At 40.6% G+C, this 72,089-nt stretch overlaps 1 protein-coding gene and 2 long non-coding RNA genes across 3 annotated transcripts; 2 read left to right on the top strand and 1 right to left on the bottom strand.

Moving 5' to 3' along the window:
- Window positions 1–14,537: 14,537 nt before the first annotated feature.
- On the top strand, window positions 14,538–46,272 carry LOC123764351 (B-cell CLL/lymphoma 6 member B protein). The gene is made up of 6 exons (XM_069316037.1): window positions 14,538–14,829; window positions 20,184–20,345; window positions 27,206–27,700; window positions 31,477–31,644; window positions 34,918–35,118; window positions 37,596–46,272. The coding sequence occupies exons 1-6, from the start codon at window positions 14,593–14,595 to the stop codon at window positions 38,070–38,072; spliced, it is 1,740 nt and encodes a 579-aa protein (XP_069172138.1). The 5' UTR covers window positions 14,538–14,592; the 3' UTR covers window positions 38,073–46,272.
- Window positions 46,273–49,341: 3,069 nt separating this feature from the next.
- Window positions 49,342–64,081, top strand: LOC138358255 (uncharacterized). The gene is made up of 4 exons (XR_011225289.1): window positions 49,342–49,901; window positions 54,832–54,995; window positions 56,243–56,341; window positions 63,977–64,081. It is a non-coding gene; the product is annotated as an uncharacterized lncRNA (long non-coding RNA).
- On the bottom strand, window positions 63,909–67,144 carry LOC123764454 (uncharacterized). The gene is made up of 5 exons (XR_006773566.2): window positions 66,836–67,144; window positions 65,577–65,797; window positions 64,993–65,053; window positions 64,604–64,679; window positions 63,909–64,050 (listed from the first exon to the last, which is right to left on the bottom strand). It is a non-coding gene; the product is annotated as an uncharacterized lncRNA (long non-coding RNA).
- Window positions 67,145–72,089: the final 4,945 nt, after the last annotated feature.

Raw genomic sequence — 72,089 nt, 5'->3', positions numbered from 1 at the left:
TTCATTAAGTAATTAAGTGTGTGTGTGTGTGTGTGTGTGTGTGTGTGTGTGTGTGTGTGTGTGTGTGTGTGTGTGTGTGTGTGTGTGTGTGTGTGTGTCTCCTGTATCTAGTTTTGAAATTATTTGTTGTCCTAGATTACATGGTCTGTGTCTAGTCAGAACTCATTACGGTAAGGTTGTTAAGATGCACGGCACTCCTCTGGGCATCAAGGTGGCAGCCGTGTCTGCGTGTGGGCACGGAATACGGGCTACTACCAACCTCCTCCGTGTCTTACGTGCCTTCTTTATTCACGACGCCAATTGCCCCGGAGAGTATTATATGTAACTCATAGTGTAATATTCTCAGGTCTGGTACGAGTTTCGTGGCATACATAACACGTGATGGTACTCGTCTAGAGGTACTCGCCTAGAGTACTTCTAGGTGAGTGACACATCTAGGTACTTTCACCTAGATGTGTTTACAGGGTCGAGCTTGGTTCCTGGCCCCGCCTCCGAATGTACTTAGATTAATGTCAAGACTTTTTCACGTTTTCATCATATTTATATTTAAAGTTTTTAATGGAATTAACTTCAACAACTTCTACGTCTACTACGTCTAACTTGTTCCATTTATTGACGGTCCTGACACTGGAATGTTTTTTCAAACTTTTCTGTGACTGCATCTCCTAGTTGCCATCTATGACCCCGTCGTTCTGCTGTTTTTTGCTTTAAACAATGCTGTTTTGTCTACTTTGTCAGTTCTCCTTAGAATCTTACATGTTGTTATCATGTCCCCCATATGTTTTCTTTCCTCCAGTGTGACAAGGTCCAGTTCTCTTTGTCTTTCCTCATAGCGCAATCCCTTCAGCTCAGGAACGAGTCTCATTGCATATCTTTGGACGTTTTCTAGTTTCTCGTTGTCTTTTTTCAGGTAAGGGTTCCATGCTGGGGATGCATATTCAAGAGTGGGTCTCACCTTCGTGGTATATAGGATGCATATAGGGCCCGGAAAGTCCCTTTACCTTGAGGTTACCTTGAAGTGCTTCCGGGGCTTAGCGTCCCCGCGGCCCGGTCGTCGACCAGGCCTCCTGGTTGCTGGACTGATGGGGGGTAGAAATAGCCTAAGCTACTCTATCCCTTTGAGATGTATTTATTGCTTATCTCAATAAACATACTTGAACTTGTTGCTGGACTGATCAACCCTTGGTTCAAGTTTTTGAAGGATATGCGTATGTTGTCCAGTATGCTACATGCTGCTGTTGTTATGCTGTTAATGTGGGCTTCTGGCATCAGGTTTGGGGGTTGTGTCCACTCTCAGGTTTTCCTCCTTTTCTGATCGAAGAATTTGTCTTCCCCTCAACCTATACTGCTGTACTGGTCTTCACACTCCCTGTTCCAATCCTCATAAGTTTGCATTTGGCTGGGTTGAATTCTAGCAGCCATGTTACAGACCACTTCTGGAGTATGTCCAAATCTTCTTGCAGCATCACAATGTAACCCTGACCTGACTCTTGTGGTTAGTGTGTGTGTGTGTGTGTGTGTGTGTGTGTGTGTGTGTGTGTGTGTGTGTGTGTGTGTGTGTGTGTGTGTGTGTGTGTGTGTGTGTGTGTACTCACCTAGTTGTACTCACCTAGTTGTGTTTGCGGGGGTTGAGCTCTGGCTCTTTGGTCCCGCCTCTCAACCGTCAATCAACAGGTGTACAGATTCCTGAGACCTTTCCTGTGTGTGTGTGTGTGTGTGTGTGTTTGTACTCACCTACTTGTGCAGGTTGATATAGACCGGCTATTCTCTCCGGTTTAAAAACTTCCCACATTTAGAGTTGAAACTGTATCCAGTTCGCTTCAGTCCCACGTCTTCATAAACTTAATTAATCCATTCCATGTAATTAGTACACTGAAGTCCTTCATGTTTAAGATCATTGAGAAATGGCAATAAGATACTTGCCAAGAGTATAGAGAAGCTTAGGTTATTTCTACGCTTTGGGTGCTCTGAATTGTTGTTGTTGTTGTTATAGATTCAGCTACTCGAAACAAGTTCCAAGTAGCACGGGCTATGGTGAGCCCGTAAAAGGTGCTCTGAAGTTCTTTCTATGACACATTTGCATCTCTAGTTTTTTTTTTTTTACACAGGTGGGTATTTATGACCCATCATATTGATGTTGTTGTTTTTTTTTTGTACTCTGAATTACATTGCTTGGTTGTCTGTTTTGTCTATTTCCTTTGATCTCTTATGTCGTAATCATGTCCTTTCATTTTCCAGGATGAGTTTTGTTGCATATTTCTGGACCTTTTATTTGTGTAAGTTACGGGGGTGGGGGTGGGGGGTAAGTTGGCCAGTTTGGCATCTGGGGCCAGATTCACGAAAGCACTTACGCAAGCACTTACGAACGTGTACATCTTTCCTCAATCTTTGATGGCTTTGGTTACATTTATTAAACAGTTTACAAGCATGAAAACTTCCCATTCAACTGTTGTTATTGTTATAAACAGCCTCCTGGTGCTTCGGAGCTCATTAACTGTTTAATAATTGGAAACAAAGCCGCCAAAGATTGAGAAAAGATGTTCAGGTTCGTAAGTACTTGCGTGAATCTGGCCCCAGGTGACGACGTTACTCTGATGCTGGGGTCTCCTCACCTGGTACTGGGGTCTCCTCACCTGGTACTGGGGTCTTCTCACCTAGTACAGGGGTCTCCTCACCTCGTACTGGGGTCTTCTCACTTTTTTTATACGAGTTAGTACTGAGGGTGTGAGAGTGTTACCCTGGAAACACAAACCGAAACTGTCTCTATTTTCCGCTTATTAAAACTTGTAATAAAGTTGTTACATCTTGGCTTAACGTGTTTATGACGTATTAGAACGTTGTTACAACTTGCTATATTGGTTGTTATAACTGGTTAGGTGGTGTTAAAACTTGTTCGAACGTTGTACCAACGTCGTAGTTTCGGTGTGTGTTTGGCGGGTATCCACCTCATAGATTATGGTAAGCGTTATCTACGTGTTTTCCCCCAGTAACACGATCCGTCAGTCGGTTAACAACCAGGTCCCCCAATTACTGCTGGGTGAACAGGGGCGAACAGTTAAGGCTTGGCTCCCCTGTCCTTTGCCAGGACTCAAACGCTGACCAATTTGGTGGCGAGGCACGAGCGAGTGTGTTAGCACCACGCCACCAAGGACTGTTATTCTCCAGCTAATAGTATCCGTTGACGTGTATTGGGAACACGATGAGCCCAAGTAGCGAGCCTTGTGGTATAACTCCCTCCCTCTCTCTCCACTCTGATACGTCCTCTCCCACCGTCACCATCTGTTTCCTTCCGCGTAGGTACTCCCTCACTCCACTTTACCTCCTAGATAAATCAGCTTGAGCCTGAGTCTCTCGAGGGAGGAGGTGTCGAAGGCTTTCTAAGAATCAATGAAGCAGCAGTGTGCCCAACCGTCGTGGTCCTGGTTGTATGTTGTCAACTTGCCCCGGAACTGTAACAGGTCTATCAAATAAAGCTTATCCTCGCGGAATCTGTATTGATATGATATTCAGGGTGTTGTAGGTGTCTCCTTGGACTCAGGTTAGAGCACATTCAGAGGAGACTTGTTAGTGACATTGGTCTGTAGTTTAGCGGCACGTGTGTGTGTGTGTGTGTGTGTGTGTGTGTGTGTGTGTGTGTGTGTGTGTGTGTGTGTGTGTGTGTGTGTGTGTGTGTGTGTGTCTAGAACGTGTGGGGGGGGATGTAATGGGGGTGAGTGGGGAGGGGGTAGTGGTGGTGGGCGAGGGGCTCTGTGTCCCCACCTGCATTACAAAGTACAGTACCGGTAACACTACCCACCTACCTCACTGTTTAATTAAGTGTACTGGCCCACAAGAGTATGCACGGACGCACCTCTTGAGTACTCCCCCCCCCCCCCCTCCCTGTGTCTTGGGGGGGGGGGATGCTGTGATGTGAGATGTATCTCCTGGTCCATGAGGGGCGGTCACTATTTTGATTGTCTCTTTAGGGGGGGAGTTTCCACACTGGAGATGCATATTCCGGCACTGGTGTCACGTACGTAGTGTGCAAGATTCTGAAGGTTTCCTTGTTTAGGTTCCTGAATTCTACACTGACGCTTGCTAGGACTGCATATTCGTCTGTTTTTTGTGCTTTTGATATTAGCTTCGGCGTTACGTACACACCTAAACATTTTGCATTTTAATTCCATCAGCCATTTATCTGCCCACAAGTCCCAGCTGTGTCTGGGTACAAGATGAACAACCCAGCGGGTTTTCTTCCTATTGGGGAGTGTTGTACATGCTGCTATGGCGGTGTGTCCACTCACAGGATGAGTGGCGCTGCCCAATACTGTCACTATGGCGGTGTGTCCACTCACAGGATGAGTGGCGCTGCCCAATACTGTCACTATGGCGGTGTGTCCACTCACAGGATGAGTGGCGCTGCCCAATAAACTCGCCCCTCGGGGCAAAATTTACAAAAAAAATCCTTTAGTTCTTCAAAATCTAGTAGCACCTTATAGTCATGGTCAGTTGGTAACCTCTTCATTAACTCGGTATCATTTGTAAACATCCAAGTTCCTTACACTGTTGAACTATGGGTTTGGTGTTCTTTGTTCATCCCCTTCCCTGGTGAGAGGTGTGAACTGTTCTGCTGCCGCTTTGTATTTCTGTGTTATGAGTTCCATCATCTCATTTCTATGCAGCACACGCTAGAAGGTGAAGGGACGACGACGTTTCGGTCCGTCCTGGATACACAAGTCGGTCGACTTGAGAATGGTCCAGGACGGACCGAAACGTCGTCGTCCCTTCATCTTCTAGTGTGTGGTCTGGTCATCTCATTTCTAGACTTCCCTTCCACTTCAGTCTTCCACTGAACCTCCTGCATGTAAACCCTAATCTTCCTGAAGTCTCCTCTTCTGTATTCTCTTCTGCTATCTGTCCTATTTCCTACTCTCTTTCAGTTGTGTCAAATAATGAGTGAGGTTAATATAATCAATCTTAATAACACAATGGTCACTGGCTCCTAATGGCACCTCTTATTTTGAGTTCTCTACAGCTTCTTCCTTTTGGGTAAACGCCAAGTCTATATAGGGCAGCTGGTCGATCACCTCTTCCTCTTGTTGGCGCCTTGATATGTTGCTGCTGCTGGCTGTAGTGTCCACAGACATTGGTCTCCGTGTTTGGTCGCCCCAGTGAGGCTCCTTGGTCGACCAGTCTTATTTCCCTGTGGTTCAAGTTCCCAAGTATTAAGAGCTTTGCTCTGGCTCTCCTCGCCACTGTGGCTGTCTTTTCTAGTGTCTCCAGGCGTGTTTTGCTGCATTTGTCATCTTCCTCCCCAGACCTTCCTGTAGTTATTGGAGGGTTGTAACACCTACTACTACTACTACCTCCACGGTCCTCACTGTTATCGTATCTAGAACGAAATCTTGTTGGTTGGTTACCTCCGGAGTCTCTTCAAAGCTGCCATGTTGCATCAGTAAGACTGCTCCTCCTCCTCCTCCTCTCCTCTTGTATAATGTTTATCCTTTCCTTTCTTACTACCTGGGATCCTCTTGGGAATATAACATCCTTCATTACGTTCGTCAGTTTTGTCCCCATAATTGTGATGATTTGAAGATTTAGTTCTGCTACCAAGTTCTTGCAGGTCTCCTCCTTTATTTGTAATGCAGTCTGCATTTGTGTACAAAATTTGTTTATTACTCATTTCTGCTGGGCTGCTTAGTTTCTTCCCAGTGGACTGATTTTACCCTTTGGACTAGTCACCTTCTGAAGGGTGGCATTTGTGAGTGTTGATTTGGTGACCACTCACTCTCCTAGTCTCTTTCCTCACCAGTCTGGTTTTGCCCACTTTCTTGTTGTGCCAGATTATCCTCCTCCATCCCTGGGGCCAGATTATCCTCCTCCATCCCTGGGGCCAGATTATCCTCCTCCATCCCTGGGGCCAGATTATCCTCCTCCATCCCTGGGGCCAGATTATCCTCCTCCATCCCTGGGGCCAGATTATCCTCCTCCATCCCTGGGGCCAGATTATCCTCCTCCATCCCTGGGGCCAGATTATCCTCCTCCATCCCTGGGGCCAGATTATCCTCCTCCATCCCTGGAGCCAGATTCACGATGAAGTTACGCAAGCACTTACGAACCTGTACATCTTTTCTCAATCTTTGGCGGCTTTGTTTACAATTATTAAACAGTTAATAAGCTCCGAGGCACCAGGAGGCTGTTTATAACAATAACAACAGTTGATTGGCAAGTTTTCATGCTTGTAAACTGTTTAATAAATGTAACCAAAGCCGTCAAAGATTGAGGAAAGATGTACACGTTCGTAAGTGATTGTGTAACTGCTTCGTGAATCTAGCCCCCTGGACTCGCATCTTGTTCCTCCCAGCTCCATTTCCCGTCTCTCTTATAATTCTCCTGCTCTTTTCCTCTCTGTTTCCCCTTAGCATCCCCTCGTTCTAGCATGAACTAGCCTGAGAACCTCAGTCGTGTGTGTGTGTGGACCATTAACAGCAGAACTACCCGGACTGTCTCCAGTTCTTTACAAGTACACCCTACAAGAAAGTTGTAGAGAGAGGGAGCAATATCTCTCATTCTTAGTGTATTATCCTAGTTTAAGTCGTCCATATATAATCAAGTCTGGGATGGGTACCCAGTACTCTGTGGTACCTCACTTGTCACTGGACTCCTAGACGGATATTCGCTCATCAAATACACACTTACACACTTACAAATAGGGATAATAAACCTTATGGGATCATCTGCGCCGACCGAAGCCGTAAATGCCAAGCTGAAAAAATCCCTGGGAACAATGGTGTGACCTCTGATATGAGTCGAAACACTTTATGAGTTAGTGTTAGTGTTAGTTCCCTGCCTTCCTCATCAATCATCACTGCCTACTTTTAGTGAGGCAAATTACTCTGTATGAGTCGACGCATTTATGAGTCAGGTATCACTGTCACTGACCTAAGATACAAAAGCTTGTGTTAATCATTTGGTTGGATACATGGGAGGGAATTATCAAGGGGAAAGCGCCAAGTCATTACGACTAATATAGCACTGGGAGGATACGTGGGAACTGGTAGATGTTTAACGACCAGGCTGTTGACTGGCTTGGTAGACCAGACCACCAACCAGGAGGCCTGGTCAGAGACCGGGCCGCAGGTTCATTGATCCTCAGAACCAATTCAAGGTAAGGTGTACAGCTATATGCTAGAAATTACCTGTATTTACATGTTGTTGTTTTAGATTCATCTACTCAGAACAAAATGTTCCAAGTAGCACTGGCTATGGTGAGCCCGTAAATGTATTTGCAACACGTGGGTAATTATATAGCACTCACAATTCCATTGGATGATGCATGGGGGCGCTTCGAACGGTCAACAATCCTAGGAAATACTTTGAAAAAATGTATAATATATATATATATATAAAAATTATTTGTATTTTAGAAAAAAAATATTTTTCAACTATTACAACGTATGGAATACACCATCCTCTTGTGTTCTCAATGTGTTAGTAAATTATTGATATATTAGTCTGGGTGATGTGTTCGCATCACATCAGTTGATAAAGACTTGGGTAAATACTGGTTCGGTAACAGGGTTGTTGATTTGTGGAACCAATTACCGCGTAACGTGGTGGAGGTGGGGTCCCTCGATTGTTTCAAGCGCGGGTTGGACACGTATATGAGTGGGATTGGGTGGTTATAGATAGGAGCTGCCTCGTATGGGCCAATAGGCCTTCTGCAGTTAACTTTGTTCTTATGTGCTTATGTTCTTATCACAGCGACGAGGCATAGAGGCACTGTGTAACAGTGAAGTGAGAACAGTTACTTGCAGTTCCGACACTGTGACGCAATACGCCAAGCTAACCAAGAATACAAACTGAAAAACACAAGGACCTCATCAGAACTCAACACACACACACACACACACACACACACACACACACACACACACACACACACACACACACACACACACACACACACACACACATGCCTCGGGTGATCCCTTATTCTGCCTATCTTCTCGTACTAAAATGCGCGGTCGGTACACTGTGTATTTATGTTGGAAATTGTTTCAGGCCTACAGTCTTCCGACTCTTGAAGGTTATATATGGCTATATATATGACGTCTCCGCAACTTTCCGACTCTTGAAGGTTATATATGACTATATATATGACGTCTCCGCAACTTTCCGACTCTTGAAGGCTATATATGACTATATATATGACGTCTCCGCAACTTTCCGACTCTTGAAGGTTATATATGACTATATATGACGTCTCCGCAACTTTTACAGCTAAATTTATAGCTTTCTAGTAGTTTTCTATTTCACACGACGAACCACTAAGCGTTTTATACTCGGGTCCGCAATTACTGCTGGGAGCACAGGGTCCGCCACCACCACTATGGGGGGGAAATCATACATTCTCATTTTTCCCTGCCCAGGATTCGAACCCGAGTCTGTTGGGTTGCAAAGCGACTGTGCAAACAACTACAACACAGATTTTTATAAAGAAACAAGAGTTTCTGGGCAGAGTTTCATTCACCCTGATGCGCTTATTACCTTGCAGTAAATAGGTACCTGGGAGTTAGACAGCTGCTATGGGCTGCTTCCTGTGTGTGTGTGGAAAAAAATTAGTAGTTAGTAACAAGATGATTGACAGTTGAGAGGCGGGACCAAAGAGCTCAACCCTAGCAAGCACAACTAGGTTAGCACACACACACACACACACACACACACACACACACACACACACACACACACACACACACACACACACACACACACACACACACACACACACACGCGCGCGCGAATCTCTCAATAACTCTTGCAGGGAGGGTGGTGTGGGGGAGAAACAGGTGTGAGGACAAACGGTATGGTAGAGAGACAGTAGAGGCAGGTGACTGTGCGTTTGAGGTAGTGAGGAAGGATGTGGTTGGCGCCCCCGGGAGCCCTCACGGCTCCTTCCTAACCCCCCCCCCCCTACCACCAACCACCTACCACCAACCACCTACCACCACCAACCACCACCACCTTGACGCTGATTGGACTGAAACCCTCCACCACTTGTGTTTCTCTCTCTCGCTAAATATACACAGTAATTGTTCTAGACTCCTTCGCGGGTTATTATTCTCAGCTAACCATTGCCGCGCGTTGCGACACCTCACGTGCAAGGTAAAAATATGTGCTCTACGAATTTGTATTAAGTCATTTTCGAGATAATCATCTCTGCTCTCGAGAGAAGGTCAGAGCATTGTTTTGGTTTCTATTTAGTGTGTGTGTGTGTGTGTGTGTGTGTGTGTGTGTGTGTGTGTGTGTGTGTGTGTGTGTGTGTGTGTATTCACCTTGTATTCACCTAGTTGTGTTTGCGGGGGTTGAGCTTTGCTCTTTTGGCCCGCCTCTCAACTGTCAATCAACTGTTTACTAACTACTTCCCCCTCTCCCCCCCCCCCACACACACACAAGCACAAAAGAACATGGAAGAAATATAAAAAATACGTAACAGAAGGCAATCCCAATATATACAAAGAGGCCAGAAATGAGAACACAGAAACTAGGAGAGTGGCAGAGAAACAGTATGAGAATGGCATTGCACACAAGGCTAAGTCCCAGCCACAACTGTTCCATAGTCATATGAGGAGCAAGATGACTGTAAATGATCAGGTTATCAAACTTGACACAAGTGAGGGAGCACACACGGAAAATCATAAGGAGGTATGAGAGGAACAGAAGACAGGCTTTCAGGAAGTGTTCAAACTGGAGCCTCTAGAGCTTAGAGCCTAAACAGATCGGACAATTCCACAGGAACGCCTCACTGAAATAACAGTGACATTAGAAGAAGTAGTGAAGCAACTACAGGAATTGGATTTGACAAAAGCCGTTGGACCAGACAACATATAGCCTTGGATACTGAAAAAGGCAGCTGAAGCATTGTGCAGCCCACTTTCCATAATATATAATTTCTTCCCTAGAAATGGGAGAACTTCCTAACTGCTGGAAAATGGCTTAATGTGGTATTAATCTACAAGAACGAGGGGAAGACAGACACCTATAAACTACAGAACCTGTATCACTAACAAATATTTCCTGCAAGATGCTTGAGAGACTGATCCGATGCAGGCTAATATAACATTTAGAATAGATCAATTTTGGCTCAAGAAACCAGTACGGTTTTAGCCAAGGAAAATCCTGCTTAACACACTTGCTGCAGTTTTATAACAAAACGACAGAAATCATACACGAGAAGGATGGGCAGACTGCACATTCCTCGACTGTCAGAAGGCATTTGATACGGTCCCGCACGAAAGATTCCTACTCAAACTAAAAGAAACAGGCCGGTGTATCTGGAAGACTCACTCGGTGGGTCAGAGAGTATCTCCCGGAAGTAAACAAAGGGTCACAGTGATGGCAGAACATCAGAGTGGAGAGAGAGGCTACGAGTGGAGTACCCAAGGGTCGGTTCTAGGGTAGGCTCCTTCATATCAACATTTGCAGATGATGCAAAACTGATGAGAACAGTTTTGCATCAGGACAAGAATAGATTGTAAGACATTGCAAATGGATTTGGACATACTCCAGAAGTGGTCTGAAAAATGGCTGGTAAAGTTTACCCAGCCAAATGCAAGCTTATGAGGATTGCAACAGGAGTGCGAAGTATAGAATGAAGGGAAGGGAAGTACAGCAGTATAGGATGAAGGGATGACAGATTCTTCAATAAGAAAAAGGAGAAAGAAGCCAGAAGCCCACATTACCAGAATAACAACAGCTGCATATGGCATACTGGCCCACACCCGGGTATCCTTCAGAAAATTGGACAAAGGGGGCTTTCCAGGCACTATATACAGCGAAGGTGAGACCCAGTCTTGAATATGAGTCCCCAGCGTGGAACACTTGCCTGAAAAAGTCTAGAGATATGTAACGAGACTCGTTCCTGACCTGAAGGGATTAAGCTGTGAGGAAAGACTGAGAGAACTGAACCTTACCACACTGGAGGAAAGGAGAGAGAGGGGGGGGGGGATCACACCATATAAAATTTCAACGGAAATTGAGAAAGTAGACAAAACATCAGTATTCAAAGCTAGAAACAGCAGAAAGAGGGGTCATAGATAAAAACTCGAGACGCAAATCAGTCGGACAGACATCAAAAAGAACTTTTTTCCGTGTTAGAGCTGTCAGTACATGGAATAGATTAGACGTAGAAGCCGATGAATTTTATTCGATTCATAGTTTTAAATATAAGTACAGTATGGTAAAAGCGTAAGAAATGTGTCATTTTATTAATCTAATAACGTTCGGAAGGCGGGGACCAGGAGCCAAGCTCGACCCTGCAAGGATATCGAAATGAGTATATCTAGGTGAATTACACACAAATATACCGACATTCAGGGAGAGAAACATGAGGCTTGGAGACCAGACCACACAGTAGAAGGTGAAGGGACGACGACGTTTCGGTCCGTCCTGGACCGAAATCGATTGTGAGAATGGTAAGAATCACAATCGACTTGAGAATGGTCCAGGACGGACCGAAACGTCGTCGTCCCTTGGTCTGGTCAACATCAGCCACGTTATTGTGACTCCTCGTCTGCATGAAACTTGGAGCCTACTGACTCTGGTTCGACACGGACGTCACGCAGGAAGCATTGTATCAAAGCAAAGCATCGTATTACATTTGAAAATTTGATTACATTTTTCCTACAGCTCTCAGCTCATTTTCACTCGATCTCTTAACTTTTTCTACGAATTTGTTTTTATATAACCTTAACTGCCTATTATACTGACGTCGTTCAATTTCCAGTTATTGGGCTTTTTAGGGTTGAGCCTATTAAAAAATCATATTTATCTCGATTTTGTTATCTTGTTACAAAATAGGTTTTGTGCTTGTGATTGTGATTGTAATTCTGACGAATGTTGTTATGTCGGGAAAACGATGGTGGTTTAAGAAGCGAAATATATGACTAATTCTTCACAGCTGACTTGAGAACTGATTGCTACAGTCAAATGTGAAAAGCATTTAGGAAATTGTGTCACCTTGGAACATTCCGCACGCAATCTCAACTTGTTGTCTTTGTTTAACGTTATGGATGAATAAAGTCTTCCTTAAAACCGATTAGTGAACCTTTGATGCGTATAAACAAATTTGTTTTGTTTGGAATATTAAGTCTGTGTATATATATATATATATATATATATATATATATATATATATATATATATATATATATATATATATATATATATATATATATATATACATATATATATATATATATATCCTCAGGATGCAACTCCACAACAGTTAACTAACTCCTGGGTACTTGTTTACTGCTAGGGGGAACAGGTACATTAGGTGTAAGGAAACGTGTTAAAGCATTTATCTCTTGCCCGGGATTCCCGATTGTGAGGCGAGAACGAACACAACTCTGTGTGTGTGTGTGTGTGTGTGTGTGTGTGTGTGTGTGTGTGTGTGTGTGTGTGTGTGCTTTCGATCAACTTTGATATCTTTATTAGATGCATTCACGATGTCACTAGAAACTTGAATTCTCCACCAGTCACCCGCTTCGTCTAACACTCCCAAATGTAAACACAAGCTTCTGATTATAGGCAACAGGGTTTTTTTTTAATTAGCAACAAACTAGTCTTAAAAACAACTTCTAACTAGTCGATAACTGGTCATAATTGATTTGGTCATGAGCCACTTCATGAAAACTAGCCATAAGCAACTAGAAATATGTTTTGTTTATAAACAGTTTATAAAGATGGTCATAATCAGTGAGTCAAAAGCAGTCATGGCAACTTTTTAAAAATTGGTTAGACCTAGGCTGCTAAAATGGCCACGAAGTATTGGTTAGAAGACATTGGTTAAAATTTGCTCCTCACCTCTCTCTAGCCTATTTATTGCCTGCATCTACTTCCTCTTCACAGACGGGAGACATCTCCCGTCACGCAGGGTGCAGTCGCACCTCCACAGATCTCCAGTATCATCTATTGATACTGGTAATGGCTCAAAAGGACCACCACTTTCAGGCTATTCATGCCCGTGCCACCTTTTGGGTGGCTTAATCTTCATCAATCAATCTTCCTCTTCACAATCGACTAGAGAATGGTCCAGGACGGACCGAAACGTCGTCGTCCCTTCACCCTCTAGTGTGTGGTCTGGTCAACTTACTTTAGCCACGTTATTGTGACTCATCGCCTGCACATTGGTTAAAAATTTGATTTGGCAGCTGATTAAAATCAGTCATGTATCTGGAAAAGTATTGTGGGGGGGGGGGACGTATTAATAAAAAAAAAAAAAATAAAATGTTTATTCAGGTAAGGTACATACATACAAGAGATTTTACATAATTTGATGGATTTATAGATGGAGCTAGTACATACAATGCCTAAAGCCACTATTACGCAAAGCGTTTCGGGCAGGAATTAGCAACTGAAAGTCACTGGTCACTCATCTTCGATCTCATTTTGTGGTTAAAGCCTCAAATTTGTAGCAATTTTTTTAAGGTTAAAGCCTGAAATAAGGTAAATGTTTACAAATGTTTGCTATCTCCCTCTCCTTCCCCCCACCCGCATCTTCAAATTACCACATTAAAAGTATACAATCTTAAGATTGTAAGTCTTACAATCTTAAGATTGTAAGACATTGCAGAACATCAGAACATTTACAATATATAAATGGGTCAATAATGGTATTTACATGTTTGCCTAGCTACTGGTAGTTAACTTTAAACAATTGATTTTTTTTCTTTGCTAAACGCTCAATTTACAAAAGAAAAAGAAAAATTTATCCTCGTTTCGTAGGGAAAGTTAATTACTTTTAAACACTACAGCGGCTCGACGTTTCAACACAAGCAGGATTGAGTTTATGGTGTGCAAGGCTGGCTGAATAGGCCTGAAGACGAAGGGTAGGCCTATTTACCTTACCTTTCTTCCGAATTTCTTACTCCACCCGCCTAAATATGACTGATTTGAGGCTTAACAATACCTTTACTAATTGACATTGCCAATTTTTTTTATTAGAGTTCCCAAGTAACTTTTCATAATTGTGTTGTCGACCATTAATTAATGTCAACTGATCATCCATTAGTTGATTTCGGGAATATTTAACAACTGACTGAAAGTTGGGTGTAAATAATTATAACAATTGACCAAAACTTTGACAAACAACGAGTCAAAATGTCGGTCATAAATAACTGGTTTATAGGTCACAAGGAGCTTCAAGTTACCAATGTTTACTGATTATTTAGATGACGACTTTAACAGCTGTTAAATTTCACGATAGTCAAAGTAGTGGAGCCGGTCGGACTGGACTGGACTGGAGCACACTGGACTTGTGATCCTGTGGTCCCGGGTTCGAGAAACAATGGGCAGAGTTTCTTTCACCCTATGCTCCTGTTACCTAGCAGTAAAATAGGTACCTGGGTGTTAGTCAGCTGTCACGGGCTGCTACCTGGGGGTGGAGGAGGCCTGGTGGAGGACCGGGCCGCGGGGACACTAAAGCCCCGAAATCATCTCAAGATAACCTCGAGTACTCATAGACAACGGCCATCAATGACCTCGTGGGTATAGAATGGAAGAAAATGGTGTATTGTGATTAAAGTAGTTATTTTTTCCCCCCAGTGAATAATGTATTGTGGAATAGTGTTGCCTCATACCGGTTTTCTTTTGTCGGCAGATGAGAGAAATAAGATGGATGTGAGGCGGTATGAGCTCCGGTGGACGCACCATCAGTCCACTGTGGTGGCGGAGGTGGGCTCGCTCTACAGGGACGCCGCGCTGGTGGATGTCACCCTCGCCTGTGAGGACCAGCGGACCTACCAGGCCCACAAGCTCGTACTCTCAGCATGCTCACAATACTTCCAGGTAACTTCATCAAAAGTCACTTCTTTATGTTATTACTAACCGGCGGTGCCCGGGTCCACCCGAAAAAAGGTTGCATTTTTGCATGTCAGAATCTGATTTTTTTTTTTTTGTTATTGACATATTTAGGTACATCTGCATTTGTGCGGCTGGCCTAGGCTATATGAAGGGGAGTATAGTGTCCCAAGAATTAGCTGCGTGATTAAAATCCCCTTCACACAGTATGGTTAGTAATACAGGGACATGTGATCAGTAGGCTGTACTGCCACATTTTGGGTGCCTTATGAGGCTATCCTCAAGAACACGAGGACTAATAATGTGATTGCAAAGCTCCAGGTTTTGTAGGTCTGAAAGGGTCCGAAGGGCCTAATAACTGGACATTCAGTGATGTAGTGTGCAAGATCATGACACAGTTCCTACTCACAGAGTTTGCAACTGGAGTGTTCAGGATTGGGAGATCTGTCACCTGTAGCCACCTGCCACAGGTAACGGTAACCTAACCTGATCCTGGCAACCACTGTGTCGCACAGTCTGGTGGACGTTTTGTGCTGTCCATAGATATAGGTTTCAGATCTGAACAAATCATAGCTTTTTATGCTAGTGCTTTCAGACCCTTTGGAGTAAATAATTTATCTTCTATCATACCTGAGTGTTTGGAACGATACAGTATTAAAAATAGAGATGGAGGATTCCTAGGTCTAATTCATCTTCTTCTTTGTTCTACACTAATTTGGCTAGCTTGTTCCACACTAATTCTGATAGCTAGTTGTAGTGCAGCTAGTTCCGCTTGTGTAGAGATCAGCCTCTTGTTTAACCTGACACTATGGTCTATGAGCAAGTATTATTTCTATAAAATCTACATACTGCTGCAGTCCGATTGACTGAGCCGTCGTTATTGACAAAGAGCTTGTGGGATCTTAAATATTTGATGGAATATGCAATTGTTTCAAGTGTGACAGCTTTGAGAAGAGCAAGATTCTCATTACCCTTCATGGTGATAAGTGTGTATGATGCTTGCACGGTAGGGTACAGATAAAGTGGAATATCAGTGATAGTTAGATTGCACTTAAAATGAATGTTCAGTTTGATGAGATTATAGGCATTTTTAATCAGCCTTTTATCATACAAGGAAAGAGTTGGTGTGTTGGCACCATTTAACAATTAGATATTAACGGCACTGAATAATTTGTCTCTGAGCAATGTAGGAGATGTAGAGTCTCTCGTGACGTTAAGGCAAAAGGTGGTGTTGACTTGCATGATTCTCTAGTATGGTTGGAAGCTTCAGTTCTCACATGTTGATGATTCTTGTGCATCTTGGGGCACCAAGAATCACCCTCATGGCTTCTTTCTGTTTTACTTCTAATTTATTCAAAACTGAGGTGGGGAAGTTAATTAGGTGCAAGCATGATAATCAACTAGTGATCTGACAAGCATTATGTAGCATTGTCGAGCATATTTCTAGAATGATTTCTACAATGGGGCCGACCTCGACCCAGATGATAATCCCCTACCCCACACCCACCAGTCACCCTACAGTTTAATGGGACTAGTCACAAGCGTCGGAAACCCTACGTTGGACGGACAAAGACATTCTATATGATAGATAGAATGACAGTGACGGGTGGGCCAAAACATTTTCAGTTAAATTAATTAGTTTATCGGGTCTGTTTTATTAAAATTCCCTTTAAACTTTGACCAGACAAGACTGGCCAAGGTGTAAAAAAAAGGTGTAAAAGTAGAAACGTGCCCAAGAGAATTTGCGATGATTCACAGACACTGGTAAACGTGTAAATAATGAAGAAAATACCGCCTGTCACGTAATGCCGTATTTCATCCTTCTTATCAAATAGTAATCGAATAATACAGTAATATAAATCCCGTAAGACCAAAAACTGATATACTAAAAATCACAGTTGCTAACAAAATTGTCGTGATGTCGCCAGGGAGCCGGTCGGCCGAGCGGACAGAACACTGGACTTGTGATCCTGTGGACCCGGGTTAGATCCCGGACGCCGGCGAGAAACAAATGGGCAGAGTTTCTTTCACCCTATGCCCCTGTTACCTAGCAGTAAAATAGGTACCTGGGTGTTAGTCAGCTGTCACGGGCTGCTTCCTGGGGGTGGAGGCCTGGTCGAGGACCGGGCTGCGGGGACACTAAAGCCCCGAAATCATCTCAAGATATGCGAGAGGACGGATTGCCTTGTTCCCACCAGCCACCCTGTTTAGCCACTTCTCTGGAAACCTAGGGTGCGAGACCATTAGAGACCGAACTTGACCCAACGACTTTGGTTGCGACCAAGCGATGGGACCGCGTGTTGCCGGTGTTTGCATGACCAGTTAGGGGTCATGTGGCCGCGGCCAGACAGTAACCTCTCGTAAACTTATGTCATAAGCCAAGGTCGTGGTCAAGCCAAGGCGTTGACTGCCGTTAACCCGAACATTTAGCAAAGAAATATAAAATAGTTTAAAGTGGATCACCAGTTGACAGATATAAATTGTATATTCATAACAGTAGGCCATATATTTCTCTTTGCTAACACATAAACAATTCATAACAAAACTTGATTTAATATATTTACTTTCTATAACGCAATTTATAAATGCCGTTCTTGACATGATCGTTCCGTAACCTCATATATTATATCAAATATGCTTCTTAACGGGAGGCAAACAGGAGCCCCGGGACACGCCGGGGTCAGCAGTTGATTGTAAGCAAATGCTGTATTTGCGGTTGTAACCACCCAACGTGACCAATGACCTTGTGGTCACAACGCTATATAAACTCCCCCCCCCCCAGCATCCCCCCTTACGGATGCGGGCTCACCATAGCCCGTGCTACATGGACACTTCGTTCTAAGTAGCTAAATCTAAAACAACAACATTCCCCCCCCCCCCTTGATTACGGGCTCACCATAGCCCGTGCTACATGGACAGAATCGACTTGAGAATGGTCCAGGACGGACCGAAACGTCGTCGTCCCTTCACCTTCTAGTGTGTGGTCTGGGCTACATGGACACTTCGTTCTGAGTAGCTAAATCTGAAACAACATTCCCCCTTGAGGTGCGAATTAACCACCAATGACCAACATGAGACCCACGTGGAGAGTATTACCGTAAAAGTGGTTGATATTGATGGCATGACAGCAATGTCATTGGTCACGTTTTGTGGTCAAAATGTCGAATACGCTGTTTTTGTTGTCGTTGTTGCAGTGTTGTTAATTGTAATTAGGCTATTTATTTAATCATTGATAAGGTATGATAATTCTCCTTCATTCTCTCTGCCCTCATCTTCGTTACATATACAGTATAATAATATTTTATTTATAAAAATACAGATAATTAAATGACATTGGTTACTTCAAGTTCAATATTTGTATATGTTATAAAGCCATTAATTGCCGCGAGGTCATTGGATACTTGTATTGTATATAAAATTGTATCAATCGTCTTTTCGTGTGTACTAAATGGTCAGTTTACACGAGCTTCAAAATATCTCCTCTGTCCCAAGTTCAGATATTAACCTTAAAGAAAAGAAATAAAAAAAAATATAAAAATATTAAATAACAAAAAAAAAATAAAAAATAAAAATCACTAATATTCCGAGCATTACAAAAATTGATCTATAACTAGGTTATCCACCAAGATATATATATACTGTATACTAAATAAGAAAATATTATTATGTGTTCATGGGCTAGCTAGTGTCAGCATAAATTCACAACGCACCCCTTGCAATGACCCTGCAATATTAGCCTCATTACCATACTCTTGAATGGACAAGGCAAATACAATTTTACTGGATTTAGTTAGTTTAGTTCATTTATTGTGCACCCCATACCCATCCCGTGGGCGGTAGTGGTTACAGAGGCACATAATTGGCTCAGGGACTGAACCCCACAATTCATTTAGCTAAGCAACTTACAATCTTGATGAGCTAGTTACAAAATTCAATATAAGTCGTCACATCAACAATGGGTTTGAGATCGACCTCAAGTACAGGTTCTAAATTAAGCAACTGACATATGTGGAGAGTTAGTGTCACAATTTATATGTTTGTCCTGCACACCGCCCCCCATCCAGTGGGCAGCGGTGGATAGGTACAATCACTTAGTTACTACCTACAGTTAGCAAACTGGGGATATTTGGCTAAAATTTCTGATAGCAGATCATTTTGAATGAAATATTTACACATCGCTGGAACATTGGTTGTAGAATTGTCTCTAAATTCACGTATATTTTCGCACTCTATCACATAGTGACGGAGGGTGTGCGAATAATTTTGTTGACACAGTTTACATTTGGTCAGCTCTACATCAGCAGATAATGAGAATTCCCAGAGATACTTGTAACCGAGTCTAAGCCGAGCAGTAGTAACATCTAGAAGTCTGCTGATTTTATTGGATGATCCATAGATGTGTGGCTCCTCTTGCATGATAGTATGATGATAGATGGAATTACAGGTGTCAATTTCACTTTGCCTCAGATCTACAAGATCTTGTTGAAGTTCTCGGTGTACTGCTGCTCTCAGATTGCTCATTGACAATCCAAGGTTACACTCAACGGCTCCTTTAAAGGCAGATTCTTTGGCTAACTTATCAGCTCTATCATGCATTCGGAGGCCAACATGAGATGGAGACCACATGAAATGGACTCTGTTACCATCCTTAATAATTTTGTTGTATTTGTGTCTAGCTTCGGACACGAGCATGTTACAGTTATGTCTTAAAGAGTTGAGAGCATTTAAGGATAATAATAACTTACAATTAATATATCAAGTTTGGAGACTTGTACACATTTCAGTGCAAGGAGCAAGGCAAATAGTTCGGTCTGAAGGGTAGAGGCCCAGTTGTTTATACGGACTCCCTACTCAAAGTACAAGCCATTGCCCATTGTCAGAACAACTGCACTTCCAGCTGCACCCGTGGTGCGGTGTAGGGAACCATCAGTGTATATGATTTGAGAGAGAGAATGCTCTGTGGACAGAGCATCAATATGGCTTAAGGCGTTGAGCTTTGCCTCAAGACGAAGCTTGGCCTGATCTCTAATTTGCTTCTTGGGTGGAAAGGGAGGGATTAAAACTGGAAAGGGTGTAACCTCCCACGGTGCAGGAAAGTGCCGTTGTTGTTTCTCTTGGTACAAATCATGAACCTGATACATTCTGAGTTGAGTTCCAGTTTTTGTTATCCATTTGGAACAATGCTGATCTTCAATAAAGAAATTCTGGAGGGCTTCTGTGCAAGGATTACGATGAGTTAGCCTTAGCATTTTTATACCAATTTGACAGTTAATTTCAGTAACACGATCAACAACGCTCGGATTTATCATTTAGCAGTGTGAACCTTTCCTGCCCCTCCCCAGGGCCTGTTCTCCCGGCACGCAGCCCACCAGCACCCCATCATCTTCCTGAAGGATGTGAGCGGCGACGAGTGCGAGGCCCTACTGACGTACATGTACCGAGGGGAGGTCTCCGTCAGCCATGACCAGATACATCGCATCCTGCGGGTGGCCAACTCTCTCCAGGTAGGCTTATTGCCACGCCCACCTCCTCCTCTTCTCCTCCTCGCCACGCCCACCTCCTCTCCTCGCCACGCCCACCTCCTCCTCTTCTCCTCGCCACGCCCACCTCCTCCTCTTCTCCTCCTCGCCACGCCCACCTCCTCTCCTCGCCACGCCCACCTCCTCCTCTCCTCGCCCACCTCCTCCTCCTCTCCTCGCCACGCCCACCTCACCTCCTCGCCACGCCCTCCTCCTCCTCCTCCCTTCGCCACACCCTCCACCTCCTCTCTTTGCCACACCCTCCTCCTCCTCCTCTCCTCGCCACACCATCCTCCTCCTCCTCTCCTCGCCACACCCTCCTCCTCCTCCTCTCCTCGCCACACCCTCCACCTCCTCCTCTCCTCGCCACACCCTCCACCTCCTCCTCTCTTTGCCACACCCTCCACCTCCTCCTCTCCTCGCCACACCCTCCACCTCCTCCTCTCTTTGCCACACCCTCCTCCTCTCCTCGCCACACCCTCCTCCTCTCCTAGCCACACACTCCTCCTCTCCTCGCTATGCCCTCCACCTCCTCTCTTTGCCACACCCTCCTCCTCCTCCTCTCTTCGCCACACCCTCCACCACCTCCTCTCCTCGCCACACCCTCCTCCTCCTCTCCTCGCCACGCCACGCCATCATTCATAGATAGTAATGCAAATACGGGATTTATACAGTACTACATTATTTATCTTAAATATACATTAAGAGATAAACTATTAGTTTGTTCGTTTCCTAAATGTTTGCCATATTTTAAATAAATACTGTATAAGTTTGTACAGTATCAAGGAACTCCTGCAAATCATCAGCTGAGATTGTTTAGGCCTATGCTACTAAAATTACAGTATATTGATAATTTTTCTTTCACATATACATATTTAATAAAGTCAACTTATTTTTAAGGACAAATTATATTTACATATACTGTACTCACCTCCTGTATTTCAAAATGTATATTTTTCCATAATACCATTTTAACTTTCTATCTTTTCTGCCTGTATTTTGTTATGAGATTGATGCCACTTTCATACCTTTATGACAGATGAAGGAAGTCATGATTCCTGTTCATAATAACACAGTTAATTTTTTTAAGCATATTAAGCGGTGGAAGAATGTATGTCTTGCTCACTTGCATCCATGTCAGTAGCGGTGTCTTGTCTTCCTATTATTTAATCCGAATATTCTTCATTGGTGGACGTTGTGCCGGTGTTTGCAGTATAATTTTAAATTTGACACACTTTCTTGACCTTATTGATGCACAAGTTAATGAGGAATCACCTAGAATGCATGACATACTTATGTTTGTGCTCTTTTTTTTTTATTTAACAGATTATATGGATAATATAAATATGTTTTATTTGATTATTATGGCATAATATCACTCTTTTTCTATAGTTTCACAAACACTGATGCCTCTATTCTGTTGGGGTTTAGTTTACTTACCCATAAGTTGCCTCAGTTTTTTTTAATACGGCATAGTTTGAATCTTACTTTCGATTCAGCAACTTCACATTTAGTGCAGACAAAAGCAGATTCTTTATGCTAACATTTGTTAACATTCAATATGTTTACACCAGTTCCTAAAATATTATATACTGTATTTTGCTGTATTTTATCATTCGGTGCCTGTATGCAGTACTGTGCTGTACTGTGAAAGTGATTTTCCACTTCTTCCACAATTACGAAGTAGCAAATTTTAGGAAAAATCAAGCTTTGAATATAATACAATGCTATTCTGCAATGGGTCCCCAGTAGCTCCTAAGTGAAACTTTGGTACTACCAAACATTAGTCCAACACACCAGACCCTCTGAGATCCATCTGTTGCCTACTGGAAGCCAGGATCAGAATCAGGCTCACTCTGCAAGGGTTTCCTCAAAACTAGGAAAATCCAACCACAAAATAAGCAACTGCGTGAAGTAAATTAGGCACCCCTGGGTAAACAAGGCAAACGATTATTGCCATTGACTAAATACCTTAACCGCGATGTACCCAACTGTTGCTAGATGGCTGCTTAATTTTATGGTTGCATCTGGGATTGCCGCCAGCCTGATCCTTTATTCTGGACCTGTTCATGCCATAAGGAAGAAGGGAAAAAAGCATGGACTGAGAACTACTAGAAACCTACCAGAAAAGGATGTTTCATTACATTCAACCCTTGATTTCTGGAAGGGACCCCCTCACTAGCTTACTTAATTAAGCTTACTCACAACTGTGCCTGAGTTGACCCATGGGGAAAAGATTAGCAGGAAAGAAAATTGTAGTGTAAAGAATGGAAGCCACAGATCAAATGCCAAGTGCACAGAAGTATGACAAGACTGGAAGACATCCAAAAATATTGAGAGGACATCAACTTGTCCAGAAGACAGCAAAGTTCTAGAGAAGCTCACTGCATCATGAAAAAAGCAAGATATTTTCTGCATGGTTGGAGTTACCATAGGCACACTGTTGACCAACAACAAGTCATGAACAGAGGAGTAGACAGCAGCACAGACTCTCAAAACACCTATGGGGAAATAAGCAAATTCAACTTAAAGTCCTGATAAATCTCTCAAAACACTTAGGCAGTCCAGGGTGGTGACTCTTAAGACCTGGGTGAAAACTAAAAAGGTCTACATGGGTGTAATGTAGGGCACGCAGGTAGACCAGCATGCACCTGGGTGACAGATGTGCTAGAACTCTACCTCATCTAGAAATCTGAGAAATATGGGCACCAGACCAGCCCAAAGTCAAGACTGAACTTACTGACCTTAGCCAAAGCAGATGAATAGACACACTTTCCACTACAAACCCACAAAACCCTCACCACCTTGGAGAGGAGATAATGGGTTAACAAACAAGAGGGAGAGTGACCAAGCAGAGTTCTGGAGAGAAACAAAAACATGAAGCCAGCAAATAAGAAGAGCCACAAAGAAGTTTGTGACTCCAACTGGAACTGCCCAAATAAGGCTACCAACACTGCATAAGAATGGAGTGGGTGCAAGCCCTGTGGTCCACCACCCCCCCACTCCAAAGGCAACCGGGGCTGCTGGATATGATAGCTCCAAATCCCATTACACATAGCAGGACAAGAGAAGCAAACATCGCACTGCTGTATCCAGAGGAAGGGCCCCCGAAAGACCCGAAAGCATGATCACAAACAACTGTGAGTTGCGTGGAAAGTGGTTTCCATTTACAAACAGCAGGTCAACTGATGGATAAATGAGTAATTAGCTAATGTTGACAAACAATGATCTATTGTATTTACCCATAACAATGATCTATGGTATGCTCCAGATAAGGTATTTACCTCATGATAAGGACCTTGGGATTTACCCTGGTAATGACTAGGACATTGACCCTGTGGTAATGACTAGAACATTGACCCTGTGGTAATGACTAGAACATTGTCCCTGTGGTAATGACTAGAACATTGACCCTGTGGTAATGACTAGAACATTGACCCTGTGGTAATGACTAGGGCATTTATCCAGTGGCAATGATTTAGGACAAGGGGTGGGGGAACTTGCGGCCTTTTACGACACTCAGTGTGGCCTTTGAAAGCAATTTAAATAAATAAAACTAGATCTGTGATCTGTAAGTTTGCTTGTGACATGTCATGTTGTATTCTAGTTGCTTTCCCAAATTCACCCCTATATTCATTTGCTATTACGGTACTGTATTATTATTATTATTATTATTATTATTATTATTTTATTGTTATTATTATTATTATTATTATTGTTATTATTATTGATCATCTTACACATAATAATAATTCATTTTGTCATGGGACAGGCAGCCACTGTACATAATTCACGTTGTATATACATGTTAGGCTTATTTTGAGGTTCTCCCTAAGGTCGAACTACTGACCCTCCCCCAGAATGCAACCACACAACAGTTGCCTAACTCCCAGGTAGTTACTTACTGCTAGGTGAACAGGGGCATAAGGTGATAGGAAATGTTCCCAATCAATTCTGTCCCATCTGGGATTCAAGCCCAGAATTCCTGATTGTGAGTCGAGAATGAACCCAACTTTACTACGGGGACCTTATATGTTACTTACTTATCATTTAGTTTTAAGTGTTTACCCCATTATACCTATTAATAATTTTCTCTGAATTATTGCAAGTTCTGCCCAAAACCCTTTGCATTGTTGTGACTATATTTCATGTGCATCTCCTGTACCTACAATTTACCTCTTCATATGGATGTTGTATGCATTTACAGTACAGTATTATGAATAAAATATTGTTATTATAATAATAATAATAATAATAATAATAATAACAATAATAATATTATTATACTATATTGTGTGGTCTTATGAAATCTTCGCTCAGTAAAATACAGTATGGTTTTCATATATGATGCAAGATTCCCCTCACCCCTGATCTATAATATTTACCCAGTGGCAATGATCATTTGCCTTGTTTACTTAGGATGCTTAATATCCTCCAAGCAGTCAATTGTTTTGTTTAGCCTATGCTTTATGGTGTAGTTTTTCCTAGTTTCGCCTTATAGTGAGCCAGATTTTGGTCACGACTTCCAGTAGGCGACAGATGGCTGTCAGAAGCCTAGTGCATTGGTCTAATGCTTGGTTGTGCTAGAACTAAGCTCAGGGAGCTACTGTACTGAGGGTCCCTCTCGGAAAAGGTGCTGACTTTCCATTTTTAATGTTGTCATTGATGTATCTGATAATTATTAAGACCGTCTGCAATATTTATAATAATTATAGATGAGACTTACACTTGCAGGAGCATGACAAAGCTGGAGGAGATTTATTTAAACTTTTTTTTTTTATAATTTAGTTTTCTTGTTCTATGATTAATATTTTGTGATTACTGTCTTCATTGGGACTGTGATATCATAAATATTTTATATTTTAGTTATGTGGTATTTGTCAGACTGATACCTCCTGTCTTCCCCCCCTCTCCCATCCCCACCCCATAGAACACACTCATAGTGTAAATTTAATGAGCCAGTAATTAGAATGTTAAAGAACCATATTCTTTTTTCTTTAGTTATTTTAATGGAGCTAATGTGATGTAACCAAAAAACAAAATTATGCTATTGTATATGTTGTATGTTGTACCAGTGTCGGTGATAGACAGCACAATAGCAGTGTCCGGGTTTACCCAGCCAAGATTGAGGCTGTTTGCACAGTTACAAATTCAGTTACTGGCTGAATTTAAGTTATTAAACAAGTAAAGCACCAACAGTGCTTGATCTGTTTAGTAACTAACATGCACCTTAACACGCACCTTGTCCACTGAGCCAGGACCATGACATACATGCGAGGAAGAATAATTCAATCAAATTTCCCACTAGTTAATAATTCAGAATGTTTGTTATTATTTGTAATTGATTTACAGTTTCTACAACGATGGGTGGCTGCATGTTTCTTCTGCTGCAACATAGGCCCCACATTTATTTTTCATTCATATATTTTGATCACACAGTGTTTGTCGTTTCTTTTGAGAAGCACTGTTCTCTGTGTAGCACAACCTCATTCATTGCCATCTGATTCAAATTATAAATTTTAATTTTGTTTAATAAATATTTATTTTGTAATTTTTGTACTGAAAATACTGTACCTTAAATTAGGTTACATATGCAAGTGTGGTTACAGACTGGGCCTGATTGTTTGAATAGAATAGGTTTTTTCAGACTAGACTAGATAATCAGGGAACTTAACTCAGGGAAGCACCAGGAAAATATTTAGTCTTTCATTACAAAATTAGTTGAAAAATCTTTACACTTTATCAGTGATGTTACTCTTCTGCAGCTTCTCTAGTCTCTGTGGACAATTATTGTCATCTTTCATTGACTTATTACATTTATTAATATTACATACTGCAGGTAGTATGTTAAAAGTCAGTTCAGTACTGTACTGTACTCAGATGTAAAAGAATTTGATCAATTACACTGGATGTCTCTTCAGTTCCAAATACTTTACTTGCTATTTCAGTAGTTATCAATATTTTCTCGGAAATATGTGAACAAGTTTCTTCACCTAAATTTCTTTTTATTCCTTATATTGTGTATCTTCAGATTTTCCTATCTACATAAAGTACTGTAGATTAGTAGATACACAGAAGGGCATTAAAATCAAGCTACCATGAAAATCAGATCAGTCAAAAAAAGTGCTTCGCAAGGGATTTGGCCTAGGTTCATATCCTGAGGCATATTACATCAGCTAGGAAAGGATTGACTAGGCGCCAATCCTTAACTGTACACTTCTGTTCACCTTGCAGTGATTGGGTACCTGGTTTTTAAATGACTGACAGGTCCTATTCTAGGGAAACGAGTGGGTAAGGCTTACCATGAGTTATGAGAAGGGAAATCTCTCAGCCTGCTAATAGGATTGAGCAGTCCTCTGTTCCTGTACCTACCTGTGCAAAAAAAAATACAAAAAAATGGTAAAACCAAGACAAAAGACTTGGTAGAACCCTTAAAAATGAGACCACCCAAGTTATAATAGATTATAATAAAGCAGCCAACACTGAATAAATACTTTACATCTGTGTTCACACTAGAAAGCTCCAATAAGAATAGCTAGAAAGATAAGAATAACATACTGCATTGGATAAAATGTAAGGCTTTAGATTAGGTACTGATGAAATTAATTAAAGTTTGCATTCCTAGATATGTCATATCTGGTTTCAGTGCTATATTAAGGTGCAGTACGTGTGAAGGTTATGCTGCTTACGGATGTTAATGATATAGGTTGTGCTGCATATAATTATAATTTATATGGGAGTGATTTACAAGTAAAATTGTATTACCTATTTTATTAGTTGACAATAAATTTTGTTTTGTTCAGGTTTGCAGCAGGTTGGTGGTTCAGTAATATATTTTATTTCAGGTTCGGGGGCTGGCTGACATGGAGCCATCATCCTCCCGGCCATCTTCCCCTACTGGGGATCGGGGAGGCCACTGTCCCTCATCCTCCCCCTCCCCCAGTACTGGCCCTCCCACCAAATGTGCCACCCCCATCAGTGAGCCCCATTCCCCAAACCCTCCACCTCTGGTCAACCCCGCATTGTCCAGTTTAGGAAGTTCCGGTCATCCTGTACTCTCCCATCCCACTGGAGCTGATCCTCATCAACCAAGGCATCCATCAGTGGCAGCAGCAGCTGCAGCAGCAGCAGCTGCTGTTGCAGTTAGACCCCCACCAGGCCCCCAACACCCCCACATGCCCCCAGAATATCATCCTTACCCTTTGTTACCCCACCGCCCATATGATCTCCCAGCATCAGGGTCTTCTCTCTTGGCTGTCAATGAGTCGGACGCGAGCAGAGATGAAATCACAAAATGCCAAACCAGTGCTTTGCCAAGATCACCTTACTCAACACAGCTGGTAAGAAATGAGTTCTTTCCTCTTATTTACTGGTTTGTTTTACAAAAAAGTTTTATGCGACACTAGGCTTTACATATTGTAACCTTCATTATATGTTTTGGCTTTCTTTATATTAATATTTACAGTACTGTGTATCTAAAATCTTTATTTTGAAGTAATGTATGAAGCTATTTAAAAATTAAAATAAACAGTGAATTTAGGAGTGAGAAAGAATATACAGTATATGTGACATAAAAATTTAGGTATGTTGGTGTAGTAAGCATTGCAAAATCATTGTGAAAAAGGAAAAAAATAGTTAATGATGTATCATATGGGATTAGTAAATGCACAGAAAACACACTGAAATAAAGAAAATATGCCAGTACAGTATAATAAAAAGCAAACAAAGTGATTATTAATACTGTATTAATATACTGTATATTGAAAATTGGTAGGAAAACATTGACTAGGTACTTTTGTGGAAATCACTATTTTGAAGTAAAATTAGGGAGTTGAGGAACAATCATGAGATGAGAAAATATTGATGCCATACGGTGGGAATCCCTGAATGCCTCAGGCAAAAGCATCCCTGAATGCCTCAGGCACAAGCATCCCTGAATGCCTCAGGCACAAGCATCCCTGAATGCCTCAGGCACAAGCATCCCTGAATGCCTCAGGCACAAGCATCCCTGAATGCCTCAGGCACAAGCATCCCTGAATGCCTCAGGCACAAGCATTCCTGAATGCCTCAGGCACAAGCATCCCTGAATGCCTCAGGCACAAGCATCCCTGAATGCCTCAGGCACATGCATACCTGAATGCCTCAGGCACATGCTTTCCTGAATGCCTCAGGCACATGCATCCCTGAATGCCTCAGGCACAAGCATCCTTGAATGCCTCGGGCACATGAATCCCTGAATGCCTCGGGCACATGAATCCCTGAATGCCTTTGGCACATGCTTCAATATTTGCTCACATTATTGTAATTTTATTGTGCTGACATGGGATACTATCAAAAATATATGATGTATATTTAAGGTACTGGTGGCTTAGTTTGAGGACTTTTAATTCTCTGGAATTGATATGAGACTAAATGAAACAATTAAGAAAGTTAAAAATAGTGGAGTAAGAGATGAACCATGAGATATGAATGAATGGTTTTAATTACAGGTTGATTACAAACAATCCCAATATAAGTGAATGGATCCTAGCAGGGCAACCACACTCCAGCAATATTATTAAATCAACATTGAATCAACTCTGAATTATTGCTACATCAACTTTGTTTGCCCCAAATATATGGCATTTTAGAAAACCTGTTAGGAAAATTGGTTTCATTTCCAATTGTTGTGGGCAGGAAGCCTGTTAGGTTTATCGAGGTACTCCTATGTCAACTGCTGATGATCTTTTCCTGGATACATCCCACAACAGTTGCCTAACTTCCAGGTAACTATTTACTGCTAGGTGAACAGGGCATCAGGTACGTAAATCCGGGCTCCTCGATTGTGAGCTAACAACATAGACTACTGCGCTACAGGACCCTATATTTCCATATCTAACATAGAAATGTTCAGAACTCGTTTAAATGTAAATTTATCTTTTGTGGTATTGAAAATTAGGGACTTCTCATGATAATGGTGTTTATGGCATTTGATAAATCATGATCAGAATAAGGTTTTGAGGGATCTCTTCAGAAAGCATCTTTCTGAAGAGATCATTTGGCTTCTCCCTAAAGTAAGATCCCATAGTACAGGGACATAAGCAATCAGGAAGGGCATTGGAAGCACATACTAGCAACTCCTGTACTTATCAACTGCCCACTGAAAGATTATAATAACTGCTAAGAAACACTGGAGAATAAATTAGTCCAGCTATGAATGACCAACAGAGGTCATTCATAAATTTACATACTAAAAAATCTTTCAAATCTTCGTCAGAATCATAAGTGAACACCAGAAACCTTCTGGTAGATTTTTGCAGCAATGCTAATACACTATCTCATTGACCAACATAAAACTCTTGGCATTGGGTTCCCAAATGAGCAAGTCATTGAGGTAGGCCAAGACTTGTATGTTTAGGTGACGAAGCTGGTAAAGCAACATTTTAATGAGCCTGGCAAAAATCCTTGAAGGCAGATTAGACCTGAAGGAAGGAGACCAAAAAAGTGTTAGCTAGAGTTACCAACACAGTCTCAGAAAGTCCTTGATCACTGATGTGAAGAGTCAATGGACTGCATGTTCCAACAGTAAAGTAAGGCAGAGAATGCAGGCATTGATCCCCAAGAAGTTGAGGATCATTTTAATTTCAGTGTAGCCCTTATTCACCGTAGAGAAGGGATAGGGCCATTCTCATGAAGAGAATGAGGCAAACCAACTCCTTCTCCAGAGTCTTCTGGATGTCACAACAGGAGGAATGAGGAAGATGGCTTCCCCTATGGCTGACAGACTTTATGGGTGAAGAAGGGCACAGTGTCTAGGCTAAGCCCTTGGATATCACCCTCCATGCCCAGCAATAATAAGCCCATGCCTGGGAAAATGCCAGAATACATCCCCCACTACACCATCACCTGGGCTTACCACAAAAAAATCACAAGCAGCCCCTACACAACTTCAGTTGAATTTGTGGCCCCCTTATACAGTACAGTATACTCAAAAAAATAGTTGAGAAATTGCAGGAGGAGTAACTGCACTCTTATCAAAGAACCTGAGAATCAGAATCTGTACCAATAAGTAGGGGTCCAAGAGGCTTAATCACAAGCTCCCACACTAGTCAAGCCAGACATCAACCTTATTCAATGGTTGCACCTCATTATTGGGAACCAGATGGGTTGAGAGAGGGGGGGGGGGGTGAAAAGCAAGTGGGAGATTGACCAAGCAGACTCCTGAAATGGACTGAGAATAAGACGTGTAGTAAATAAATCTGTAACCATATCCTACAGGACTTGTACTGAAACTTAGGCATAGCTTCCTGACCTTGCAGTTGGAACCGAATTATTGTTATGTGAAGTTTATAATTATCTTAGCTTGTGACGTCAATAAACTAGTTTATTATACAGTATTTTGTTTTGCTTGTACAGCAGACACTGGCTAATTCACTGTATTTGATTCTTGAACTAAATGTAAAAAAATTTCTGCCCCCCTAAGTATTGTCTTTTTTAGAACTTACAGTAAAATGATAAATACTTTAGATTTCTGCAATTGAAATTTCCCAAATTCAAAACCAGGGATATCTGGAATGGTTAGGGTTTACTGTTGCTTTGGAAATGTTGTGATATTCGACCACTTTTAAGAGCTTGTCTAGGTCAAGTAAAGCTGCTCAAGCCATTGTAAGTGGTATGTTGACAACAGGTACATGATCAAAGTCTACCAACTTTCTCTAAATTCTCACCTTCATTTTTTTATGGAGATTTGGGTTAACTATCCAAATACAGAAGTGGAGAAAGTTATGTGTAGTAAATATGAAATAAAGTTGGATTAAGTGTTAATTTAACAATGAAATGTAAGTAAGAGCTGTTAGGGGTGACTGGTTGTGTATCAAGTGGTGGCTATGAGGCCAACATTTCCTCTGTACAGTACTTGAAAGTTGCACTGTGTTTTGATACCACTGTGGCATCAATCCCAGAACTGTATACTGTATATATGGCAGTTCATAAACTACAGATACAATTAATTATACAGTGTCTGATATATAAAATATTAATGCAATAGTCGTATTATGTGACCTTGATTATAATTTAAATAATTGTTTACTGTTGTGATGTACAGCCCCTATTTTTCATATCAAATATTTTATTTCAGCGTGTAAAACAAGACTTGGGTGGAAATAGCTGGGAGGGCCCATTGGAGGTTGGTGGCGTATCACCACTCTCCCTGAGTGACCCTCCCCGACACCCTTACCTTCCTCCGGCCATCTTTAGTAGTTTCCTGCAACATGACCATACAGCAACTAGCTCTCAACCATATGGGGTATATATATAAATCTTGCCTAATAATAAGATGAATAAGGATGTTACCTCACTACTTACTTAGGTACTTTTCAGTACATTATTAGAATATCTGTTGTGCTTTCTTTAAGATTTAAGAATTTTTTTTGTTTCTTTGTTTTAAGAGTATATACTTTATATAGATAGATTATATCTATGTATATATTCATTATGTATATAATGTTAAATGACATAAATGGTTAAATCACTGATTTTAGGACAGAACTTTCCTTTGTTTCTTACGTTCTTCTTCACTTGAGATGGAAGTTAAAAACTAAACTCTTAAAATCTCATTTTCACAGTTTTATATGACTTAAGAGATGTGTTTCATGGATCCTGTCAATGTTTTTAATGGCTGAGGTGATATGTACACAAGTTAGATGATGAAGTTTAAGGCACCACAAGAGGAGGCATGGGCATGAGCAGCCCGTAGCACGTGTGTGTACGCTAGCTTTCTCTGTAACTTGTGTTCTACAAATTCAGACAAATATATTTAGAATATTTAAGAAAGAAGACAGTCAGGAAACCCTAAACTATTGACTAGTGTCACTGAACATTATCAAGAAAAGAATGGTGGAACACCTGGAGAGTAAAAAAGGGCAATATGGCTTAGGGAGAAAAGTCGTGCTTGATTAACTTGATAAATGTTCTATGACAAGGTCACCAAGGTATGGCAGCAGAGAGAAGGTAGAATAGATTAAAAAATTTTTAGTCAAAAACCTGATCCTCGCAAAAGATAGGAGCGATCAGGCTGGAGAAATGTAGTGAGCAGGGGGCCCCAGTGTCTAGTCCTAAGCTCATTGCTGTAACTAAGTTACACAAATTATCTATCAGTGGGGATGCATTCATACATGAAGATATTCATAAATTGTGCACAGTTAATAAGAGTATAAGAACTGACAATATTGGAAGCTGGCAAACAAAAGGTGTTTAAAACCTAAACAAGGACACTTTTTAAGACAATTTACACAGCCTTCATCAAACCAAATTTGAACAGTATGCAGCACTGGCATGGAGTCTGTATTTGATGAAACAAAATATGAAACTTGAAAGAATAAGAGGTTTTCAGCCAGGTTAATGCCTAAATTAAGAGGTTTAAGCCATGAGGATAGGTTAAGGGAACTCAGTTTAGCCACTCTACTAGAGTAGAGAAGGACCAGAGGGATATGATTACTGCATACAAAATAGGGGAGAATAGACACAGTGAACATCATTCAGCCTGTTACACTACATTACAGTACTTAGCCATTCATGTGCTGTGCTAGCATGCCAATTGTCCACAAAGGGTTATGTTTAATCTTACATTTCATGCAGTCCATTTGCATGATTATTCTTAATTCTGTACATGCTATGAATTGTACACTAAAAAACATACAATTACTAACAGACAATACAGATATTGAATTTTTAAATATTTTTTTTACTTGAATACGTATATTACTTTTGAAAGAGACACTGAGCACTGCCATTTACCAGAGAATGATATCGTATACTCATTTACATTATTCATGCAAGCTAAATTGACTAGATGCTTCATGAATGTATAAAGGATAGATACGTGCAGAGAATAAATCACAGTAACATGGCTGAAAACAAATAAACCAACCCACACATGTGAAATGAAAGGAATGTGGCAGCTTTTCAATCTGTCCTGGACCTTTATACTGTAAAGTCAAAACTGAGAAATAGAGGGGATGAAACCATTATAAGGCAAGAGAGAAGATTGAGAGGAATTGAGGTGTAAGTGGATACAGTAAAGCATAGAAACCGAGCCAAAAATAGTTCCCTAATAGATGGAAGGAAAACTAAAAAGTATGCAAAGAAGGTAAGGGAAGTAAATGCAAAAACTTAATAAAGGAAAAGATAGAACAAAATTAGAGAGACAGACAGATAGGGACAGAAGAGATAGGAGAGCACAGAGGGGCAGAAAACTCAGATTACATTCGCTAAGAAGATTAGAGCATTTAACTGTGTACTGAGAAAGGCAAAAGTCAACAGCACTTGTTGCTGTTGCCAGGACTAAGGTTAATGTTAGGCTTGTTGTGTATGAGAGATATTTCAACAAGATGGCATCTGTTGAGTATAGACATAAATTATTTTGGAAAACCTAGCTATAGGACGATTGGAGTCCTCTAACTTGACAGAAAAGAGCATTTTTCATATCATTATGTTTGGCACTTCTTTTGTATTCTTAAAGTCTATCATTAAGAGTATGGCCAGTTTGAACAAAGTATTAAAGAGGACAAGAGGAACAGTAAATTGAGTAAAAAGCAACACCATTGGAACCAGGAGGAGCAAAGCCAGATTACTTACTATGAAATGTGTTGGTTTCTCACAAAGCAAGTTTTATATCAAGGACAAAGTGTATTATGATATTTTTTTTAATTCAGATATGATTGGAGGGCAATGCACAGGATTTCTAATACTGGAAGCAGGTTTAGAATGAAATAAAGTTCTATTAAGTTGAGCAATGGTGCAACTGATAAATTTTAGGGGGATAGCTAAGGCAAGAATAACGTGAAGACAAATTTCAGAATCAGGATACTGAGGGCCATAGATGTGTTAGAAGAGGGAGATGTGAACATTTTCCCTTATAGAAGGACGATGGTAGGAGTATATATGAATGTACATATCAATGTGCATAGCCTTGCAGTAGACAGAGAAAGAGATAAAGGTCCATGATAGACTGAAATGTAGTCACCTTCCTTTCATTTCACATGTGTGGGTTGTGTTGCTGTATTTATTTACAGGTACTGTACTGTACCTATTAAATACCTTCCAATATTCAAAAAATTTAACCCAGAAACATCTCGGTTATTTTTTTTACATGTGTAAAGTGGTACATTGTTATTATATTTATCCATACACATGCTGTCTTGGAGAGAGATCTTTTAATTAATCTCTATATGTTACAATTTCAAAATTATTTTCAAAATTGGCAAGTCACAAAACATTTTTGACTTGATTAATTTTTCCCTGTAGTGAAATTCAATAAAATAGATACTTTATCATTCTTCATAAATTTTGAAGAAGGTGCTCCAAGATGCCTGTTATTATAAACCTGCTTTGCAAGCAACATTAATAAAATTCTATAAGTTAATTGATGGACTGTTGTTCATATTGTGGACGCTTATGTTAGCACTTTACTGTATATTCATATGTGTAGTTGGTAGCATGTCAGGTCATGTTACAATAACAGTTTATTTATTATTGATTGAAAGAAGTTATCACAAACATTTTCTCATTGGCCCTGCAGAGGATGTTTCCAATAAGTGACCCTCTGCGTCGGCTGGATCGGCTGAGTACACCCGGTAGTGAGACACGCATCCACAAATGTCAGTATTGTTCTCGAAAGTTTAAGAGGAAGGACCATCTCAAGACTCATGTCAGGATTCATACCGGAGAAAGACCATACAAATGTAAAGTCTGTGGTCGGGGGTTTATCCAAAGCCAACAGGTAAGTGTGTACATTTGTTATCCTAATAATGTTTTAATAGCAAAATACTTATTCCTTGTTATATTTTCATTCGTTAGGTAGTACAGTACACTATGAAATCATATTCTACATTAACCATATAATTGTGTTTCTGGAAGGGAACCCTGTCATAACCTTGCTGGGATCTTACATGATTTAACATGCAGTTTAAGAGTCACAATAACGTGGCTGAAGTATGTTGACCAGACCACACACTAGAAAGTGAAGGGACGATGACGTTTCGACCCGTCCTGGACCATTTTATATATATATATATATATATATATATATATATATATATATATATATATATATATATATATATATATATATATATATGTATATATGTATATATATATATATATATATATATATATATATATATATATATATATATATATATATATATATATATATATATATATATATATATATATATATATATATACACATACATATACATATACATATGCATACAGTATAAGAAATTGATATACATACACATATAAAAAAAAATATACGTACTAAAGAAATTGTTCACGACTTTTGTTAGGCCAAAGCTAGAATATGTAGCGGTTGTGTGGTGCCCATATCTTAAGAAGCACATCAACAAACTGGAAAAGGTGCAAAGACATGCTACTAAGTGGCTCCCAGAACTGAAGGGCAAGAGCTATGAGGAGAGGTTAGAGGCATTAAATATGCCAAAACTAGAAGACAGAAGAAAAAGAGATGATATGATCACTACGTACAAAATAGTAACAGGAATTGATTAAATCGATAGGGAAGATTTCCTGAGACCTGGAACTTCAAGAACAAGAGGTTCCAGGTTTAACTTGCTCCAACCGTCTACCACTCTGTTTGCGAAAGTGAATTTTCTTATATTTCTTCTGCATTTTTGTTTAATTAGTTTAAATCTATGACCTCTTGTTCTTAAAGTTCCAGGTCTCAGGAAATCTTCCCTGTTGATTTTATCAATTCTTGTTACTATTTTGTATGTAGTGATCATATCATCTCTTTTTCTTCTGTCTTCTAGTTTTGGCATATTTAATGCCTCTAACCTCTCCTCGTAGCTCTTGCCCTTCAGTTCTGGGAGCCACTTAGTAGCATGTCTTTGCACCTTTTCCAGTTTGTTGATGTCCTTCTTAAGATATGGGCACCACACAACTGCTGCATATTCAAGCTTTGGCCTAACAAATGTCGGGAACAATTTCTTTAGTATTTCGCCATCCATGTATTCAAAAGCGATTCTGAAGTTAGAAAGCGTGGCATAGGCTCGTCGCACAACGTTCTTATTATTTCGCCATCCATGTATTTAAAAGCAATTCTTAAGTTAGAAAGTGTGGCATAGGCTCCTCGCACAACATTATTATTTTGCCATCCATGTATTTAAAAGCAATTCTGAAGTTAGAAAGTGTGGCATAGGCTCCTCGCACAACATTCTTTATGTGGTCCTCAAGACCACTTAATTATATCCTTCAACTTCAATATTTTCGATCTCACTCCATCTATGTTGGTATATACTATTTTTAGGAACATGTTCCCCTTCCCTTTGTTCTTTACACCCCCTTCCTTTAATGATTTTGTTGCTTTGTCTTTATGTACCATTTCACAAGCTTTCCAGTCCCTGACACTTTGTAGAAAAAAGAATTCCTTTCTTCTTCATTTCTATCCCTATTTAGACATTTCGCTTCAATGAGGTTCATTTTCAGCTTTTCTCTGTCCTCCTTTGAAAGGTCTTGTCTTATTGACCAAAGTTTGCCATCTTTGTCACATTGCAATTTTCTGGCATTCCAAAGCACTTCTGTCATGTGCTTCACTCCATTAAACGTCACCCTTAAGGGGCAGTTCTTGTATTTCTCATATTTACCTATCCTCCTAAAATCACTGACATGCTCCTTTGAATTTAGGCCTTCTCCTAATCCTACTATTTTGTTATGATTTTCATCTCTTCTGGTGCTCTGTCTACCCTAGAGGAAATTTCCTTCTCTAAACATCCAAAGATTATTATGGACTTACTTCTATTTGCAGTGTTTTGTACCAGTTTACTGTTGGTAACCAGTTCTTTCCTAAGTGCTTGCCTAAGATCCGCTTCTTGTTTGTCATTTCTGGTTTTGACTTCCAAACACACTTCCTTAATCGTCTCTTTCTCTTTTACAACTTGTGTATATGTGTCTTTTATTTCTTCTTTAGACTTTTCTAGTTCTTTATTAGCCTCCTTTTTGTTATTAGTGTGTGTGTGTAAAAAAAAAAAATAGTTAGTAGTTAGTAACAGTTGATTGACAGTGAAGAGGCGGGCCGAAAGCGCAAAGCTCAACCCCACAAGCACAACTAGGTGAATACACTGGCTTCCAGTCCTTGATAAAGCAAATTCTAACAAATTTTACTTAACATTTTGTACTGATCCTCTTTTTGTATTTTTTATAGTTTTTGCATCATAATGACTTGTTTTTATATTGCAGGTAAAAATCCACATGAAAGTCCATGTGCGGGAAGATGCCTCAGGTGTAGGGGCTCCGTCTGCTTTGGGGCCTGGTGGAGGTGGAGGCAGTGGTCTTGCTTCCCTCTATCCAGATCTTGGGGGGCACTATAGTGACCAACAGGGGCTGGGTGCCCCCCATAATGATCCCCACACAGACTTGGATCAGTCCACAGAGAACAATCCACCTGATAATGACTCTGATAATGAGTGCAGCTCAGAGATTGCTGATGTGGAATATGAAGTGCGGCTACAACAGGAGAGTGGAAGCGGGGGTCCAGGTCGCACTCCCCCTACATCGAACCCCTCGTCTGTGGGTGTACGTGAGCACAAGACCCCGTCCCCACAGTCCCCCACTGGGGCTGTGTCAAGGAGCCACCCAACTCCCCCAGACGACCAGAGCTGCAGTGCCATGTCTCTGAAGGAATCATATCATATAGGTAGCAATATAAAAAAATGATGGCTAATGTGCTGTGATGATAGAGGCTTTAATTAAGTAACTGTTGGTTATACTAATTGTTTTGTTGCCAATATGCATTTCCAAACCATCAGAAAATTTCCGGCTTCAGTGTTAATTCCTTCAAAAGCATATCGATGGCAGGAATGATACAATAGCAACGGCTCAACTGGACAGACAGCTTACCATTTCAACCCCACGTTCAATATGAATTTACTGCAATAATACAATAGATGGAGTGTTTGCCTAACAGACTTCATATATCCCCTAGCCATTGTTATGTCAATGATCAAGTGAGAAGTACCAGTGTGTGATAAAACATGCATGACGGTCTGTGATCTGTTTGTAGGAGGATTTTTTTTCTACTTAAACTAGGTACTCAACCTGGACTCGTGCGTGCAATATGTAATTACACTGGAACTCTGGGAAGTATGGAGACTTTAAAGGGTAAACTCAACCCATCGGGTTGTTTACACTATTTGTTTCTTTTTTATATCTTTTTTTTTCTGTTTTTTCTTTCTGATGAATTGCTCCCAATTTCTTATAAGCCATAACTTATGTGTTGGACATGCTCATACAGTCAGCAAGTGCTTCTCACAGATAGTTTTATATTGAGAAGACCAAACTCCCCTAGATTAGAAAACATACTGCAAGATTATTTTATTAATCCAGATGTCTTCAAACTAGAAATAAGTTTTAGTTTCTGTTAGTCCGTAGTAAAGATTTATGTTATGCTTCCACGTCGTGTGTTGTGGTGTTCACTGGCATTTATGGTTCATCATTTTTGGCATTGTCAACTGTACTAAGCTGTAAATAATGCTGTATAGACTTACATTAATGTGAACACAAAAATATAAGTCATATGACTGAAAACAAGCTTTATTACAGATGATTTTGTCACATATCAAAGTTAATCCATACAGCTCCTGGCCATGCTTTCTTCCTCACAGCTTTGCAGTGGATAAATATCCAGTTTTACTAGGTATTCCTTTTTAGCAGTTGTTACTTCATTGCCCTTCCCCACACACACACACACAATTTACCTGTTATTTTACAAAGGGAGTTTGGTTTATCAGTGAGATCTCATCGTAGGGAGTAGAAAAGACTTGAACCCAGTGCCACCTTTTGTTGGTTCTTAAAAGTGATGATATAGTAATAGTTAATTTTAATAATTATTTGCCAAGTTAGAAGGATAAAAACTTCACCAAAGAAGGTGTATTTTAATGTTTGAACTTTCTTAAAGTAAGGTAGGTTCATCTGTTGTTTTTCATTCCCTTCTCCGCTACAAAGCAAAGTGAGGGGTGAGGCTTAGATTTTTTTTAACTTCTAAAATGAGTGATGCTTGATGGAGGGGGCTTGTTGCTTGTCTTTTTGATATGAGGGACAGGGTGGGTATGACTTCTTATCTTACATATTATGTGGTTTGCCTTTTGTATATGGGATATAGTGTCTGTTACTACCACTGAGCAAAGCTGAATACAATTTTGAAAAGTTTCAGACCAAATTACATATCATTGTGTATGGATACAAGTTACATATCATGTCTCATATCCAAATTAACATTGTAAACATATCATACAGTCCTGTATCATTTTTTATGGTTATTCGTAGTTGCCATTTAATTGTTGACAAATGATGCTTTTGGTATGTACAGATGAAACTTTAAGCTGGCCTTTTTAATAGTGATCCATTTAATTAGATTAAGAAATTTTCTTTTATTATATTATAGGAAGATAGTTCAAATCTTTTGTCACAAACAGTGTTTATATCTTTTGCAATACAAAGTAGGACTTTCTTACAGATTATAAAAATACAACCTGTTTTAGTTAATTCTAATGAAGAAAGAGAGAGTCCCACATAAGTACCTAAAATTTGTGCTGTGTTAACATATATGTATATATATATTGCTTTCATTTCTACTTGCAACAATGGCCACATCAGCAGCTGTGAACCTTGGGCCGTGCATTATGATATATTTGAGTGTTCAAACTTGAAAGAAATATCTTGATAATGCAGCGCCCTTTGTTCGGTATGTGTGTGTGTGCGTCATTATGTAACGGCATTATAGGAAGTGGTGCATGGATCCAGAATGTGTAGAGCCTCACCCCTTGAGCTGTGCCTGCCAACCGTCCCCCCAGTCACTGGATGCCGCTTCTTACATTACGTACCTATTGGTCACATTCCTGCCCATGGCTGTGTATCTTTGATATGCTGGTTATCACTGCCTCTCTTCTCAGTCACGAATGTTCATTCATTCCCACTCACAATTTCACAATTTTTTGCCTTTCTTTACTAGCATCTTTTCACTTTATTTTTCAGTTTCCTTCATCCTGTTCTTCACCATTCTTGTATCATCACTTATCTTTTTCTCTTAAAGACTGAAAATTTGATTAAAAGTTCCAATAATTTTTTTTGTACCATTTCATAATTTTTACCCTTCTTCATCCATGTTGTTTGTTTTACAGCCCATAAGATTTTCATTGGATTATCTCTTTCTTTTCCATCAGTTTTTTTTCTTAATATCTGAACCCTTCCTTATTGTTTTCTTTCTTTCTTTTTCCATCCCCATCTCATTCATTGTGAATTGGCTTGGTCTGATGTTAGTTGATCCAGTGATCATAGTAGCACTGTTGGCAGGCAGACTCTTGTTAATGTTGATATTGGTCCGGGCTGTGATTTAGTGTATGCAAGCGCAGGAGATGGTTAGCTAGGTAAAATGACGTGACAAAGTTTGTCTGGTGGGCAGAATGCTCGGAGGAGACAGAACTGCTTCACTCACCATGTATACGATTGGAACCCCCTCGGCAGGGACCACAGGGCTTCCTCACAGGGCTTCAGTAACAATGACGTTGTTGCCAGGTGAATATGTAGTACACTAAAGAGGCATGTTCCCGAGTATACAAAAAGTTACTCTAATTCATACAATATTTCATTAAGAATTTTTGTTAATTATTGTTACTGTGAAAAATTAAAAAATAAGTTTAAGCCTGTTATAGAAGCTTTAAACATATCAATCCTCCTCAGTGTCATTATTATTTAAGTTAAATGGAAGTCCTGTGCAAAATCGAGGCTGACGGCACAAGCTGTGTAAAGTTTCACCTTTCTACCATTTGTGGTTTTACATAATGTTGATATTTGCATTGCTTATAGTGTGAGCACATGTTTGTGTTGGGGTATTGCCCTGTGCAGGGGTGAGGGCCGCCTGTGTTGTGGGTGCAGCGGCCAGCCAGACTCTGCCCCGGGGGTCCCAATATTCGCCTTCTGGCTACAGGGTCAGGGGTAGTTTTACCTGTATAAATATCAAGACATTGTTAGCTTATATGCTGTTAATGTTGACCTTGATGTAAGACCTATGTTATTTGTACCATTATCTGTGTAAATTATTGTTACGACAAGTAGGTGGCTGTACTAAGATGTGATATGCCACTGGCATAAGGGCAAACTTTGCTCACAACTGTAGCTTCCAGCTGCACAATAAGTATGAATTAGACTGCAAGATTAGATAATGCACAAAGCAGTGTTAAGACTGAAAGTTTGTTAGCCAAAGGTTAGGCATGCATGCCTATTTTTAGAGAGTGTTTATCTCTTTGTTACATGCTTATAATCACCAGAGTTAGTTAATGAGACTTATGAAATAAATTGTTATTTTGGGCACTGAGCTCATTCATACAAATAGAATGCAGACTTAATGCTATGATCTATTATGTATAGTTTGGCACTGCTTTGACAGTGTCTGATTTTATTAATCCAACTCTGCTCACATTTTCAAATTATTCGTAATTGATGTCTCATGGTTCATGAACCAAATGAGTTTTTGTATAGGAGATGAACAACGAAGGATGAGCTTATCGTGTAGCTGGCAGCTGTGCTCTTAGCTGTGGCGCTGAGACAGCTACAATGTGTTCAGTTCTGCTTTCAACGAGTTGGTATCCTAACCAGGCAGCACTGCCGGTTACTTCACGGCTGCCCACATGAGACGGCCCTGGCTGATGCAGTGCCCACACACTACATCCTTATATGAAGTAGAGCAATTTTTCCTAATACAACATTTTATACATAGACTTTTATGCACCAGCACATTCTCTATACCTTGAGCTTCCTTTTAGGTTAAGGTAACTTTGGTCATACTACTTTTCTGAAGGACAATTATTTTTTTCAAAAGCAGTTGCCAACCAAAAGATAATTGGAGAAACAAATTAAGTTAAAATGTTATCAATTTGGTAATGAAGTGGGGAAAATTATAAAAATTAATATGTAAAGGGAAAACTTGTCTTGAATGTAGTTATCATGAATATAAATGTCTTTTTATAGTGCTTTGTAGTCGGAAAGGAAAATTTTTGCCAGGGCAATCATGCGTGGGCAGCCAGGGCTCATTTTAATAGTGTTTCCTCAACATATCAGATATGATCCCTCCTTTTAAACTGCCATCATTTGTAGTTGTTACTCTATGATCCGTTTTCCTTGTAGATGATAGACAGGTAGGGTGAGACGGGCGGGCCGCTTGTCACCACATTGCCAGGCAGAGCTGGTGGTTTGGGAAATCAGGAACTTATTATACTTCTCCTATCCTGTAATTATGTGGGATGCCAATTAAAGAAAAAACAATGAAAATGATGCAGATACACTTAAAAGATGTGATGGACAGATCACAAACTCAAGAAAACTTCATTGGAATCAGAACAAAGTCAAACGGCCTATTCATCAAGATCATCATCTAGAAATCCCAAGTTGCCAGCGGTACTACCTTGCCGGGTAATGTGGCAGTGGTAAGCCAAGTCCTAGGCCAGAAGCAGCACTTGCTGCTGTATCCGCTGGTAGCTATGTTTGTGGCAGTGCAACTAACTGGAGGTGATGGGATTAGGCCTGTGATTATTGCTGAACAATTCACTTATTAGTATTTGTTCTAGTCATTTTCAAATTGGATTGATATTTATATAATAGATTTCATTCCAAACGAAATTTGTTATTGGGGATATTTTGTACTGTATGTGGTAAAACCATGTAAATTGACAAATCTTCCTCTTGGACATGTACTTGTGGCAAGGGGTCCCCTGATAGCACTGGCATACAGAAAAGTGATTCTCACCTGGTACATCAACACTGCAACCCACACGCATCTGTAATGTAATGGCCAAAGAAGGCTGCCTACATTAAATACCTGCAGTTAAAGACATATGGTGATATGACTTTTGATGGTTAATGGTTTGTATTTTCTAATTACTATGGTTAATCATAACAACATATTCTTTGACCATAGTTTATGTGCTGGACTGAAGTTAATCATGGTAACTGATATGTTCATAGGGTTGGGTGTTGTGTAGCAAAAAATATGTACATAATTTGAAGAGAAATGTTAATATTGTTTATAAATTGGTATTATTTGTTTTTATTTTGTTAGTGTTGAAGTCAACAATTGAAGACAATATATATTTGTACTAAGAGTTTAATGCTTTTAAAAATTGCCTGTTATGTTTTTGCTTATAAATTTCAAGCTCAAGCTTAATTTAACAATTAAGACATAACCTTCATAAAGGTTTTTTTGTTATAGAAATTTATTAGTCTTATACTACTAAGCAGGTGAAGTGGTACAACTATAAACAAATATTTCTGTTGAATAAGAAATTTTTATATAGAATCTTATTCATCTTGAAGAGTAAAGTATCGGTAATGTACTGAAGGGTGTAATATATGCTTTTAAAAATTTAATTAAAAAAATAGAGATAAATATATTATTCTTGAGAGAGAGTTTTGGTCTATATGGTAATATCTAATACCGAATAATTAAAAATACAGTTGGTGACAGAGTATATGCACGCGATTTAACTACTTTATTCTGTTATGCTCCCTCTCCAATTGTGATTTGAAATTAGCATATCAGCAAGTAGTTTGGATGCCTTGTTGAAACACTAGTTGTTGGTCAATTTTTTTTTTTTTTTTTTTTTTTTTTTTTTTTTTTTAATTATAAAGGAATAATATTTGAGGCAATATTGTACAGGGTAGAATGCAGGGGACCCCAGTGTGCTTGACTTGCCTGTGATAGGATGTGGAAGGTGAAGGGCATCCCCTCTGTAGTAGTGCGAGCCAGCAGTGGGTATTAAGACGACGGTCTCTAAACGTGTTACCTACTGCTGGCACCACCTGCAGATGAAATCAAAACTTACAAGTTTATTGGGATGCTCTTGGAGAGTGTTCATGGCCCTGCTGGTAGTCTGATAACCAGTGGCAAATGGAGAATTAATTTTATTCACTTGTGATGTGTTTTTATGAAGATCTAGTTTTTAGTCAGTTGAGTGATTAAACGTACGGACCTTTTGAATGTCCCTTTTTCACCAAAGGCCCTTCATTATTCCTGCAGTGTTTGTACCTGGAAAGTATCAAGTATTGTGCATGTGTGTTTCTTTTGTTACCTGTTTGGAGGCCAGTGAAACTGGCTTTGGTACCTGCATGATATAAGAGTGTTGGGGGGGCATGCCCTTCACAAGTATACAGATCGCAAGACATTTGCTGTTGATACTGCATTGTGACAGGCGATGATGGTGACCATGATACAGAAATAATAGGCACATATCATATTATGTACAGTAGATCTTTTTAAATTGTTATTCATAACCTTTCATTACCAGGGACTCAAACAAATACAGAGACTCTGGTCTATATTCTGTGGTAATTTGACCCCAGCCAACTAATCTGTCCGTACGAGGTTGTCTTGGCAGCATTTGTGGACATTTTGTCCCTCAACTGATTGGTGCCTTTTTTCCAGATATGTATATTATTATTGATTAGTATACTATACTATATATTAGAGCACATGTGATTCCATATGATTAAGGTTTAATTTGCTTTAAAAGCATTGTGATAAGTGTGTTATAATGGAACTCGTGTGATATAACCAAATTATAAAATTAGAAGTGTTATAAGTCTTGTCATAAATAAAATTTAAGTCACACCATCAGAATTGAGGGTCATGTCCACAGAAGTAATTCTGATTTTAAGGTCCTGCTGAATGAGAACCTCGTGCGACCTGACAAGGTCTCGCTCGTGCCCTAACTGTATCTTGTGCCAAAGAGACCCGGGGCCCATGGCTCAACAGCTGCTGATAGCTGTCAGTGATGCACTCGCCCGGAGGGCACCTCGTTACCCTCACTCCCAAAGTATACTTAACTATGGAGAAATAGAACCGTCCTTTTGGCAATAACTACCCCACTGAAGGATGTGCTCCCAAGGTGGCTGGCCCGGGCAGGGGAGAAGGGAGGGGTGTGGTGATGCCCTCAGCCAGAGTAAAGGGTTCACCTTCACCCAGTCGGTGACAGTGGCACATGGGCAATGCATCCTGATACAGATGCTAGTCACAAAAATGGCCTTTCTTAAGTTTTATACAACAAATTAATTTATTCAAATTCAGCACTTATGTGAGGTGAGCATTTCTGTTATGGTCCAATGTCCCTTGTGCCACTGCATCCCCTTACTTGGCCGCTGGAGGAGGTGAAGCGCCAGGCCCAGGCGAGACCACTGTCACTCAACATTTCCTCTCTCGTAACAGTCTCATTTTTAGTACGAGATCAGTGCAATAATTACGACTAGACTACAATACCTTTGATTTACCATAATTATGAATTATTGGGCCTGGGGGTGGATGCCACCAGTTACATGTTATAGGCCTCTGCTTGCAACAGTTTACCCATAGTTGTTTTATTTCACTTTTATATTTGTAGTGTACCTGCTAGACAGCACATTTCTTGTACAGAGTTCCATGCATCCCCCATCCAGGCCCTTGGCCATAAAGTTCAATACCGCTTCCGTTGACTTCCACAGTACAGTAGCTCAGTGGCCCGATTAACCCCCTGTCACCCCCTGCCCCACCCATTGCTGCCTCTGGCAGTGAGCAGTCCTCACCTCATCCCTGCTGCTAAGTGGAGGACAGAGGAAGTAGTCTATTTTATCTACATCATATTTTTCCACTATGCAGCAGGAAACCACTGAAGTACCAGTCCCATTTGCAGGTGTGGTGCAGCAGGTGGTGGCAGGTGGCTACTGGTTCCATTCTGGGGTCGGGCTGCTACCAATCCACATGCCCATACACACCTGCAGTTGCTGTTATTGTTCTGGTTCCCAAGGCTTGGTTCACATCCTTACTCTGTTGGTTAGGTTCAGCCTATCATATCACGTTTGTAGTCCATTTATCTCAATAAACAACGAAAATGAGCTACTATGTATTTCTCTCCTGTTTTTTATATCTGATGTTGATTTATTTGTACTCAAAATATTCTAACTCTAGGATCTGTAATGGAGAGTTATGGTGGTTATTGAAGACCTTGCATTGAGTCTTCATTTTTGGTCACAAAACATGTTAAAAGGTTGATGTAAATTGAAAATAGCTCACTATTTCTGTAGAAACCTGCAATGGCAGAATAAAGGTTTATTTAGAAAAAGGTCAAGATGAACAGACAGTAGTCAGTAAAGGATTGCCTGGAAAGCAAGAATTGCCATGGCCAATTAACACCAGCTAACAGTGTATCCAAACATGACACGATACTGCACCTTGCACTGTTATGGACCAAAATAATATAACAAACTAGAAAAGGAATTAAATTTTCAATGCTCTCAAAACACAGGAGGAAATATAAAGAACCAATTGAATATGTGAACATTTATATGATTCCGAAAATAGGAAAATCAAAGGCAAAACTAATAATTTATGTAACCATTCATAAATTAGAAAGCAAAAAAATGTACTTAACCTCCGAGTTTGCATCATACAAAAGAAAAAGACCAGAGTTCATGCTGCAGCAAATGAATAATGAAAATAAAGAGATGGAGAAGACAAAATTCCCTTCCTGATGATAAAACAATATTCTCGAGCAGTTATGATGATTCGTTCTGATGAACAGTTCAAGTTCAAGTTCAATTGGGTTTATATGAGTACATAGCATGATGTGTTTACATTCTTGTAAAACCACTAGTAGGCACAGCATTTTGGGCAGGTTAAAGAGATATTTATTTCTGGTGTGGTGATTATAGGTCCTATTACATCTGTCCAGGGAGAGTTTCAGAACAAGGTTTGCATTTAAGAACAGGGTTTTGTAAATATAGATGCACAAGAGAATGTGTGGAGTGAGTTTATGTTTAGCATGTTTACGGATTTAAACAGGGGGGCTGAGTGTTGTTTGAAAGCAGAGTTTTTTATTGTTCTGATAGCAGACTTATGGACTTGAGTAGTTTGCAGTGGTTGAACCCCATGCACAGATACCATAAGTAAGATAGTGATAGATTAGTGATTAGTATAGTGAGAGGAGAGCAGAGTTAGGTACATAATATCTGAATTTAGAGAGTATACCTACCATTTTAGATACTTTTTTAATTATGTGCTGTATGTGGGTGCTGAAGTTGAGTCTCTTGTATAGGCAAAGGAATTTTCCATCAATTTTATTGCTAATGTTAATATTGTCTATCTGAAGCTGAATTGCATTTGTTGATTTGCTTCCAAATAAGATGTAGTAGGTCTTTTCTAATTTTAGTGTGAGCTTGTTGGTAGACATCTATAAGTGGACTTTTTTTCATTCATTATTTACATTATTTAATATGTGTGGGTTGGAGTCTGAGTAGATGAGTGTAGTATCGTCAGCAAATAATATAGGTTTAAGAATGTTATAGACATTAGACAGATCATTGATGCATGTATGAAATACGAGAGGTCCTAGGATGCTGCCCTGTGGCACTCCTATGGTCAATGGTAGAATGGGAGAGGTTATATTATTGATGGCTGCATATTGGTGCCTGTCACTAAAATAGGATCGGATATAGTTCAGGGCAAGGCCTCGGATTCCATAATGGTGAAGTTTAAGTAAGAGGTAGTTATAGTTAACAGTATCAAAGGCGTTTGATACTGTTAACCAAAAGCAAATTTTTATCAAGGGCTGAGTAGATCATATCAAGCAGACTAATAATTGCATCGTTGGTACTCTTTTGGGAGCGAAAGCCAAACTGACAGGGGCTGAGTATGTCAAATTTTGCAAGTTAGAAGTAGAGCTGTTTGTAAATAATTTTTTCAAATATTGTTGATAATATGGGGAGGTTTGATATTGGTCTGTAATTGTTTATGTCTGCTGTATTGCCTCCTTTATGAACTGGCGTTATTTGTGTTTTTTTAAGGATATCAGGGAAGGTATGACACTAGAGATTTGTTGAACAGCTGAGTTATAGGTGGCGCAAGGACATGGGAGGCACTCTTGTATACCATGTCTGGTATTTCACTAATGTTCCCAGCTTTGGTTTTTAATTTAAAGTTTTTTTTCATATTCATGTTTCTTGTTGATTGCTTTGAATATGCCACTTGTGAGCCAGGGATTGTTTATTCTTTTGTCAGTTACTTGCTTGGTGAGGAGGGGACAATGAGTGTTGTAGAGGCTTAGAGTTTTGGAAAGGAAGAGGTTAGCTAATTAATTTATATCCTGTGTATTATTGAATTCAGATTCCCAGTTAATATTGTGGAGTGCATTTGTGAGGTTGCCTATTGCTGCTTCACTGTGTAGCCTGAAGGTAAGTTTCTTGTTTTCTGGTGGTGTTGTGTCCATGTTTGCTATGAGGAAGGTAGAATAGTGGTCAGTTGTTCTGTCAATGATTATACCAGATGTAAGGGGAGCTGTTATGTTAGTCCATAAGTGATCCAAGGTAGTAGCAGATGTTTGAGTGATTCGGGTGGGTTTGGTAATTGTGGAGATTAGCATGCAGGACCTGCAAAAGGAGACCCTCTTCCTATTTTTTGGGCCTTTAACCCAAAGGCCCAAAAGCTGCAGAAGAGGGCCCCCAGGGCAGAGTCAGTATCCTCGCCCACCATCCAGGACAGAAAAGCAAAATCAGAGGTAGAGTCTTCAAATGAATGAGGAGCTGGCAGAGAGAACCCAGAAGCCTCGGTGGGATTAGATGGATCAAATGCCTCTGCACCCGAATCCGAAGGGGCATTCCCCGGTTGCAAGTCACATCCTAAGCTAAACCCTATTCCGACCCAGAAATCCTCAGGCACTGTACGGCTGGAAGTTCAAGTTCAAGTTTGTCCTTAAAGAGTTTTCATATATAGATCCAGTTTCTGCCGTTCTTCTGACATAAAAAGACCTTTGGTTTAATAAGTTATTAAGATGTTTTCAACAATATTACTAGGGCGTTCACCGATTCCAACATGGGCGACCCTTTTGGAAACGCATGGAAACGCAACACTTGGGTTGACCTGATTGACAGACTGGTTATATTCCAACAGGGTCTGAGACATTTACACTGGCGGGCGGCGTTCTTGCAAACTATATGGCTGTTAAGTTGAAAATTGTAACTGTTAAGAGCATTCTATTGTGGTTTTAATATTGAACAATTATACATATACGAAACAGACAAATCTGGTGTCCGAAATAGTAAAAATATTAGTGTGCGATGTGATCAATGTAAGGGGGATATTGGGTGTGCCTCGTATCCCCTACAACAACAACAAGTTCGAGAGCGATGAGGCCGCCACCTACTAGCTTCAGGATGTCGTCGAATCTAAATACAAGAGTTGTTACATTCTTGTACAGCCACTAGTACGCGTAGCGTTTCGGGCAAGTCCTTAATCCTATGGTCCCTGGAATACGATCCCCTGCCGCGAAGAATCGTTTTTTCATCCAAGTACACATTTTACTGTTGCGTTAAACAGAGGCTACAGTTAAGGAATTGCGCCCAGTAAATCCTCCCCGGCCAGGATACGAACCCATGACATAGCGCTCGCGGAACGCCAGGCGAGTGTCTTACCACTACACCACGGAGACTGCTAAATCAACAATATACTACCGCCGCTACTTTCTCGGAAACGTAAGTACCTGCCGCTTTACTTCTCTCACCCTGCCTAGCCTGGCCTGGCCTGACCTGGCCTAGCCAGACCTGACCTGGCCTAGCCTGACCTGACCTGGCCTAGCCTTACCTAGCCTAGTCTGACCTGGCCTAGTCTGACCTGACCTGGCCTAGCCTAGCCTTACCCAACACTAATCACCACACGTGACAGCCCAAACGAATCACAAATAAGTACACGTAACAAGTCATATACCCGGACACTCTTTCACTATGGGGACTGAGTGGTAACTTGTATAGAAGAGCCGGCTCCCTGAGAGTGGTAAGAGGGCGTGATAAGAGGCTAACGTGTGGTCTTGAAGGAAGTCGATAAAGCAGACAATTTTCAAAAGGAAGGACAGCATAACGAGCAGACAGGAATGGACAGAGAGTCGGTTATCCCATAATGTGTAATACGCCCCGCACAGCATGGGTGGAGTGGGGGGGGGGGGTTGTAGCAGGGCACAGTATGGTGATGGTGCGGGTGAAGTACACACCCACTGAATTCCTGCCATCAATAATTGTTTTCATAACCATTAGAACAATGGCATCCCTCCAGCCACCATCCTTCCACTGACCCCCTCCTCTGGTCCTCCACCTCAGACAATAACCCCCCACACCCCCTCTCCCTTCCAGACATCAGCATGTCAAAATCAGTACCATAATGTGTTTAAACTATTTAAACTAAGTCATTGTGTATCTCAAGGTATCTTTTTTTTTTTTTTTTTTTTTTTTTTTTTTTTTTTTTTTTTTTTTTTTTTTTTTTTTTTTTTTTTTTTTGAGATATATACAAGAGTTGTTACATTCTCGTACAGCCACTAGTACGCGTAGCGTTTCGGGCAAGTCCTTAATCCTATGGTCCCTGGAATACAATACAATACCATTTTATTTAGGTAAGGTACATACATACAATAAATTTTTACAAGGATTGGTTGACTTATAGGTAGAGCTAGTACATACAATGCCTAAAGCCACTATTACGCAAAGCGTTTCGGGCATGATAAACTTAAATGACAAGCTTAATACTAATTGAGCATAATGAGTAGAATGAAAACAAGAAATGAAAACATAGATGAAAAGGCAGCACAAATACAATTATGTCGACAAACAGCGCTCTTTAAAGAAAAAAACAGACATTGGTTGACAATAGAAGGGTAAGGTAGGTTACAGGGAATTTATTAGGTATAGCTTCGCTTTTAACTTAAACTGGTTGAGAGAGGTACAGTCTTTAACATGGTTGGGAAGGTCATTCCACATTCTGGGCCCCTTGATTTGTAGAGCATTTCTAGTTTGATTAAGTCGTACTCTAGGAATATCAAAACTGTATTTATTTCTGGTGTGATGCTCATGGGTTCTGATACAACCTTCTATGAAGCTTTTGAGATCAGGATTGGCATTATAGTTTAGCGTTTTATATATGTATAATACACATGAGAGAATGTGCAGTGACTTGATGTCTAACATATTCAGAGATTTAAGTAGGGGTACCGAGTGATGTCTGGGGCCAGAATTGGATATTGTCCTAATAGCAGCTTTGTGTTGAGTAATTAGAGGACGTAAGTGATTTTGGGTAGTAGAGCCCCAAGCACAAATACCATAGTTGAGATATGGATAGATAAGGGAGTAATAGAGAGTCACCAGGGCAGGGCGTGGTACATAATATCTGATCTTAGAAAGAATGCCCACAGTGTTTGAAACTTTTTTTGATATATTTAGAATGTGTCCCTGGAAATTCAGCTTGTGGTCAATGAGAATGCCAAGGAATTTGCCATCTAATTTGTTACAAATTTGGGTATTGTTTATTTTGAGATTTATTTGATTAGAGGATTTATTGCCAAACAGAATATAGAAGGTTTTGTCAATGTTAAGGGTGAGTTTGTTGGCAGTTAGCCACAGATGGACTTTATTTAGCTCAGTATTTACTGTGGCATTTAGAGCAAGGGGATCAGGACTGGAGTAAATGAAGGTTGTGTCGTCAGCAAATAGAATTGGTTTGAGGTGTTGGGAGGCATTTGGAAGGTCATTAATGTAGATGAGAAAGAGGAGAGGGCCAAGTATGCTGCCCTGGGGAACACCAATGTTGATGGGTAGGGTGGGAGAAATTGTATTATTCACAGAAACATATTGGAGCCTGTCAGTAAGGTAGGATTTGAGGTATTGTAGGGAGTGTCCTCTGACTCCATAATGATGTAATTTAAGAAGAAGGTTTTGGTGGTTGACAGTATCAAAAGCTTTACGCAGGTCCACAAACAACCCAACAGGGAACTCATTTTTATCAAGAGCGAAGAGGAGGAAGTTAACTTTGATGGTTATGTAATGCGAGCTAATCATTGCTAATCATTTGCTAATCATTTGCTAATCTTAATTCATTTGAAAGTGTACATGTGCATTCGTTCATATACTCGCCTAATTGTGCTTGCTGGGGTTGAGCTCTGGCTCTTTAGTTCCACCTCTCAACCGTCAATCAACAGGTGTACAGGTTTCTGAGCCTATTGGGCTCTATCATATCTACACTTGAACCTGTGTATGGAGTCAGCCTCCACCACATCACTTACTAATGCATTCCATTAGATATAATCATATATGATTACACATAATCATAATCATTCCATACACATAATCATATATGTGTACGTCAACGTATACATACATGCGTATATATACCTCATATTGTACTGATAAACGAATGACCATGAACAAATTAATTTATAATTGTAGCATTATATATAATTTTAATAGACTAATTACGTGTTTATACATTTGAATGGTCCAGACAGGTGGCCAGCCTTGGACATATACACTTCTGGTAGGCACAATGACCTCATGTTAGACCCTTGATAGATTATGTGAGAGAGAGAGAGAGAGCTGGGGCAGGGAGGTGCGTGCCCCAGGGAGATAATCCATGCCCATGCCCCGCCTCGAGGTCAGTTCTCGAGTCACACCAAGAATAACAATTGAGCAAGTTGTCCTGACCAGGATGTGGCATATTAGGGAGGGTTGAGGAATAGGAAGTCTGTCTGATAGGGCTCTTGGCAAGCAGCTCTCCCTCAGTCTACCTATCTATATGGAAGAAATGTATCTAGGCCCTCCTCCACCCTGCCTATTCTCTCTCCCCCACCTTTCTTCCTTCATTTCCTCCCTCCTTCCCTCCCCCTCACTGGTGAGAGAGTAGGAGTGTGAGAGTGGTTAGAGAACTCATAGTTCTCACGCTCGTGAAATTGTCTGCGACCCTGGAGGAGTAGAGCGGAGGGGGGGGGGTGAAAGTAGGTGACGATGGAGGCGTAGAGGGGAGCATTATATGCAGTGAACGTAGGTGTCTATGGAAGAGTACATCATAGAGGAGGGTGAAAGGAAGGTGACGATGGAGGAGGAGAAGGGAGGGGGTGTGAAGGTAGGTGATTGTAACGGTTCTATTGTTACGTAAAGTATGGTGACAATAAACAGAGACACTAAGATACTATATATATATTTGGTCGAATATACAGAAGTACACAGGTGATACTTTGGTGTGAGTTGAGCGCACTGAGCGTCGGTACAGTATCTCGCAAGTGTCTGCTCTAGACCACACTTGAAAGTAGACTCTGGTTAATGTTTGCTATTCTGCTGCTTATATGCTCGGGCAACACCTCGCCGTGTTGCCTGGGCAACACCTCACCGTGTTGCCTGGGCAACGCCTCACCTCATTCATCTCCAAAGGTTGACAGGTTAATTTAACAAAGGTTAAATCAAACAAAGATTAACAAAGGTTAATCTACTCGCTACATGATGATGGAGGAGTAGAGGGGAGGAGGGGGGCAAAGGTAGGTGTCTATGGAAGAGTACATCATAGAGGGGGGTGAGGGTAGGTAGCGATGGAGTAGAGCAAAAGGGGTGGGGGTTGAAAGTAATCCCGAGTTTAATTTTTTAGTTATATATAGTGACACCTCGGCTTACGAATGAATATTTATGAACTTTTCGGGTTACGAGCCTAATTTCTTCGAAAAATTTGAATCGGGTTACAAACTTTGCCTCAGGAAAGGAGTTTGTTGATATACGTATGGGCTGACCTAGCGCGTGGTGGCATGGTGATCGCGCCTCAGTTTACCAGTGTCTCCTGCCTAGTAAGTATCGCGCCTGAATTCTTTGTAAAGTATTACATTTGTTTTGGGATTTTTGGCTATTTGAACATAAAATTTGTTATTATATATCTTGCCATGAGTCCCAAGAAAGCCAGTGGTAAGGTTCAAGCCAAGAAAACACATGTGAGAATGACCATAGAGGAAAAACAAGAGAGCATTCATAAACATCAAAATGGTGCACAGGTTGTTGAACTAGCTAGGCAGTACAACAAATCTATGTCAACAATATGCACTGTACTTGCTAAGAAAAAGGACATTATGAGCGTTAAAGTGGCAAAAGGCATATCAACAATCCTGAAACAAAGAACACAAACACTTGAGGATGTTAAAAAGTTTTTATTAATTTGGATACACAAGGAGTTAGCAGGTGATAGCATTTCAGAGGCCATCATTTGTGAGAAACCAAGGCATTTGCATGAAGACCTTTTAAAGAAAACCCCTGGAACGAGGGGGGGGGGGGGGAAAGATGAATCAAGTTTGAAAATGTGAAAAGTTTGTGTGACAATAGAGCCTCGTGGAAAACTTTTGCTGTGGTCATTACCTGGTGGAATGCACCCAGGATGGAGTATTAGGGCTATACATCTTTTAAATCATAAAAGTAATAAACATTTCCCATCAACCTTACAAACTATATTAACCTATTTTCATGTACAGTATTTCCCCCCATGTGCATTTTAACAAAGTTACTAAATTGCCTTTATCATTCTGTAAAATTTCAATTACAGTATACTGTATATAATTTTGTTAGTATAAATGGACTGAATATTCTGAAATCACTATTAATTTTATAATTTCAGATTCAAAGGTGGTCTGGACACCCAATTTGGTCAGACAGGTGAAGAGAGCATTTAGGATAGTTCGAAGAGATGAAGATGGTCACAATTGTGTTTGAAGAGGCAAACACCCCCCTTTGCTCCTGACATTATGTTCAGCCTATTGACCCCTGCACACCTAACACAAGGTAGGTTGAAAACTCCTCCTTCATGTCATTGGTTCATTAGCCAGAAACTTAGGGCCCATGCAGGAATATCCCTAAAAAAAAAAAAGTGGCCCCAACAATGCATCCTCCAAGTCTGGAGGATGAGCAGGAGCATTCTCGAGAAGCAGGCCCTTTAGTGTCAAACTTTTCTCTTGCAGATATTTTTTGATGGCAGGGCAAACCACTGTACATCACAGTTTTTCTGCACGTTATATATTTTTTAAAACTCTTGGATTTTCGGAATGATACACGAGCAAGGGTTTAATTTTCAAATCGCCACACAGCACAAGAGTTAGCCTATCCTGATACAAGTTAGCCCAAGTTAGCTTGTGTCCGGGCATTGACGTCTCCTCTTGGGTAATGTATGTCCTCTTCGGCAATTTTTTCCAGAATAGCCATGTCTCCTCACAATTAAACACTTGTTGTGGAATATATCCATCAATACAGTATCTACAAAATCTTTAAAATCACGAACAAATCTTTCAGCCCCTACTTTGTCTGAGCTGGCACCCTCACCATGCCTCACAACACTATGAATACCACGTCTTTTTTCAAAATTTCTCAAACCATCCCCTACTCACCTTAAACTCTTTCGTATCTACAAAACTCGTTCTAGGGGTTTTCTTTATAAGATCTTGCATGAAGATTTCATTGTTGACCAAACCACACACTGGAAATTGAATAGACGACGACATTTCGATCCGTCCTGGACCATTATAAAGTCGATTGTGATGAGATGAGGGAAGCAAGAGCATTAAGTAGGCAAGAGAGAGAGGTGAGGAGATGGCAAGTATGTACGTATGTACATGAATAAAACATGTACATACTTATACATAACGTGTGTAAATAGTGTAATAAACACAATAACAGTATTTTGGGAGGAGGAATGTTGGCGAGTAATGTGTTGGAGGAGGGAGGGAGGACTGGCAGGGTGTGACAGCTCACTCATGTTTTTTGGGCTCACCATACCAACATAGTGGATCGTTATGGTGAATACATACGTAGATGGGTATATACAATGTGTGTATATAGTGTAATAACAGCAAAAACACTGTTTGATTGTAGAATATGTCACATATATGAGGCCCATAATTTTGAGCATAGCGATGTTCTATACTTTGAATTATATAAATTCCACAAATTACACACTTTTAAATAATATTACAGCAAAAAAAAAGGAAGAAATGAATGAGAAACTTCAAAATAATTGCGCAACATTTTATTCGCAGCAACTGCCGTCGCACGGGGTGGCGGGGCCGACAGACCCCCATCGCTCCAACGCTCAGCGCCCATAATTTGCTCAACTTGCCAGCTCCATCGCAGCTAAAGTAAGTCACATACAATATTTTTTGTTTAGTTTCCCCGTGATCAGACTCTGCATTTTAACAATATAAGAAGAGAAAAAAAATTTTTGGAAAGAATTTATTTCTTGTGCACCAGGGTGTTATTTGGAGACAGAGCAGTTCAGTGGTTAACTACTAAATTTTTTTTTCTCCCACACACGCACCCCCCTAGGAAGCAGCCTGTAACAGCTAACTCCCAGATACCTATTTACTGTTAGGTAACAGGGGTCATCCCCTTTTGTACAAAGAATCTGCTAAAGCTTTTAGGGCTAATCTTTGACACTCGTTTGTCTTTGTCACCCCATATTTTTTACGTCCGAGTTGAATGCTCTAAGGCCCTTAACTAACTTTAGGTCATGTCCCATACTTCTTGGGGAGCTAATCGACACTGCTCCTCTCTTTACATTCCTCTCTCGTTCTGTCTAAACTCAATTATGGCCCTGTTTACTCGTCTGCTTCTCCTTCTACCCTTCACCATCTGGACACACTGCATCATACTGGGTTACGGCTCAGCTCTGGTACCTTTCCTTCGACACCTACCCTAAGCCTGTATGTTGAAACTGGCGTCCTGTTTCTACAGGATCGCTATGATCGCTACTGTCTTCTCCACCTTGCACGGTCCTTACAGCACCCTCACTCTTGCTTATGTCATGCCTTGACCTTTACTCATCCTGTGGTTCCTGTTCCCCTTCACCACCTATCTCTTTCTGTACGGTTGTCTCTCTTACAAAATGCTCTTTCAGTTTGTGTTACCAATATTTTCCCTCGTGTCATTCCGTCTTTGCCCCTATGGAGGGGTCCCCATTCCTAAATTCTGTAAGCCTTGACCCACATGACTAAAACTTTTACCCCTCCTACAGTTCTAAATCACCTTTTCCTTGAACACTTTTCTTCACACTTCCACTCTATTTCCGTCTTCACCAATGGGTCTTAAGTCTGCAGACGGTGTAGGCTACTCTGTTGTTTTTCCTGACTGCACCTTTGTGTCTCCTGCCTCCGGAGACTAGCATCTTCATGGCAGAACTTTATGCTATTCTCTATGCTCTTCATCAACACTTTTCTCGCTGTCAATCCTCCACTGTGTTTGTAGTTGACACTTGCAGTGCCCTCATGGCTCTAGAATCCTTTAATTCAGTCCATCCTTTGGTGGTTGAAATTGAACATTGGCTGTTTCTTATCTCCAGTAGATTTAAGACAGTGGAATTTCGCTGGATTCCCACCCATATTGGTGCGTTCTTAAATGAGCGTGCGGACACTGCCGCTAAGGAAGCTATCCGTACCTGTCCCATCTCCCGTAAAGGTATTCCTTATTATGACTTTTACCCAGTTATTCATTTCCCCATTCTTGCCCGTTGTCAGGGTTGTTGGTCTTCAAGACCAACAACCCTGACCCTGACTGCGTGCTCTTAAGAGTAGTGTGTTCCCGTGGCCTTCCTCCTACCTCCGTAACCGGTGGTGGGAAACGGCTCTGGCGAGGTTGTATATTGGTCATACACGTTTAACTCACGGGCACTTAATGGAGCGCTGCCCTGCTTCTTATTGTCCAAACCGTTGTCTCTACATGACCTGACTTCCAGGACTTATGTGTCTTGCTTCCCGACCATCCCTCACTGTCAATTGTCCCTCGATAAAATTCTTGGTAAATTCAATACCTTTGATATTGTTCGCCGTATGCGTTTTTGTTCTTGTATTGGCGACGTTAGTGATATTTAGCGCACTATGATTATCCCACACATTTGATGGTTTGATAATTACTGTACTGTACAGTACTGTACTTTGGTTTGGAATGTATCAAATAAAGTTGTTTCATGTATTCAAATGTGTGAGAAAATCCACTGGGGCTGTGAGATGAAGCGAACCTGTAACAAAGGCATTGCCAGTTGCACACTCTACCACCACTGATGGTAAAAGTCTTACAACTGGATATCTTGTGTGACGGGTTATGGTATCACAGCTATACTGAACCAAGATGGTATGGCTCTCCCTCACATAAATGAAAGAAATGCTGCTATTGGCCTTGCAGTGTGTAAGTTGCAGGTGGAAACAAATGAAAATTATCAAATAAATAATTAAACAATTTACTGAAATAGTAATGAACAAAAATAACACATGACAATACTTGACTATCATGTAATGCAAAGGTGAACAAGTTAGTATGACCTTAAATGCAAAAAATAAACTATAAGCAATGAATAAAAGTGTGAAGATATACTGGTGTTCTGAAGACAGCTACCATACCACCATGGCATCAGTCACACAACGTTGGCTGGAAGCAGACAACGGGTTAGAGACACGAAGGTGATCCTAGAGCACTAAGGGAGAGATTGCCTCTCCAGGGAGGCAGTGCTCTTTATATAGTCCGGCGGTGATGACTCATCCAGTGTCAACACGAGGTGGACATCTGGTCAACTAGCAAACTGCTCGTTGTGGCTGGCCGTGCCTTTGTGTTGAGCTGTACCACTGTCAGTTGAAGGCGGCTAACTGCTTGTTTGTGGGGACAAACTGCCAGTTAGCAGTGGCGCCCGGCTTGCCTCTGAGTCATACCAGGCCGTGCCAGGCCCTGGGGGGTATGGAGAGATGGCAGGACTGATGACTCTTCTGGGCTGGTGTAGATGTATTGTTCCAGTGCAGAGGCATTGAAGGTGAAGGGAAAAGGCAGTTCCATTGCTATGCAGGGGATTCACGTGACACTTGTGAAGCCACAGAAAGTCTGGAGGCCCTACTGAAGCCAGTCCAAGTATTAAATAAAACCCCTGAAGTACGCCGGTGAAGGGTAAAGAGAAGGGTGAAGCAAGACCGTATGCCCCAACTTCAGGCACACACAGAAAATCACGTTTTGGTCCCGCCTCTCAACTGTGTATTTGAAGTTGGGGCGTATGGTGTTGAACTGCTTCAGCCTTCACCTGAGTGCTTGTAGGTCTTACGTAAGACGTTGACTCAAGGAGTGGCCTCAAAACTTGCTGTGATTTATGGGGAAATCCGGTTGTAAGACTTTTACAAAGTCAGTAATATACTGTGGTAGAGTATGCAGCTGCCAGTGCCTTGGGCAAGGGTTTACGTCGCCTCACAGCTCCAGTGGATTTTCTGCTTGGTGTATATCAGGTTGTGATTTTGTGTGTGTACCGTATTGTTATGATCGCCGTCTGATAAGTCCTTTCTGGCCTCAAGAGTCATTGTTACCCACCTAGAAAGATTGCAGATGGCCAAAGCAGTTATTTAAGTTAAGAAGGGACAAGTCTTAAACAGAATTTTGCATAATATTTGACTGTAAAGGGGTAAATTGAGGTAGATTGAAAAACAAAATGGTGAACTGGGCAAGCGGTACTCACAATTAGGCGAGTACACTCGGGAACTTTTAAAGTGCAACCAAACATGCTTTAGGCTCTCACAACAAGAGGCGAGTGGTGGTGGCTCAGGTGCTCAGCCAATCAGAGCACCTAAGGAGGGAGGGCAGGAGTGAGAGGGGGGTGGTATGTGGAAGTTTGGTGACAGTTGTGTGTAGTTTGTTCATCTTCATTGTAAGTTTCATGGCTTGGTGTGCATTTCCCTAGTAAATTTAATTTGGGAAAAATTCAGGTGTTTGAATTTTTAAATCAACTTTTTAAATGTTGAGTTGTTAAAGCCTCAAAGTGCATGGAGTTGGTTTGGGAGTATGGCATCCTCATGCTGTTGCGTGCTCGCGTGAGGTAGCAAAGGTGATGTAAAGTTGTGGGGTGTACATGCTTGGGACGTCCTCTCTCGGGATGGCTGGTGTTAGACCTGAGTGTTTGTCGGTTGTTGAAAAGCCGTCATCCTTTGCTGTTGTGGTATTGATTTTACATTGTTCATCTTGTAATTAATACTGTAGTGCGATATCTAGGGCTACCATTTGTAGGTTTAAAATGTCTAATACAAACAGTTGTCCAATGAGTTTTAATAGGAAATATCATCCACCAAGCACCATTGTACAATTATATTAATTTATAGTATATGGATTGTGCAGAACTGCTTAGAATGATCTTTAACACTTGGCTATATTGGTCATGTCAAATACCTGCACGGTGAATGCTCAAAGACCCTTTCTTTATTCAGTGTTGTCACATACCTCATGGGGGTATGGATAGGCAAACACTCATTCGGTTAAACTTGCCTTGTAGTACTTTCAAAGCTCAGTAATTTGGAATCTGGTTAGCACTTTCCAAATAAATTGACCTTTAAAGTGAATTCCTATTTAGGTTTAAAACATTATACCGAATGAGAAACTCGGATTATATAGCCGAACACCAGAAATGTTGTTATTCAATTTGGTTGCCTAAAGCACATTCAAGGACTACACATTACATGGCATTCCAGGATTCCTCTATACCTTGCCTTATGCTGTAAACATTGCCACAACCCTGTGTTTTATTGATTTAAATGGCCACAGGGAGGCATACAACACTGCAGATTATGATATCATTAGTTATCCACTGTGCTGACAAGTGGGCTGACTGATGTTCGTTGACACCTGTATCGTGCTTCAATTTAATCGCCAGATCACCCTCTCACTAGACTCGTCTGTAGGAAGTACAGTATAGTATCTCAAATTACCTTGGATCATAAATAGCATAAGACTTGGGGGTAGGAGAGGGTTGCAGTGTTTGTCATGGCTCTCAGTTGTTCCTGGTATTAGGCAATTTAGTTCTGGAATCATTTTTGTTGGCCAATGTTAAACTTTTTCAAAAGTAGATGTTTTTCTGAAAGGGAAGGGGGGGGGGACCTCTATGCTTGGATACAGTAATCTAAGTGAATACTTAGATTTATACAGTAGAATAACTACCTTCTTTTCCTTAGTCAAAAAGGTTGCTTGTTTATTTCTAGGGACTTGTATTTTCTTTTATTTTTAACTGCAGCAACTTTCAGTGAATCATAGATTCTTACTGAAAGGACCTTTACTTCATTGTTTTTGCTTTATGGTCATCTCATTATGTACAGGGATTCCGCGAAGCTTTTGGGATTAGTCTTTGACACTCGTTTGTCTTGGTCAGCCCATATCTCTTGCTTCCGAGTTGAATGCTCTAAGGCCCTTAACCACCTTAAGGTTTTGTCCCATACTTCTTGGGGAGCGGATAGGCGCACGCTCCTCTATATGCACTCCTCTCTCGTCCTGTCTAAACTCGATTATGGTTGCCCTGCATACTCTTCTGCTTCTTCTTCTACTCTTCGCCGTCTTGATGCTTTGCACCATACTGGGTTGCGTCTCGGCTCTGGTGCCTTTCGTTCGACTCCCGCCCTTAGTTTGTATGTTGACACTGGCTTTCTCTCTCTTCAGGACTGCCGTGATCGCTACTGTCTTCGCTATCTTGCGCGGTCCTTCCAACATCCTTCCTCTCGCCTCTGTCGTGCATTGACTTTTCCTCCTCCTGTGGTTCCTGTTCCTCTTCATTGTCTCTCACTTTCTGTCCAGTTATCTCGCTTACAGGATTCTCTTTCTGTTCATATTTCTAATGTTTCTCCTCGTATTGTTCCTTCATTACCTCCGTGGAGAGTCCCCCTTCCCAAGTTTTGTACGTCCTTGACTTGTATTACTAAAGCCTTTACCCCTCCTACAATTCTGAAAAGCCTCTTCCTTGAGCACTTTTCTTCGCACTCCCACTCTATTTCCATCTTCCCTGATGGGTCTAAGTGTGCGGATGGTGTGGGCTACTCTGTTGTTTTTCCTGACCGTACTTACATGTGTCGCCTCCCTTCGGAGGCTAGCGTCTTTACGGCAGAACTTTATGCTGTTCTCTATGCTCTTTGTCTCTTGCTTTCTCATTCCTCCTTTGTGGTTGTAGTTGATTCTCGTAGTGCCCTCATGGCTCTAGGGTCCTTTAATCCTGTCCATCCGGTGGTCATTGAGATTCAACATTGGCTGTTTCTTATTTCTATTAAATTTAAATCAGTAGAGTTTTGCTGGGTTCTCAGCCATATTGGTGTTTCAATGAGCGTGCGGATGCTGCCGCTAAGGAAGCTATCCGTTCTTGTCCCATCTCCCGTAAAGGTATTCCTTATTCCGACTTTTATCCTGTTATTCATTCTTCCCCGTTGGCAGGGTTGTTGGTCCTCTGTGGTTGGTAACAAGCTGCGTACTCTCAAACTTAGTGTGTCCCCGTGGCCTTCCTCCTACCACGGTAACCGGCGGTGGGACACTGCTTTGGCACAGCTGTGGGTTGGTCATACCCGCTTAACCCACGGTCACTTAATGGAGCGCCGCCCTGCTCCTTATTGTGTTGTCCCTCTTACAGTTGTGCATATCCTTGTTGAATGTCCTGACTTCCAGGACGAGCGTGTGTCTTGCTTTCCGACCGTCCCTCGCAGTCACTTGTCCCTCGATAGAATTCTAGGTGAATCGGATACTTTTGATATCGTTCGCCTTATGCGTTTTTGTTCTCGTATTGGCATTCTTGGTGATATTTAGTGCCCTCTGATTATTTCGCACTTTGATGGTGCTACATGGCCTTCCCAGTTTGGTGCCTTCTTTTGGTAATTACCTTACCTTCATTGTTGTTTCATTTTAATGTGGTAGTTGTGATATGGATTGTTCTGGCTCATGTGCAAGGTCTTGGATTTTTTTTCTGTTTTATATTAAGAAATTGCCAGTCTTGTTACTATTTGTAGAGTTAGAGATCTGCATTAAGGCCTCAATATTATATTCTTTATTTTTTTTATAACATGTTATCAGCAATTTTTGTGGTTGGTAATATTTAGATTAATGTCAGTGATGTATATGACAAGGGTTAAGACCCCTTGTGGTATGACAGTATTTTCCCATCATTTCTTTAACAAATGAAAGGGTCCTCATAACCATTCTTTTGTCCTTTCTACCATGTACCTGTTTGTTGCTTCTTGGTCTTTCATTTGGTACTTTGGCTATTAAAACAACGGCCTTTGGTAATGTTGCAATTACCATTTCTAGAAAAAATGAGCAGGTTCATTAGGCAGGGTTTGTTTTTAGCAAACAGTTTTACAAAAAAAAATTCCATTCCTTCAGGACCTTGCAGATGTTAGGTCAAACTAATTGACAGTAATTTGTTTTGCCCTTTCAAACAATGATAGTTTTAATCTAGGTAAAATATTTCAGAATATCTGAAGAGTTTGGCAGACAAATCATTTAAGAGCTTTGATTAAATTTAAGTTACCAAAGACTTTGTGAAAACCATGTTGTATAGATGCTTCAGTGTCACTTTTCTAATGTTTTGTAAATTTAACAATGATCTTTAGTTAATTTAATCATAATTTGTACAAAGTAAATTTAAAGCTATGCAACACCTAAGCTTTCAAATATGAGAACTAAAATATTGACTAGTTTCTTCCACTTTGATATTTCAGACTAATTTGCAATATTTGTTAGTTTATGTAAATTGAATAGGTAGTCCACTTTTACATCTTTTCAATGCATTTTGCATGCACCTATGTAACAAGTTACAAATAGGTGTAAATTTTACCAAGTATTTATTTTCAAAGTAAAAAAAATTTCAGATGTTTAAACATTGCATCAATAGTAGTAAACAATAACTTCCAGCATAATTTCAGGATAAGGTATATAAAGTAGTTTCATTAAAATTGTTTTATTTAGTAAGTTTTACATATAGTATTTATAATACATCTAATATTTATTAGTTTCAGGATGTGGGACAGATGCTCCTAGATGAACAGAAGATCCAAAAGGCCAAGACAACTCCAGAGACAATCACCTGTAAAAGAAAAATAAACATTAAACAGGGACACTACTTTTATTATCACCAATGCCTAATAATAAGCCAAAAAAATCCTAACAGCCTATCTTTTAAGATAGGCTCAGCAAGGCCTATCCCTTCCTCTGGTTTTGGTGCAGAGCTTGTTCCCTGAATGGGTGCAGTACATCCATCACTTTAGTGCCATCAACACATTGTACATATGCTTTACTGAAAGCACTGTACAATGCATGCCAGGCACTAAAGTTTTAGATCCATTCAGCAAACAAGCCCTGTGAGAATTAACAATGTAACCATTGTTAAGGGTCCCTAAACCTATGCAAATCTAGTCCATCTATTAGATGGGTAGTAGAGCAAAGCTCTGAAAAAGCCAGGCCAGGGAAATCTGCAGGACTGCCTGGTCCCCTTTTATGAAATGGGGTAGGATCAGTACAAACTGCATCATCCCCTGTGGGTTGTAACAGTAGGACATGGTTACACACCTATAAATGGACTAGATAAGAGAATTAAGATTAGGTCATTGATATAGCTAAAACATCAAATTCAAACTCACCCACTTTTGTAGATTTCCTTTTGCAGAGTAAAGGAGCCTCACTCAAAGCCAGTCCATGCATCATAATGAATTTCACCTGAAAAATATTTCAACAAATTAATTTCAGATTTAAAGCCAATCTTGCTTTACTTTACAAATTCAGATGGAAAAATTTTCTTTAAGCAATTTACCTTTCCTACATATTCTAGTAGCAGTAGTAAAGATCTAATTTATAAATATATATGGCAGCAATTTGCCAAGTTTCAGTAAATGTCATTTGAGAAACTATCCACAACTGCACTTCAATGGCAATTTACATTTATCTTTATCCAATGCTATATTGTTTAAGTTATTACTATTTTTTTTACTTTTATGCAAATCTATCCAGATTAACCTTTACTACAACTCACCTGATTCTGTTTAAGCAATTAACTTCTGACAGGGGGACTTCTGTACTTTCCAAACCACATTCTGGAAAACTATATAAATTTAAAACCAAGCTAAAGTAAACATTGAATATTTTTTTTTACTTTCAAGGGAAAAATACCATCACTTAGAACAAAACTTTTCCTGCCATTAACTTTATTTGACGCATGATTACCCTTAACAGTGTTATACATTTATAGATTAAAGCTTATTTAACAAACATTTAATGTTAAATTAACAAGATTTATATTTCATTAAAATTATTAATAAAACACCATCAACTATGCTGTTTAAGATCTAATGCCCCACATTACAATTTTCACAATATCAACATACCATTCTATTCAATACATTCCTGAAAGGACTAAACTTGCAGATATGGTACCCACTAGCCTAAGCCTAGACTTCCATACCCTAATATTTAATAGGTTTTTAGCAATTAACTTCTACCCTCTAATTCCAATGTAGCAATAGAACTATAAGCCACACTTTCTCCCACCCCCCCCCTTCCTCCCAACTGTTCAGTGTCAAAAGGGAGGGGGGGGTGTCCATTTACTGTACCACTTACATTTTAGTGTGGGCTTCATCCACTATTCTGATGTTAGCTGGAACATTTGTGCCTGCTGCTGGTTTGAAAGGGAGGCATACCATGTGCCAATTCAGGAAGCTTTCCACGTTCTTCACTGCATGTCACCTCAGGACCTCACTACCATGTTGGGAGGCAGTTGAAGACTAACCAATCAACATCCCAGGCTGGAGAGCAGTGCCAGCTCGAGGACAATTTACCACCTGCAAAAAAATTTAATATACTCTTAACAATCTACACCATCTATCATCTTTACCTAGCCCCCAAACCTTACATTTGTCAGCATTAAACTGCATCTGGTAGTCTTAACCATTTCAAAACTATAGGGCATCGGTATTTTTTATTTGCCAATTCTGCAACTATTGCAGTCTAAACCATAATCTTGCGAATAACCGAGGTCCAAGGAGAGCTTTTAGGCACTACTTACAACACTTCTCCCAACTTAACCCCATTTATACTAATTTCCTTTGGTATAGCCATGACCTAATTAACTTCAGTCAGCATTCCCAATGATCCGAGCCCTTATCAATTTTGCGCCACTCAAAATCTCTGCTGAAGTCAAGGTACACAAAACCACAAACCTTATCACCATTTCCTCAACTATGCAACCTAATCCATGAACATTTAGTAATAAAACTATGCGATTCATGTTTCTCAAAAAGAGTAGAGACATGGCACTTGCAATGTTAGATTCTAGTAACATTCCTCACAATAGACTAAGCTAATTGGTCACTAAAGCGTTAAAGTTAACTCAAACTTTTCCTTTAAAACTTGCTATATTAGGAACTTTCCACGACCGGCCTTTACCCGACATAATTAAATGGGGTAAAAAGGGTATATTAAATGCAGTAAAACTACGGTAAATTCAATGATAAACTTGCATTCTTTAAGCATGGGCTGCATAGTACGTGAACTAAACTAAATGTTAAGCACCCTGGCAAACCACTTCGTTCTATTCAATTTCTTTATTTAATCACTTTGTCCGGCTAGAATTTAGATTAAAGGAACACCCTCCCTAGTAACGGCTGAACTAGTTAACCAAATACAAATATTTAGGTAAAATACTTTCATAAAACCCGTCTACTTCCCCCACCTTGTTCGGCTAAAGGCATAATGTAATGTTCCACTTTAGTAAATAAAGACTTAAAAAAACACTACCCCATCTGTGTAGTTACCGGTTACCTGACATTCTACGCTTAAAATAACCCATCTATTCCCCATAATTGTTCGATATAACTTACCTCTCACCCGCTGGTCGAGTACACAGCAGTATATATCCTCCTCCATCACTCACCGCGTGGATACTATTTCATTCTGGCCGCAAATTGCCTAAAATCACCTACGTTGTCCATAAACATATATAGAAGAGCAACTGACCGTAACACCCGTATATAGCGATCATCACATAACGTGGGAACATTAGTAGTACTGCTGTCAAAACATAGATGGCGCCAGGACAAACGGTAATTCCTATGGACTCGCCTAGTTATGCGTAGGGAATTGAGCTTCAGCTGTTTGGTCCCGCCCCTCAGCTGTATTCACCTAGTTGTACTCACCTAATTTGTGCTTGCAGGGGTTGAGCTTTGGTTCTTTGGTCCCGACTCTCAACCGTCAATCAACAGGTGTACAGGTTCCTGAGCCTATTGGGCTCTATCACATCTACATTTGAAATTGTGTATGGAGTCAGCCTCCACCACATCACTGCTTAATACATTCCATTTGTTAACTACTCTGGCACTGAACAAATTTTTTCTAATATCTCTGTGGCTCATTTGGGTACTAAGTTCCCCTTTGCGAGGGCAGCGGCGGGGGCAGGCGGAGTGAGGGCAGAGCCCCTCTGTGCGCCCGTATTTATACGGCCCCAGACTGCCCGCGCAACGCCGCGGGACGCGCTGCGCAAATGTTTCTTTCTCCCCCATCAGAAATATCCCCGCTTGCGATCAAGCAGTGACCATTATCTTTGCTTTCACTTCAGTTATATTTATGACAAGGGATTTAAAATTTGCCTATATTTCTGCTTCTCTGATGACATTAAAAACTTTCGTTTATTACAGTATCTACATAAAATTAACATTTATCTTCATTAGGTTGTAGTTCTCATCAATAGGGAGAGCGTCGGTAAAAAATAGTTCTCATCAATACGGAGAGCGTCGGTAAAAAAAAAAAAAAATTAAATATAAATATCTTTCCTCTCTCAATAATATGCCCGAAACGCTATGCGTTCTAGTGGCTTTAGGTATTGTATGTACTAGCTCTATCTATAAATCCAATATTATGTTTGTAAATCGACTATTTATGTACTTTCCTGAATAAAATGAACTTTACTTTACTAATATCTAATCTCTGTGACTAAAACGTAAGAACGACTTTATCTATGCCTTTTTGATAACATATACAATTATAAGCTTTATTAGTGAATCTCTATTAATTAAACAATATATCAGAGAGTGTGTAAGGTTCGGTGTTCCATGTGCGAAGAGACATGGGAGATTTTACATCAGTACAGTAAATGTTTTAAGTAGCGAACGCATACTAACGAATAACGATTAGTATAGTACTATAGACCAACACTATTGTTCTATGAAGTCGATTTAACTTCCAGACATGTATTTTTCAATAAGTCTTAAATATTCTCTGGCTAGTTATGTTAGATATTATTAGAAATACGTATTCTACTTGTTAATATAATAAACTAAATTTGCGATCATTTAAGGAGAGAAGTGCGACGACTGAATCACTGTGTACAGAAGGTTGATATGCCAACAAACACTTTCCAGACAACAATATATCTTGGATAAGTCGCTCCACAACATTGACACCTGGACCGTTGACTTCCTATGAGGCCACATATTTACTTATTTCATAATGGAAGTATATTATTTTATAGTAAATATATGTTTTCTCGTGTTCTGCATTAAGTACCAACATTATAGTGAATAAATATACCATATTTCTTCATTATTTAAGTAATGCTAGGAGGCTTTGAGTAGCTTTGGGTCATTAGGTGAACAGAATCTCCAATAGATGGGGCGAGAGTCGGGCTATCTCTCGCCCGAGCGAGAGTCGAAACTTATTTTAGAATTGATATATCTTTGTCCTCCAACAAGATATATTTCCTTTGGTGCACTCACAATAACGAGCATATCTCTGTCTTTCTGAAGGCATATAATATTTTAGGCTTTATAAGCGTATCTTTGTTAATTACACACTATATTGGCAAGTGCGTAGGCTTCTGCATTCCATGACCGACAAGCTACTGAATGCCACTATAAAAACGTATGTATCTTCACTTGAGCTTTATATATGTCTATGTTAAAGTATTTAAAATGAAACTTATATTTCTATCTTTCTTGAGACATATAAAACATATGTGTTTATTAACGAATTTACGTGAAATAAGCATTGTTCTGAGAGTTGCTCTGTCGATCAGTCTGTGCGGGGTCGGAGCTCGGCGATTATTAAAACACATGTATCTTCATTAGAACTTTATATATATCTATGGTAAAGTATTTAAAATGAAGCTTATATTTCTATCTTTCTCAACACATATAAAAACATTTGCGTTTATTAACGAATTTACGTGAAATAAGCATTGTTCTGAGAGAGAGTTACTCCGTTGCTCGATCTGTGCGGGATCGGAGCTCGACGATTAGAAAAATACACGTATCTTCGCTTTAAATACAAATATGCCCATGGTAAGGCATTTAAAATGAAGATTATGTTTCTATCTTTCTTGAGACGTATAAAAATCTTACGTTTATTAACGATTCTGCGTGAAATAAGCATTGTTCTGAGATGAATATTGCGGATTTCCGGCTCTACGACCGATGAAAAATGCAACTTTTATACAACTACAAATATCTTTAGTTTTACTTTAAATTTTGTCCTGAAAGAGTTTTCATTTATAGATCCAGTTTCTGCCGTTCTTCTGACATAAAAAGACCTTTGGTTTAATAAGTTATTAAGATGTTTTCAACAATATTACTAGGGCGTTCACCGATTCTAACATGGGCGACCCTTTTGGAAACGCAACACATGGGTTGACCTGATTGATATATGGGTCAGATTCCATTAAGGTTCGGAACAATAGTATAATAGATGGAATTACTGGTGTCCATTTCACTTTGCCTCATATCTACGAGATTTTATTGAAGTTCTTGGTGTACTACTGCTCTCAGACTGCTTATTGACAATCCAAGGTAATACTCAATTTCTCCTTTAAAAGCAGATTCTTTGGCTAACTTATCAGCTCTCTCATGCATTCGGAAGCCAACATTAGATGGAGTCCACATGAAATGGACTCTGATACCATCATTAATAATTTTGTTTTATGTGTGTCTAGCTTCAGACACGAGCATGTTACAGTTACGTCTTAGAGTTGAGAGCAATTAAGGATGATAGTAACTTCCAATTAATGTATCAAGTTTGGAGACTTATACACATTTCAGTGCAAGAAGCAAGACAAATACTTCGGTCTGAAGGGTAGAAGCCCAGTTGTTTATACGGACTCCCCACTCAAAATATAAGCCATCGCCCATTGTCAGGACAACTGCACTTTCAGCTGCCCCCGTGGTGCGGTGTAGGGAACCATATCAGTGTATATGATTTGAGAGAGAGAATGTTCTGTGGACAGAGCATCAGTATGGCTTAAGGCGTCGAGCTTTGCCTCAAGACGAAGCTTGGGCTGATTTGTTTCTTGGGTGGAAAGGGAGGGATTACACCCTTTCCAATTTTAATCTCCCACGGTGCAGGAAGTGCCGTCGTTATCTCTCTTGGTACAAATTATAAATCGGATACATTTAGAGTTCAGTTCCAGTTTGTTATCCATTTGGAGCAATGTTGACCTTCAATAAAAAAATTCTGGAGGGCTTCTTTGCAAGGGTTAGGATGAACTAGCCTAACCATTTTTATACCAATTTGACAGTTAATTTCAGTAACATGATCAACAACGCTCGGAATATTAAGTTACTTTCTCATGTTAAGTATGTTTGTGGTACGAGGGCACCCAAGGATTATCCTCAAGGCTTCGTTCTGCAATTTGTCAAGCCCTCCAAGCTTGCTTTCAGGCATCAAACCAAGCAGAGGTGCAGCATTATCCACTAAAGATCCGATGTACGCAAGTGCATCATGTTTACAATTCTGACACTGGCACCATAGCCAGAGTGATAACCTGTAATAGCCTTGAGAGTTGTTATAGATTCAGCTATTCGGAATAAGTTCCAAGTAGCACAGGCTATGGTGAGTCCGTAACTTACCTGGCACAGGAGCAGGGCAAATAGCACGGGCTATGGTGAGCCCATAGTGGACTTACCTGGCACAGGAGCGATGCCGTCTGGTCTCTCCGCCTTGAGAGTTGTTATTGTTTCAGATTTGGCTACTCAGGACGAAGTGTCCATGCAGTACGGGCTATGGTAAGCTCGTAAAACCTTGAGAGTTGTTGTTGTTTAAGATTCACTACTCAGAACGATAAGTTCCAGTAGCACGGGCTATGGTGAGCCCGTAAGTGGAGGCCTTTTGGAGCCATTATCTGTATCAGTGGCTGATACTAGAGATGTGGCGATGGATGGGGGTCTTCATGATGGTTTTCAGCTTGGAGGGCTGGCTATACCAGTTATGGAGCTGGTGGGGTTAGTGTAGACCTCTAGGTTTTCCGTTTTTTCTTTGCCTGCGACTTTGGCTGAGCAGTGCTGTCGTTGGAGTTTGGTGACGTGGCCTCCATGAGGAAGTCTTGAACCGTGTAGGTGTCATATTTGTGATGCGGCGGTAGAGCTCCTACTATGATTTCCTCGTCTGAGGAGTCCGTAACCTCCGTAGTGGGCGTTTGTCTTTCGCCTCGCAGCCTTAGGTAGGTTTAGGTGTCGTTGATTGGTGGTTGTAGCTATTTCAGGAGCGTTGGTGGTGCTGTTATCGTTTGTAGACAGCACGTCTGCTAGCGCGGCTGCTGAGATAGTGATGGTAGGAGTGTTGGGAGCTGGAGAAGAAATTACCTCTGTGTCGCCCGGGTCATGGGCGGTTCTGGAGTCGGTGTTGAAGTTGACCATCTGGTGGTAGTCTCCGGAGTGGTAGAGGATCGAGGCAGTGAGATTTACGCTAGTGGCTATGATGGGGGCCAGGCCATTGTCTATGTATAATGCGTTTAGTTCACTGACAAAGCGCTGGTTGTCTGGCCTGCAAGCTTTTCCGCTAGTTTAAGAAGACCAGGGATAATGCCTGCACGTGATGCAGGGGGCTGCGAAGGAGCCTGTGGGACCTTGGGGACCTTGGGTCCCCAATAAGAAGGCTGTGTCGCCTGCTGGGAGGAGCCACATGTTGGTAGGACCGGAAAGTCTTCTGGTCGACTAGTGAGAGCTAAGGTGGTGAGTTGAACGCTTGGGGCTCTGGTCGAGGAGGTAGACGAGTTGTTTCTTTTGGCTTCAACCTGGGCCTTGATGATTTACTGTCTGCGGGGGCAGCGGTAGGAAATTGCGGGGTGATTGCCATCACAGAGCAAGCAGT

The sequence above is a fragment of the Procambarus clarkii genome, chromosome 82, assembly GCF_040958095.1.
Source record: "Procambarus clarkii isolate CNS0578487 chromosome 82, FALCON_Pclarkii_2.0, whole genome shotgun sequence".
Lineage (NCBI taxonomy): Eukaryota > Metazoa > Arthropoda > Malacostraca > Decapoda > Cambaridae > Procambarus > Procambarus clarkii.
Note: the sequence above shows the minus strand (reverse complement) of the source record. Positions and strands in the feature narration are given on the sequence as shown.

Bases quoted from the DNA above. Each gene is read 5' to 3' on its own strand.
- LOC123764351 (XM_069316037.1), top strand. From the start codon at position 14,593: ATGTATTGTGGAATAGTGTTGCCTCATACCGGTTTTCTTTTGTCGGCA. The intron at 14,830-20,183 runs GTAACTTCATCA...GCCCCTCCCCAG, and splicing joins CATGCTCACAATACTTCCAG to GGCCTGTTCTCCCGGCACGC. The intron at 31,645-34,917 runs GTATATATATAA...TTGGCCCTGCAG, and splicing joins CTAGCTCTCAACCATATGGG to AGGATGTTTCCAATAAGTGA.